Here is a 72,089-nt window from a genome sequence, read left to right on the forward strand (position 1 = left end):
TACAACCACACAATCGAAGAACACCTTGAAGATTGATCGAAGAAAGCGATCTATTCTTCCGTTCTTCTGTATTTTTTTATTTCAGAAGAAACAATTCCTTTGGATTCAAGAACAACGCGTCTATCCTAAACCAATTCCAGACTAACCTAACTCAACATCTATTAGCTAAGTATTCAATCAATAACCAATCCAAATCACAGAAAGAAACACAGTCGAATAGAAGAAGAACAATCAAACAGTTGAAATAACATGCAATCTAACTTTCTAATGAACAAATGGCATCGGTATTCATAACCGATGCCCCAATCAATCAATTAAGGACTACATTGGATAAGGATGTTACCTGATTAGCAAAGGAAAATGAAACATAATGAAGAAACAAAATGAATCAGCCGGATACGAAGAAGCTTCCGCCAAAGTTTCTGCCGTTCTTCGCGTTCGTCGATCCAATCGTCCAAGGCAGTGAGCTCGGATTACTTCTTCTCTTTCTCTCTCCACTAACCGCTCTTTTCTCTCTCAAAAAACTGAATTACTAATCACCCTCCAGTACTCCCCAAAACTGATCTCAAAACTGTCCTGCAAAAACTGCCCCTTTTCTTTCTCAACTCATGCCCTTTAAGCACTGATCTCTGGTTTTTTTTGCCTTTCTCTTCAGCTGAAAAACGGCTCCTCTTAACTTCAAGGGTTAAATTGGAAATACGCTTTAATATCAAGGGCACGCTTAGGAAAAAAAATATATTTCAGCTTTGTTTTTATCCCCGTTTTTCAATCCCGCGGTTTCATTTTCATAACTTTAATAGCCCATAACTGTGTACACAGGCATTCCCCACAATGAGGTTGGTACCATTGGAAAGGAAAAACTCTTGCCTACATCCCCATGTTCTCCTTTGCTCACGAAATGGTCCGTGTTGGTCAAGAGACTAGCCTCACAGAAACGTGCCAGTTCACGCATCACCTTTGCTGCAAGTAACTTGGACGGAGCTTTAAGGAGAACTGGAAGAACTATTTGGTGGCGTTGGAAAGACAATTCAAAGGGATTTCCAACGGTAGCTCATACACTGAATATAAATCATTGGTTCAAAAGATATGATTTTTAGAAGTGCAGCATAGCTTCAGTTAGCTCCCAGAATTTGCATTTGTAGCACTGCCTCTCTTGTACTGATCGTGAGAGGGCCTTAAAGGTCGAGCTACGGTTCGAGGAAGATGTCATTGGAAAGGTAAATGAGTCATTTTTCTGAAACAACTTGAATCACCCAAAATCATCGACCACAGCTCAAGTTACAAATTTTAAAGTGAAAGGGTGTTTGGTTTAAACCTTTCAGGAACACCTTCCACTCATGACCGGATTTCGTCTGGATATAGGGCACCAATTGGAGATTGGGTTACACCATATGAAAGAGGACTAATTTATCATTGAATTTCATCCAATATTGAAGCCGGGATAAATTCATGAAGTCTAGGGTTCCAATGGAAGTTCCATGGGGACTTCAAACATAGGGATTCTTGATTTTGTTTTCCAATAATCCCCTTTTCAAATAACCCACTTTTCAAATAATCCAATTTTCCCACTTTAGAAGACCAGTTTATTCTTTTCCACTTCTTCTTGACACGTGCTTGATCACTCTTTGCCCCCGGGTTGACTCGTCGGTTGGCTGGTTGACTCGGGTTGACCTGTTCTCTTGTTTTCTCTCTTTTCGAGCAATTTCTGCACAAATTTGCAAATAGTAATATTACACTCAAAATTTAAGATTTTTCAAATCGTACAGCATGAACGTGTCATGGGTTGGGAAAATAGAGTCGTTAGGAAATTCGACCTTTGGATCGTTATCTTTTAAGCTTTTCTGGGTCGATTTTCCACGAGGTGTTTCTATTTTTTATTTTCCCGGTTCAATAAACAAACATGAGTATTATTTCGGGCCGGGTTTTTTTATTAGGTATATAGGGTGTAAAAATGTGGTGTCTACAATACCATATATGTTTATTTCTCTAATTGTCCCGCGTCCAAAAACTCTAGGGAAAAACATTGATATTTTCCTTCAACCATTAATAGAAGAGTTAAAAATGTTATGGAGTGATGGTGTGCCAAATTATGATGTATCTGAAGGAGAAATATTTAATATGAGGGAAATTATGTTGTGGACTGTTAGCGATTTTCCTACATATGGTATGTTGTCTGGATGGATTACTCATGGGATAGATGGGTGTCCAATTTGTGTGAAAAAATCTAAATCTTTCTAGTTAAAGTATGGTAGAAAGGCATGTTATTTTGATTCTCATGGACAATTTTTTCCTCAAGATCATCCTTATAGACTTGATACAAATCATCTTTCCAAACACCGAGTTGAGATGACTCCTTCATCGTAGAGGTTAAATGGCGAGGAAATCTGGTCTCAGATTGCACAATATGAGTTTGCTACTAAAAACCTCACAGAAATCCTCTTGATTTAGTAATTCTCACAAATGGACAAAGAAATGCATATTTTGGGAGCTACCATATTAGAGAAAATTCTTATTCAACATAACTTAGATTTTATGCACATTGAAAATAATGTATTTAAAAATGTCATAAATACGATTATGAATGTTAAAGGAAAGACAAAATACAACTTTAATGCTGGGAAGGATATATTCCTCATTTGCAATCGGTCGAAATTATATATTGATCCTCAAAGTTCGTCACACCGGACTAATAAGGCTTCTTACACCTTAACAAGGTATGAAAACCAAATTATTTGTCAATGGATAAGAAATTTGAAATTTCCCGATTGATATATCTCTTATATTTTGAGATGCATTGATAAAGATGATTCTAAGTTGATTGGATTAAAAAGTCATGATTGTCATGTATTTTTTTAAAGACTCGTTTCATTTGCAATTAAGAGATTATTTCCAAATTTTATTTGGGGAACACTAACTAATTTTAGTAACTTCTTGCATGAACTTAGTTCCACAACATTGAATAATTCCAAAATGCAAAATTTAGAATCATAAAATCCAATCATACTTTGCAATTTAGAGAAAATATTCCCCCGTCGTCTCTTTATTCAATGGAACACCTTTTGGTGCATGTACCATATGAAGCCAAAATAGGAGTTATGTTTTAGTATAGATGGATGTATCCCTTTGAGAGGTAAGTACTTCTACATATATGATAAAACTTTCTTTGTAGTGGTAATAATATTGTTCAATAATATATTAATGTCGATGTTAAACTTTTAGGTTTTTACATCATCTAAAATAGAAGGTAAAAATAAAGCTAAGATTGAATCATCTATTGCAATGCATATCTTCTAGAAGAAATCTCAATATTTTCCTCATATTATTTTGAACCTAATGTGGAATGCAAACGAACACAATCGCAAAGGAACATCGAAGGCCCCATCAATAATTTGGAACCTCCAATTTCCATTTTCAGTTATCTAGGACATCCTAGTGGGGATGCAATAAAAAGATACTTGAATAATCAAGAAGAGTTATTTTCTCACACATATGTTCTCTTGAATTGTCCTAAAGTTGAACCGTATTACATTTAATTTTAAATAAATATTGATTTTTTCAAAAAATAATTTGTAATTATTAAATTGATTGTTCTCTTACAGGATGTTTTAGATTGAAAATCAGATTATCTGAAGATGAAATAGATCGTCAATTCACATCATGGTTCCGCTCTAAGGAGAGGAAATAAACTAAATTATTGTCATTTTATATGTATTTTAGATTTTCGAGAATGATTATTTACAAATCTTATACTATAGATTCTCGAGTATCAAAGTTAGATTGTTGTTAAAGGATTATTGTATTATCTATCTTCTGTGCCAAAAACAATCGCAACAATATATCCAATGTACTTCGTTAATAGATTTTTGTGGTGCTCTAGAGGTATTGGATCAAATAAATTAACTATGAAGAGTGGTGGTTTATATGCATGATGATGATGCAGACTACTATGGACTTTTAGAGGAGATAATTAAAATTAAGTACCCTAGTCCTTGTTTACGTGTTGTTCTATTTCAATGTTTATGGTTTGATCATGTGCATGGTACAAAAGTTGATGCAAGTTATAGAATGGTTGACATAAACATGAAACAAAAATATGTTAAATACAACCCATTCATTTTAGCTCAACAAGGTATACAAGTGTACTATGCAACTTATCCTTGTAAAACGAGTTAGAACGGTGATTGGTTAGCTGTTTGCAAAACAAATCAAGGGGAAAAATAGAAGAACGATGGACAAATGAGACAGTGTATCAACAGAAATTTCTAATTACCGAATTATTTATCGATATCAATATTCCACTTTAATGAAAGTTTGTGTGATCCTAATGATCTGGTTGATGAGCTCGATTGTAGCATTATGGAGGAAGTGAGTCCAAAGAGTTCGATGATAGTAATGTAATTGGAGAAAGTGAATATGATGATGGAGCATCGACCGAAAATGATGAGGAATCTAATGACTCATCTATGAGTCAAATGACATGTTTTAATTTCAATTTATAGTAATCAATTAAATTTATATGCACAACTTGTATTTGAATAGCATCAACATGTAATTGCAAATTATGGTTGGTATGAAGTGTATTTTTGTAACCTTGGTGTCTAATTATCTAAATGTGAAACTGTTTGTAATTTAATTGGCAACAAACTAAACAACTTTACACCTTACTTTGTAACTATTACATAAATTTATGTTGCCACAAGAGTTGCAATATAAATAGAAAATTTCTCATATATGTCATTCAATTAAAAACTAATTTGGCAGTTTAAAATTTATATCAAAATTTAAAACTAAATTGCAAATTGAATTGCGAGTTTGCAATATATGTTTTAGATAGAAAATTTGTTACATGTAATTATAATAACTTTTACACCCGAGAGTTAAAATATTTGTCTCCTACATGTTATTCATTTGACAAATTATTTGCAACATAAACTTTATATGTTAGTTGCCAACTTAATTATAAATTTGCTATATGTATTTGAGTTATAGAATATGTTATACGTATTATATTAGTTTATACATAGGAACTTAAAAATATTTAATTTGTTTAACTTATTTGATAACATAGTATTATATTTGAGTTTCAAACTAAATTACAAATTTCAATATTTATTTGAGTTATAAAATGGATTGTAAAATATTTATAAAATAATTTGCTAAACTCAAATATTTTTCATTTCTCGCAACTAACTCTCTCCAAAACATCCCAACACTCCCTCCAAAAATTTTCAGAGACAATGTTTTTTTCATTTTCAGAAACATATCACACTCTCTCTCCAAAGACTTCAGAGATATTTTTTTTCATTCTTCAAAACATCCATCTCTCTCACTAAACACCTTCAGAGACATTTTTTCATTCTTCATTAATGAATCTCTCCCTCTAAAATCTCGCATGACTCTCTCCCTTCACTTACGACTCTCTCACTCCACCTAGATCCTTTATCGATCTATATCCTACATAAAAAATAGAAGCAACAACGATTGAAACTTTCCAAATATAGAAAACTTCTCATATATGTCATTCAATTAGCAACAAATTTGGCAATTTAATATTTATATCAAAATTGCAAACTGAATTGCAAATTTGGAATATATATTTTAGATAGAAAATTTGTTTCACGTAATTATAATACCTTTTACACCCGAGAGTTAAAATATTTTTCTCTTACATTTTATTCATTTGATAACTTATTTGGCAACATAAATTTTATATGTTATTTGTCAACTTAATTATAAATTTGCTATATGTATTTGAGTTATAAAATATGTTGCACTTATTTATTATATTAGTTTATACATTAGAACTCAAAAATGTTTGTTTTGTTTGACAACATTGTATTATATTTGATTTTTAAACTAAATAACAAATTTACAATATTTATTTGAGTTATACAATGGATTGTAAAATATTTATAAAATAATTTGCTAAACTCAAATGTATTTCATCTCCCGCGATTCACTCCTTCCAAACATTTTCAGAGACATTTTTTTTATTCTTAGAAACATTCCACTCTCGCTCTCCCAAGACTTCAGAGATATTTTTTTCGTTCTTTAAAACATCCATCTCTCTCGAAACACCTTCAGAGACATTTTTTTCATTCTCCACTAATGAATCTCTCCCTCTAAAATATCGCATGACTCTCTCCCTCTACTTACGATTCTCTCATAGATCTTTTATCGTTCTATATCCACCATATCAAATAGTATCAAATAGAAGCGACTATGATTGAAACTTCCCTAATATAGAAAACTTCTCATATATGTCATTCAATTAGCAACAAATTTGACAATTTAATATTTATATAAAAAATGCAAACTAAATTGAAAAATTAATTGCAAATGTGTAATATATATTTTAAATAGAAAATTTGTTGCACATAATTATAATAACTTTTACACCCGAGAGTTAAAATAATTTTCTCTTACATGTTATTCATTTGACAACTTATTTGGCAACATAAATTTTATATGTTAGTTGCTAACTTAATTATAAATTAGCTATATGTATTTGAGTTATATAATATGTTGAACTTATTATATTAGTTTATACATTAGAACTCAAAAATGTTTACAAAAATGTTTATTTTGTTTGACAACTTATTTGACAATTTAGTATTATATTTGAGTTTCAAACCAAATTACAAATTTACAATATATATTTGAGTTATAAAATGGATTGTAAAAAATATACATAAAATAATTTGCTAAATCCAAATGTTTTTCATATCCGGCTACTCACACACTCCCAAACATCCAACACTCCCTCCAAACATTTTAAGAGACATTTTTTTTTCATTCTCAGAAACATTCCACCCTCCCTCTCCAAAGACTTCAGAGATATTTTTTCCGTTCTTCAAAACATCCATTTCTCTAAACACCTTCAGAAACATTTTTTTATTCTTCACTGATGAATCTCTCCCTCTAAAATCTCGTATGACTCTCTCCCTCCACTTACGACTATCTCTCTCCACCTATATCATTTATCTCCCTCCACTTACGACTATCTCTCTCCACCTATATCATTTATCTTTCTATATCCTCCCTTACAGACCGAAGCAACAACGATTGAATCTTCCCTAATATAAAAAACTTCTCATATATGTCTTCAATTATCAATTAATTTGGAAATTTAATATTTATATCAAAATTAGGAACTAAATTACAAACTGAATTGCAAATTTGCAATATATATTTCAGATAGAAAATTTGTTGCACGTAAATATAATAACTTTTACACCTAAGAATTAAAATATTTTTCCCTCACATGTTATTCATACGATAACTTATTTGGCAACATAAATTTTATATGTTAGTTGCCAACTTATTTATAAATTTTCAATATGTTATTTGAGTTATAAAATATGTTTCACTTATTATATTAGTTTATACATTAGAACTCAGAAATGTTTATTTTGTTTGACAACATAGTATTATATTTGAGTTTTAAACTAAATTACAAATTTATAATATGTATATGAGTTATAAAATGGATTGTAAAATATTTATAAAATAATTTGCTAAACCCAAATGCATTTCATCATCCGCGACTCACTCCCTCCAAAAATTTTCAGAGACATTTTTTTTCATTCTTAGAAACATTCCTCTCTCTCTCCAAAGACTTCAGAGATATTTTTTTTCGTTTTTCAAATCATCCATCTCTTTCTCTAAACACCTTAAGATATATTTTTTTCATTCTCCACTAATGAATCTCTCCCTCTAAAATCTCGCATGACTCTAACCCTCCACTTACGACTCTCTCACTCCACCTAGATCTTTTATCGTCAATGATTGAAACTTCCTTAATATAGAAAATTTCTCATATATGTCATTTAATTAACAACTAATTTGGGAATTTAATATTTATATCAAAATTGCAAAATGAATTGCGAAGGTGTAATATATATTTTAAATCGAAAATTTGTTGCACGTAATTATAATAACCTTTACAACCGAGAGTTAAAATAATTTTCTCTTACATATTAGGTATTTAACAACTTATTTGGCAACATAAATTTTAAATGTTAGTTGTCAACTTAATTATAAATTTTCTATATGTATTTGAGTTATATAATATGTTGAACTTATTATATTAGTTTATACATTAGAACTCAAAAATGTTTCTTTTGTTTGACAACTTATTTAACAACATAGTATTATATTTGAGTTTCAAACCAAATTATAAATTTATAATATTTATTTGAGTTATAAAATATATTGTAAAATATTTATAAAATAATTTACTAAACTCAAATGTTTTTCATCTCCCGCTACTCACACGCTCCAAAACATCCCAACACTCCCTCCAAACATTTTAAGAGACTTTTTTTTTCATTCTCAGAAACATTCCACTCTCCCTCTACAAGGACTTCAGAGATATTTTATTTCGTTCTTCAAAACATCCATCTCTCTAAACATCTTCAGAGACATTTTTTTATTCTCCACTAATGAATCTCTCCCTCTAAAATCTCATATACTCTCTCCCTCCACTTACGACTATCTCTCTCCACCTATATCATTTATCGTTCTATATCCTCCATAATAGACCGAAGCAACAATAATTGAAACTTCCCTAATATAGAAAACTTCTCATATATGTCCTTCAATTAGCAACTAATTTAGAAATTTAATTTTTATATCAAAATTAAGAACTAAATTACACACTGAATTGCAAATTTGCAATATATATTTTATATAGAAAATTTGTTGCACGTAATTATAATAACTTTTACACCTGAGAGTTAAAATATTTTTCTCTTACATGTTATTCATATAATAACTTATTTGGCAACATAAATTTTATATGTTAGTTGTCAACTTAATTATAAATTTGCTATATGTTATTTGAGTTATAAAATATGTTTCACTTATTATATTAGTGTATACATTAGAACTCAAAAATGTTTATTTTGTTTGACAACATAGTATTATATTTGAGTTTCAAACTAAAATACAAATTTATAATATTTATTTGAGTTATAAAATGGATTATAAAATATTTATAAAATAATTTTCTAAACCCAAATGCATTTCATCTCCCAGACTCACTCCCTCCAAACATTTCAGACATTTTTTTTTCATTCTCAGAAACATTCCACTCTTGCTCTCCAAAGACTTCATAAATATTTTTTTTTGTTCTTCAAAACATCCATTTCTCTCTATAAACACCTTTAGAGACATTTTTTTTCATTCTCCACTAATGAATCTCTCCCTCTAAAATCTCGCATGACTCTCTCCCTCCACTTACGACTCTCTCACTCCTCCTAGATCTTTTATCGTTCTATATCCTCCATATCAAATAGAATCGACAACGATTGAAACTTCCCTAATTTGAAAATTTAATATATATATCAAAATTGCAAACTTAATTGCGAATTTGCAATATATATTTTAAATATAAAATTTGTTGCACGTAATTATAATAACTTTTGCACTCGAGAGTTAAAATATTTCTAACATGTTATTCATTTGACAACCTATTTGGCAACATAAATTTTATATGTTAGTTGACAACTTAATTATAAATATGCTACATGTATTTGAGTTATAAAATATATTGCACTTATTATATTAGTTTATACATCAGAACTAAAAAAATTTATGTTGTTTGACAACTTATTTGACGACATTGTATTATATTTGAGTTTCAAATTAAATTACAAATTTACAATATTTATTTGAGTTATAAAATGGATTGTAAATATTTATAAAATAATTTGCTAAATCCAAATGTTTTTCATCTCCCGCTACTCACTCCCTCCAAAACATCCCAAAACTCCCTCCAAAACATCCAACATTTTCAGAAACATATTTTGTTCATTCTCTCATAAACATTCCACTTTCTCTCTCCAAAGACTTCGGAGATATTTTTTTCATTCTTTATAACATCCATCTCTCTCTAAACACCGATACATTTATTTCATTCTCCACAAATGAATCCCTCCCTCTAAAATCTCGCATGAATCTCTCCCTCCACTTACAACTCTCTCACTCCACCTAAATCCTTTATCGTTCTATGTCCTCCATAACAAAAAAAAAAAGCGACAACGATTGAAGCTTCCCTAATATAGAAAACTTTTCATATATGTCATTCAATTAGCAACTAATTTGGCATTTTAATATTTATATCAAAATTGCAAACTGAATTGCGAATTTGCAATATACATTTTAGATAGAAAATGTGTGGCACGTAATTATAATAACTTTTACACTCAAGAGTTAAAATATTTTTCTCTTTTTTTTTGGAAAAATGGTTAAAACCATTTCATGAAAATCCTAAAAGTGGGAGGGTCAGAAATCAAAGCTAGACAAACTCTAATTATGATTATGGATGACAATCAAAACACCCTAAGAAAACTAATTAGTAGCATTCATACATTTTAAAAAATAGATATTACAAACAGAAAAGATTACATTCAAACTTAACCATCCCAACCTGGGATTTTCGCATGCCATCTATTTTCATTGAGATACATTATTTCCTTTCTCCTTCCTCTTCCTCTTTCTCTAACGATAAAAGGAGATTGTATTGAAGAAGATGATGAGTATTATTGAATCTCATTTTAAATTCTCTCTTTGTACGAGCCCGTTCATATTTGAGAGAAAGAATTATTTATGAGAATTTTAGGGCTTTTACATTTGTTATCTTTAACTTGAATTTATGTATTCTTGTCTTCATTATCTTTAGCTTCGGCTTCAGACTCTACATCGGTTTTGGAATCTTCTTTATCGGCTTTAGAATTCTATGTTTCAACTTTGAAATTCTGGGTGTTTTTCTCTTGAGTTTCCTCAACAACAACTTGATGTTCATCATCCATTTTCATCCTAATCATTTGCATTATAGAAAATTTTATTTTCCTCTTCACCTTAATTCTCTTTACTTTTTTCTTTTGCTGCATTCCTTTATCTCAGAATCCTTCTTATTTTCTTCCTATGCATTTTCCTCATTTTTGTCTTTTTTAAAACTATATACTTAACTTCCACAATATGCTTTTTCATTCTTGATTCTTCCGTTTCATTTTCCTACTATTTTGCTTTTTGGCTTTCATTATTTTTTGTTCTTTCTCAATTGCTTTTGTACATTTAGTACTAACATGTTGGAAAGTATTTCAGAAATCACACTTGTTTGGCCTACATTCATGTGAGATTTTCATGACTGTGAGCTTTCCATTCCTATCAAAAATTGTCATGTTCTTTGGCAGTGTACTTTGAGGATGAACTTCAATGCTTATTCTAGCAAAAGTAAGATTCTCTCCTCCCTTTATAATTGGGTCCATATATAATGGTTTCCCTAATAGACTAGAAAAGTGATTTAGAGCTTTTACATTATACATGTGTGTTGGGATATTCTTCAGTTTGAACCATATTTGGGTTGTTTCCATTAGCTTGATTAGAAGGCTCAATTCTTCAGACTATCTCTCCAACTTCATACAGTTGGATCCAATATAAGTGTGTCCAATTTTTAGAATATCATCCAAGTTCGTTACCTTTTTGAATTGTAGAATATAGAGATCATGGATGTTTGCAGAAACTTTCTTCAGTCCCTTCTGCTCCCATTGTTTCATTAGTGACTCCTTAGTGTTTGGAAAAGATACACGATTCTTTCCTATGTAGTTCCCAACAACCACATTTTCCCATTCTTTAATGCATTTCTCCTCCACTTCAGTGGGTAATTTAAATTCAAAAGGAGAGTTGAGAATCTCAACTTTTGTGATAGGATCGGTGCTACCAATAGAGACTAGGGTCTGATTGTTGATAACAACTTATACACTTCAGTTCGATTTTAAGTCTTTTAGAAGTTAAAATTTATTTCTATTCTTCGTAAATCCTATGAACTCTTGAAATGGATTCAAGTGCGGAAGTGTTCGTCGGATTTGAAGCTTTGAACAATCAGATGAAAGAGGTAGAAAGTAAAGAACACAGAGAGTTGCTTATGGATGTTCAGAGTAAACTCTCTTATGTCACCCCTTCTTCCATAGCCGGAAGGATATCAACTAAATATTCTTAATTGAATACAATTCATTGATCTAGATAAATCTATGTTGAACATAACAACCTTTGTTCAACTTACAACACACTGTTAATGACTATCAAATAGTCCAATAATTTATCTCTCAACTTTACATAGTAATTTTACAAAATACACTTTAGAATAAAATATCTAGAGAGAGAGTAAGTTGATTCAAAAATCAAGCTTGTAGAAATCTGGTGATTCAATGAGAGAGAGTGAGCTTCAACTTCTGTCTTATATTTTCATCCAGCAATTCGTCCGTTGTCTTTAGGCAACAATTTATTCTTGAAAAGCTTCATCGATCGAATCCTCCTCTTGGACACGTGTCCTCTTTCCGTTGGATGTACTATCCATGAGGTACATGGTAGTACATCAGGAATATATTTTTGTGATCATGGTAGTATAGTGTAGTACAGACAATTTGAATTATGGAGTACATGGAAGTTCATTTGTTGAGCTCTGCTACTAGGTCCAACTGTCTAATAGACCATCTACTTTACATAGAAGCCATCTGCTCATCTAAGACGTCCAGGGACGGACCCAAGATTTCGATCTAGGGTGGGCTTGAAAAAAATTTATGGTGGTCTTAAAATAATAACGAGAAAATTTTGAAAAAAACAAGTATATAAAAATAAAGTTTTACCATTTTTTTAATAATTAGATAAAAAAAACAATGAATTATATTAAAATTTTTAAAAAAATTAAGGGTAATGTCATATTTCTACCGTAAAAAAAAATTAATTTTTTTTTCGGGATGGGCTTCAGCCCACCCGAGCCCCTACATAGATTCGTCCCTGAAGACGTTCATCTGCTCTTCTTAGACGTCCATCTACTTAGACGCCTCATCTTGGTCGTTCATCTCATCTTAGATCTTAGACGTCCATCTGCTTAGACTCCCCTATCTAATAGTCTTCTAGACGCCCCCGTTGACTTTGAAAGTCTACTCGCACGCGTTGACTTTGAGTTGTGCCTGCAAATTAATAAAACTATAATTATTAATTCTAAACTTGGTGAGATTTGAACCCATGTCAACCGTGTGACAGACATGTGTATTTACCACTACACCACTTAAGATGTTGATATATAAATATATATTTCTATATTTGATATGACTAACAATTATTGAACTTAGTTTTATCCATTTATTATCAAAAAAACAATTTTATCAATCATCAAACCAAAATTGTTAAGTTATTTTAAATCAAAATATCTTAACCCAACAATTTCTCCCTTTTTGATTATTTAAGCTAAATTATCAAAATAAAATTAAACATTAAAAATCTTAACCCAACAATTTCTCTTTTTTTGATTATTTAAGCTAGGCATGATTTAAACACAATCTAGGCATTATGTCACGCTTTAAACTATAACCGAGCATTTCAAGTTCTTTGATTCAAGAAACGAGTTCTTGATCGTTGGGACCAAGGATGGAATTCAATACTCAAACGCAGCGGACATAGAGTGAGGAGAGAATTCGAGGTTAAAGAGAGAAGAAACCGGGGTGAGAAGAGAATACCACTAGAATACACCTAGTAGTCCAAGAATGGGGTTGAGGGCCGAGAAAATAACTTAGAGCACCAAGTTCCAAAAGATTCAATTCATAGCCCCAAAAAGTAGGGTGAGCATCAACATTTAAAGAGACTGAATTACCCAAGAGTATTCAGTTACAAGTACTTCCAAAATAACAGAATTCGGTTTAAGAGAAATAAGGGAGAAAGGACAAAATAGAATTATTAAATAAAAAAACATAAACTGGCCCATATGCACACTAGGGCCGAGAGACGGGTGCTGCAAATATTTTAGGACCGAGGTTTTGGTGAGCAGACCGTAACATAATCTCTCCCTTCAAGGTTCGTCGCCCTCGACGAAAAGAACGTGGACTGGTCAACCTCTAATGCGCATCTTCAAACTTCAAAAGTATTGCTTCGGTCGGGCTTCAAAATGTTCAGCAAGCTTTGCCGTAAAGGACCGGTCTTATTAAAAATCTTTCGGTAGAATCGATTCAGTAATGGAGTTGGTTGGGTCCTCGCGGCCTTTTGCTCTACCGGGTCGCTTGCCACTCCGCCCTTGTGAGGAATTTCTGTGCACACAAGGTCGAGGTTTTCTTCATTTAGAGCTGACCTTTGTTGCTGTAGTGTCTCCCGCGCTAGGTGCAAAAATAATTTCTTCCATCTTCGATTATACTCTATAGTGTCTTCAAAAATTCAGGCCAAGTCATTTTCCCAAACCAGCATAACAGCGGCATCGAACGAGCCATAACTTCTAATTAGATCTTCAAGAATATTTTCCAAGGTCATTGTCGCGAGTGAAACAGTTTGGCCTTCGGTCTTATTCTTTATTTGTATTTTGGCAGCAACACTACATTCATCTAAAGTCTTTTCCAGCTGGTTTCCATGGATCAAAGTGGCCTGCGACCAAGGAATCCCCTTTAGGACCGTGGTTCTGTCTTGCTTTTCATAGGATAGGGTCAGCTTTTCGAAGTCCCAAGATGACGGGCCTAGAGTAATCAACCATTCAATGCCCAACACAATATCATATCCGTCCATGAAAATTACCTTCATTTATGTTTGATATTCATTGTCTCTAACGACCACTTCAAGTCTTTGCAAACACTAGAGCATAACACATTAGACCCATCGACCACTCTAACCGATAGCACCCGGGTTACTATACATTTGTGGTCTATTTTCTCCAAAATCCTGCTATTGATAAAATTGTGGGTGTTGCCTGTATCGATTAGGATCACTACCGGCAGGTTCCCAATTTTGCCAAGAATCTGGAGCGTTTGAAAATCTTTAGACCCGGTCAAGGCATGTAAAGATATGGCTGGTTCATCCCTTGGGCCGGTCAACGAAGGTAAATCATCAAAAACAGGTTCTTGATCGGGTTCTTGATCTTCTTAATTGGCCGAGACCATGAATAACTTTGATTTACACCTATTGTTTGGTTGCCATTTTTCATTGCAAGAGTAGCATAGGCCCTTCTTTCGCCTTTCATTCATTGAGACCGGGTCTAATTGTTTAACATGGCCCTAGTTTGCACTTGAAGAGGACCCATATGATGAATTCTTGAAGTCGATATTGGTGCTCGGCCAGGCTGTGTTGATACTCGATGGCTTGGGCAGCAACGGTGCTTCGGTGCTGTACAAGTGCCCGCTGCACATTAGGGACTGATACGTTGCTTCTTGGACCTTAGCCATGACCATGGCTGAATCTGGAAATCGCAACCTGATGTAGTTCGCAATCTCTTCCCTTAGACCCGACAAGTAGCAATCCATGACATAGTCCCTTGGCATATGTAATAACTTTTGAGAGATCGACATGTACCGGAGATTATATTCTTGGACCTAACTAACCTGTTTCAAATTCATTAGTTGCCTCATTGGATTGTCGTGTATAGAGGGCCCAAATTGCGCCACGAGGTCTCTTTTGAACACATCCCATGATAATGCTTCCTTTTGGTCGCGGTTCTGAAGATATGACCCGTACCACATTCTTGCTTCGCTAGAAAAGTAAATGGGGAAATATCTAATTTGGTGTCATCTTTGGTCCTGTCCACCCTGAAGAATTGCTCGGCGGATATCAACCATCCCTCGACGTCCGACCCATCAAACCGAGGGAAGTCGACCTTGGTTAGCCGAGTGGGAGGAACATAATGTTGGTCGCGGTTCTGACCAGGGTGCGGGGCCTAAATTGAGGACCGTGGCAAGAAGGCTCATCTTGATCATCGGGGCCGACGCAGGGATCTTGGCCCTTACTCGACGCGGCACTTTCAATTGTTGCAAGTCTTTCTTCAGCGATACTGAATCCTCCGTCTATATTATTGCTTAGTTCGGCCAGATGCTGTTTAAAGGCACTATGCAAGGCAGCCGATTCAGTCATGTGTTGGTGCAAAATGGCCTGCGTAGCGGCTGATTGTTGGGATAATCCTTCAATTAGGAACTTTAGTGCTTTCATTTCTGTTTGTTGGCGGGTTTCTACCATTTGGAGAATCGCCCAACTTTGATACCAATTGTTACGCTTTAAACTATAACCGATCCTTTCAAGTTCTTTGATTCAAGAAACGGGTTCTTGATTGTTGGGACCAAGGATGGAATTCAATATTCAAACGCAGCGGACATAGAGTGAGGAGAGAATTCGAGGTTAAAGAGAGAAGAAACTGGGGTGAGAACAGAATACCACTAGAATACACCTAGTAGTCCAAGAATGGGGTTGAGGGCCGAGAAAATAACTTAGAGCACCAAGTTCCAAAAGATTCAATTCATAACCCCAAAAAGTGGGGTGAGCATCAGCATTTAAAGAGGCTGAATTACTCAAAAGTATTCGGTTACAACTATTTCCAAAATAACATAATTCGGTTTAAGAGAAATAAGGGAGAAAGGAAACAAAACAGAATTATTCAATAAAAAAACATAAACTGGCCCATATGCACACTAGGGCCGAGAGACGAGTGCTGCAAATATTTTAGGACCGAGGTTTTGGTGAGCAGAGCGTAACACATTATCATAATCTAACGATCCTAAAAATATTTTTAAGGTAAGAAAACTTTGACTCGAGAAGTGGCTTTGAGAAGTTGTCAGCCACTTCAAGCTGTTGATTGTCATATGCTATGTCCGAGCAGCCGACTGTCCAAATGCCATTTGACTCTTCCAAGTTGCTTTCATGTTTTACATGCATTCAAAGAAAATAACGAATCTGGTACCCATTTTTCTTTGGGTCCATGGCTTATTAGTCCCTTAGGAATCCATACTTTGATTATTTTTAGGGATTTTCCATGTTGCGTTGTGATCGGTGCGTATGATTTAAGCTTAGCAGACGTCTTCCTGCTAGTAGCTGAACTATTAACCTTAGAGGATGGTTTTTATCTAAAACTCCTTGACTTCTTGTCAGGTTTTGATTTGATAGACTTGCTGGCAGCTTCCTTCCTAGGTTTCAGCCAGCTTTCAGTTGGCAGAACATAAATAATCTCATTCTTTAAGGTTAGCTCATCACAGCTTGGATCAGTTCCATTCTAAGTTAAACTCCCTTTGACAAATTTTATTGGATTAAACTTGTCAGTTGTTGAGTTTAACTTCATACAGAACTTGTCTAGGATGACATTATCAAATCCTAAACCAGATTTGCATCCGTAAGGCCTCAACACACTAATTTGTTGTCTGACAGCATCTCTAGACTTCGTCCAAGAACTGACCACATATATCAAACGTTGGTTTTCAGAAAACAGAGTTTGAACATTTTTCTTGAGCTTCTCATTCTTAGATGAGAGTTCAACAATTTGTTTTCAAAAACTTCATAATCATTGTTTTGAGATAAAGAAGAGTTGTCAGATTTGTTTTTCAAATTTAGTTCATCAAAAGAGTCTGACAGTTTCTTGTACTCAATGACCATGTCATTGAGTGCAGCCACTAATTCATCTCGTGTAAACTCTTCTGGAGAGAAATCACATACCTCAGATTCCTCAGAGTTTTCTTCTTCTCTTTCCATGAAGCAAGTGACCTCTTCATCATCACTATCATTGGATGATGAATCATCTAAGTCACTGTCAGCTCTTTCTTGTTCTTATCTTTCTTTTTCTCATCTTTCTTTTTCTCATCTCGCTTCGGCTTGCTGCTTTCCGTCTTGAAGTGTCTATTCTTCATGAATTTACAGTTTTTTTTATGAAAAGAGTCATGGCATCATTGTTAATCTGCTTACCAGCAGCCTTCATAGTAGTGGCAGTAGATGGCTCCTCAACGGTCACCAATGTCTTTGTTATGATGGTGGATGTGAGGTGCTCCTCTTCATTCCTAGAGTTCAACTCAAACTCATAGGCCTTCAGATCGGTAAGCAAGTTAAGGAGCTCCATCTTATTGAGGTCTTTAGACTTCCTCGTTTCCATCGTCTTAATATCCACTCTCTGGGCAGAACACGCATGACTTTAATCGCAACTTCTCTGTTGCTGTAAGTTTTTCCCAAAGTGGATAGAGAATTGATAACCTTACTGAATCTTTCATCGAAATCAGTCATCATCTCTCTAGGACGCATCTTGAAGTTATTGAACTGTTGTGTGGAAACCTTGAGTCTGTTTTCTTTGGTTTGCTCGTTGCCCTCACACAGTTGAGTCAACTTCTTCCAAATATCTTTGGTAGTGGGGCATGTGATGATCTTGTTTAACATGTTGTCATCCAATGTCTTGTAGAGGATGTCTTTTGCTATGTTGTCGAGGTAGTTCTTTCTCTTATCTTCACTGGTCCACTCAGATTTAGTCTTCTCAATATTTATCGGATCTTCGGTGATGACAAACCACATGTCATCATCTATGGCAGCTAGATCTATGGAAGCTAGATGAGCGTGGACTCTCGCCTTCCACACAACATAGTTCTCTTTTGAGAACATGGGGGGAACTTTGTTGATGACAGCCATAGACATGATTCAGATTTCTATAGAAGCTTGAGAATAGAAAACGAGGTTCTGATACCAGTTGATAGGATTAGTGTAACCAATAGAGACAAGGGTTTGACTATTGACAACAACTTCGGATAAACGAATTGATAGAAATCTTGTTAGGGATTAATATCACTTTTTATTCTTCGCAAACCTTCACAAACTCTTGAAACGATTCAAGTGCGGAACTGTTTGTTTGGGTTTGAAGCTTTGAACCAATAAATGATGAAAGACAGAAAGAAAGTAACACAACAAGTTGTTTATGGATGTTCGGAGCAAACCCTCCTACATCACCCCTTCTTCCACAGACGAAAGGATATCAATTAAATATTCATAATCGAATACAACTCACTAATCTAGCTAAATCTCTGTTGAAAAAAACAACTTTTGTTCCACTTATAACACACTGTTAATGATTATCGAATACTCTAGTAACTTATCTCTCAACTTCACGTAGTGATTTACAAAATACACTTAAGAATAAAATATCTAGAGAGAGAGTAAGTTGATTCAAGAAATCAAGCTTGTAGAAATCTGGTGATTCAATGAGAGAGAGTGAGCTTCAACTTTTGTCTTATATTTTCAGCCAGCAATTCGTTTGTTGTCTTTAGGCAGCAATTTATTCTTGAAAAGCTTCAATGGTCGAATCCTCCTCTTAGACACATGTCCTCTTTCCGTTGGATGTACTATCCATGAGGTACATGGTAGTACAACAGGAATCTATATTCTTGAGATCGTGGTAGTACAGTGTAGTACAAGCAATTTGAATTATGGCTTACGTGGCAGTTGTTCATTTGTTGAGCTCTACTGCTAGTGACAGCTGTCTAAAGGACCATCTACTTTGCATAGAATCCATCTACACATCTGAGACGTCCATCTGCTCTTCTTAGACGTCCTTCTGATCATCTGATCATCTTAGACATCCATCTGCTAAGACGCCTCATCTTGGTCGTTCATCTCATCTTAAATCTTAGACGTCCATCTGCTTAGACGCCCCCCATCTAACAGACTTTTAGACGCATTAGATGCCCCGTCTAATAGTCTCTTAGACGCATTTGACGCCCCTGTCTAACAGCCTCTTAGACGCATTAGACACCCCCCGTCTAACTACGCATTGACTTTGAAAGTCTTCTCACACGCGTTGACTTTGAGCTGTGCCTGCAAATTCATAAAACTCTAATTATTAATTCTGAACCTAATGAGATTTAAACCCAGGTCACCTGTGTGATAGACAGGTGTATTTACTACTACACCACTTAAGATGTTGATATATAAATATATATTTATATATTTGATATGACTAACAATTATTGAACTTAGTTTTATCCATTTACTATCAAAAATCATTTCATCAATCATCAAATCAAAACTGTTAATTTATTTTAAATCAAATAAAAATCTTTACCCAACATTTTGTTTTAAACTCACCCAAGTAGATTTGACATTTGTATGAATGATCTTCTGCTCTCTTTTCTACATTCTTTTTCCAGATTTCAATTACTTTCTAGTTGGAATTGCTCTTGATAGTATAGGTCTTTGATTTTGGGGACTTCGTTAGCTCCCTCATTTTTTCCACTGACCAGTTTACTATCTTTTCGTATTCTTCCTTCTTTAGTAGGTTCCAATCTTGAAGAGAATATATATTCAATTGGATGGTTGTTTGCTGTGATTTCTCTTTGTTGAACATAATTTCTCATTTATTTGCATGCATCAATAGTTTTGTGATTTAATTTTTAAGTCCAAAGAGGTTTTCTCTTTCATTATACTCATCATTCCATATTCCTTCATTTTCCCCCTGTTTTCTTGCTGCATTTTCTTCAGAATTTATATAAGTAATTGGTTTTTTACCTTTGCTGTATTCCTGTTTTTTATGGATAATTTCTTTAGCAATCATATCGATTTCTTTTTCAGTTACCTCGCTTAAATCTTCCATCACAAATTCTCTGACTTCCTTATTCTTTTTTTTTCTTTCTTTCTATTTTGATGAATAACAGAACACAACAACAAAATAGTGCAATAACAGAATATGGTACATTAGAAATTCTAACCAAACTTTGCAGATGAATAAATAACCTAGTTATTAGAGTCGATACCGTGTCGTTCATGTTGTTTTTCCGTTTGTGTTGATCGTGCCGTGAAATCTCCAGAGTTTTGGTTGTATATATTGAATGTTTAAAATGTGGAAAAAGATTAAGTATGTAGCCCGCAAACACACTTAACCATTTAAAATGTGGTTGTATTTATTGGTTGATGTAATTGATTTTTGTTAGTTGTCATTCAATTTGATATATTTGTCTTAGTGATAGTAGATAATTTCACTATATTTAACTGTGATGTATTATAGTAACAAAAATGTAGCATGTGCATTTGCACGAGTAATGATATATAAAGCAAAGAAAAAAAATTACGTTAAAATTTTGACGTTATAATTTAATTCAATATTTTTTATCCAGTTATTAAAAAATATGACAAAACTTAACTTTATCCATTTATTTTATTTAAAATTATTATTTTTATTTTTTTAAACCTACCTAACATCATATAAATTGAAAACATTCATTATGTGGAAATAAAAGTAGTTTCGATAAAACAAATCTTCAAACATTGAATATTTAATAACCAAATTCGAGGGTGCATTCTTAGGCATGATCTTAAGCCCTAAATCACCCTTAGGCTTTCTCTCCAATGTTTTCTTTACTCTAAGTCGGCATTCCATCCATGGACGAACCCTTAGGTTTTATCACCAATGTTTGCATTACTCAATCCAAAATTTCTTCTATAAACGAAAGCTTAGATTTGAGCACTCACATATAATAATTAATTATTTTGTAGGGATTCGAACCCTAGTCATCAATATGAAATATTAACGTTTTAATTGCTAAACCACTTATAATTGTTGAAATAATTTTATAATTTTGTGTATGTATATATATTTTGTAAGTTAGATTTTGAATAATTATATAAATTATCTATTAGGGTCTACTATTACTTATTACTATGAAGATTCCCATGCACACGGATAAAAATATAAATATAAAATATTTAAAAAAATAATAATAATATGTATTCAATGTTTAAAATTCTTAATAAATCACGAATAATATATTAAAATAAAAAATAGAACGCTATCATTCCATATTTTATTAATTTCGGTAAAATAACTTATCTTCACACATATTTCATTACATATTTTTTCCGAATAAACCTCTTATCTCGTGACCTAAACTTTCACTTTGGTCAATCAAATATTTGATTCATATTTTTTAATATTTAACATCATGACCTCACACTTTGATCAATCAAATATTTGATTCATATTTTTTTAACCACTTTCAATTGATACTGGCCTATTATCCATCAGCAAACCATATCACAATCACACCTGGTTAAAGGGTTGTACTTATTTTGTTAGGTTGCAAGTTCGAAACATACATATAACTTTTTTAATTTTAGTTTTTCAATGTTTAAATTTTTTAATAAATCACGAATAATATATTAAAATAAAAAATAAAACGCTATCATTGCACATTTTATTCATTTCGGTAAAATAACTTATCTTCTCACATATCTCATCACATATTTTTTCCAAATGAACCTTCATCTCGTGACCTAACACTTTCACTTTGGTCAATCAAATATTTGATTCATATTTTTTAATACTTAACATTGTGACCTCATATTTTGGTCAATCAAATATTTGATTCATATTTTTTTAACCACTTTCAATTGATACTGGCCTATTATCTCTTGCAAAACCACATTACAATCACACTTGGTTAAAGGGTTGTACTTGTTTTGTTAGGTTGCAAGTTTGAAACATAATATAACATTTTTAATTTTATTTTTAACCATTTTAAATTTATGGACGGGTCAACTTACAATCCGACCCAAGTATCCATTTACTTTCACATATATATCCAAATTAACCACAGCTCTCGATCCGGCAATCCGGACACTTTAAAAATTAAGAATCATTATATATATAAATATATTAGTTAGTTAAAAAGTTAAACTTATATTGTTAAAATGTCCCACGTTCATCTAATTTAGTGTTAGATTTAAAATACAAAGTGTTATTAGTCTAGTTAGTTAAAGAGTTGTACTTGTTTTGTTAGGTTGCAAGTTCGAAACATACATATATAATTTTTTATTTTATTTTTAACCATTTTAAGTTTATGGGCGGGTCAACCCACAATCCGATCCAAGTATTCATTTACTCTCACATACATATATCCAAATTAACCACAACTCTCGACCTGACAATCCAAACACTTTAAAAATTAAGCATCATTATATATATATATTTGATTTCCATAATTCAGGTTTATGAGTTAATTCTCTTATTTATAATAACCTTATATGATTATTATTTTATACTAGATGAATGGATGTTATTAACATATTCATTAATATAGTGTTGGTGATTGAGTTAATTAATAATAGGATTTGATTTCATAAGATTGGTTAAAGGTTTGAGTTTGATTGGATGTTCTTATTTGGATTTGGAAGAAACGTAAATTATCTTTGTTGATTGTATCAGTCTTAGGTGCAATAAGAGGATGCCTAAAATTAGTTTAAGAAAACGTCCAGCAGCAATTTTATTATATTATTCTATTTTTTAAAATAATTCATTTAATAAAAAATTGTTTAACACAACGACAAAAACATAACATGAAAAAAAAGTTAAGTGTAGATTGAATATATTAGAATAATTAATTGACTCGAAAATCTTCAAGAGGAGCAATAAGATCTTCACACAAATCAACGGGTTTTTCGGATATAATCTCTTACATTGTCATGATAATGGTATTGTGAATAATCCTTAACGACTTACTTTAGTTGTTAAAAGTTCTCATATTTCTTTCCAACCAGATAGTCCACCAGAAAATTATAAGGATAGAGACTCATTTTTTAAGTCTCGCATTTTTAGTCGCCCAATCCATGTTTCCCAATAACCACTAACGATTGCTGGCATAACTCGTTGTATTTCAGTCAAATTCCATAAAAGACTCCATATACTTGCAACAGCATGACAATGTAAAAGTATATGAGAAGTTGTTTCAACCTCTTTGTAACACATACGACATCGACTCACAATAATCGTGCAAATTTCATACATTGATCGTCAATAAAATTCTACCGTGAATAACATTTCAACCAAAAAAATGAGGTCTTGGTAGGCATCTTAAACTCCGATAAATTTCCCAACAAAGATCAATCGGGCTAAATTTATTAAACAAAGTATAACAACGTCCCACATGAAATTTATTCAAATCACGCCTTCGCATAGAACCCCGATAAGACAGGTTTAACTTGGGTGTTCATCGGTTTGGTTTTCGGGTTATTTGAGTTTCTCGGTTCGGTTTCTTCGAATTTTTATTTTTTTAACCAATTCAAAAACTGAATCGAATTCGAATTTGATATTCGGTTCGAATTTCAAATAATTCATATTCAATTTTATTTATTTTTAAATCTTAAATTCAATTTATTCTAATTAAAAATAAAATCAGAATTAAGATGTTGAACGACAGATATAGATCTTGAATTCGAAATAAGTATTGAACGACAGAGATATATATAAATTTAAGAGTATTGATAAAGAAGAAACTCAAGAGATAAAAATATTAGATAGATTAAAGCTCAGAGGAAGGTGATTGTTGGAAGATTATGTTACGAGAATAAAGTTAAGGGAGTCTAAATAAATTATTTGATTAGGTTATAAAATATATATGATGAGAATGGCGATGATGAATTAGGTTAAGAGAATATACAAATGAGATGAGGTGGGCGGCTAATAAATTAGGTTTAGAGAATGAGGGATGAGTTATTATATATTATATATAATAAATTATATAATATATATAATAAAATAAAATAAATTATTATATCTCACATATAATAAATTATATATAATATATAATAAAATAAGTAATAAAAAATGAATTCAGTTTTCGGTTTGGTTTTCAAATTGAAGCCTCAACTCAAAAACCAATTCAAAAACTGTATTGAATTTGAATTGGTTTGAAATTCGATTCGAAAACCGAAAATAAAATTCGAATTCATTTTATTCGAATTCGGTTAATTCGAATTTAGTCGGATATTCGGTTTAGACCAAATATTGAACACCCCTAGGTTTAACCCCTTATAATAATGAACAAAAGTCTATCATTGGACATGTTTTCATCACTGTTCAATCTTCTTCTATATCTGATATGATTATCAAAACCACTAGACCAAATGTCAAACATATATTTGATCGATGCAAATCTACAAATAGAAATAAAAGCAAACTTGGGAAAACCTTCGCCAAACATTTACGTCCACACCAAGTGTCGTCCTAAAAATTAATTGAACTTTTATCACCCATAATAAAAATTGAATGTTCCCAATAAACCATTCACATGGCATAAATACTACCCCAAATGTTATATCCCACGGGTCTATAAGAATTCTTGGTGAACCAATCAGACTCATCCTGACCATATTTATATTAAATCAATGTATCCCCAATACTCTCTTGCTCATATAAAAATATACTACACTACTTAGATAATAAGGCTTTATTAAATAAACAAGATCCCCCTCTTCTAGCCTACAGTAATAAGAGACTTATATCCCCAGCTTCCTTGAGAGGTCTTGGGTTCGCATGTTAGACGGTAAATCTGCGCTTGGTAAATGGTTAAGTGTGTTTATGGGCTATGTGTTTAACCCCCTTGTGGTCACATTTTTATAAAATAAACAAGATAGGGAATTCCCAACCCCCTTGTTTTTTTTATTAATTTAAAATTATCTCAACTCACTAAAATGAGGATTCAATCGATTCCTTAAGAATTTACGCATAATTCTCTCCATCTTCAGGACCACAAATTTTTGGAAGACATATAGAGACATCACATAAGTTGGCATTGAAGAAATAAAGTTCTTGATAAGGACTAAATGACCTTCCTTATAAATCATCTTAAATTTCCAAATGTGAAGCTTCCTCCCATCTTAATGATGATCAGGTTCTAAGAAGCTTTGGAGCTAGCTTTAAACCCTAAATGAGCCTTAGATATGTAAACAGAAAAATCCCAATTTAAAATCTCATAATACATGTCAATTTAATCTTTTTCCTATAAGAAAATGAATTAGAGAAGAAGAAGATATCAGAAAAGGCTGAAAAATAAAAGGCAGAAAGAGGTTACTAAAGATTCAGTATTGAGTAAGTAAAATGATCAAGATAAGGAAGGAAATTTAGAACAGGGTTTTGAAGAACATGAGAAGGAAGATAGAGTGGTAAGAGATTCAGAATCAAAGGCTGAAAATGAAGAGGTAATAAAGAAACTTGACCCGGAAGCAAGAATCAATACTGAAGAGGCAGTGAAAAGAGAAAGCATTGGAGAAAGCAAGAAAAGGGAAGTGGTGAAGGAAATGGGAAAGATAAAGTAAAGGCAGCTGAATCGGGTGAAACTGTGTAATCTTCAATTTAAAAGAAGGTTCACTAGAGAAACACAAAAATCCCAAAACAGCAAGGTAAGAAAATTAAGGAAAATACAATTCCTTATAGCCTGCTATATGGGAAAAATAGAAAGGAAGAAAAGGTAAAGGAAAGGGAAGTAAAGCTGGAACATCTTCTTTTCATTAATGAACTTAATGACATGGAATATTAGAGGGTTAAATGACCCTATAAAGAAAAAAGAGGTTAGAAGAATAGAAGAAATGAATGAAATCACAACATTTGGAATTATTGAAATAAAAGTCAGTCAAAGTCAAATAGAGAACGTTGCCCAGGGTTGCTTCAAAAAGAATGAGAATTTATTCATAACTCTGATGGGGTTAAAAACGGAATCTAGGTAGGATGGGATAAAAGAAGGGTTGTAGTCAAGAATTTTTTTGAAAGCAATCAAGTTATTTTGATAGAGGTTATCAATCTGGTTGGGAATTTCTAGATATATTACTCAAAAGAATTGACACAAAGGTAAAAATATTCTTTGTATAGTCTATGTAAACAACTCTAGGTCAGAGAGGAAGATACTTTGGAATGATTTGAGAAGAAGCATTATGGACGATGGACCGTGGGTTATTATGGGAGATTTAACGTTACAAGATTTATGAATGAAAGAGAGCCCGAGACAGACATAACACAAGACATGCATGATTTCAATGAATGCATTCGAGACATAAGTTGTATTAAACCGTCTTCCTCAGGTAATCTATTTTAATGGTCAACTTCAAGATGGGCGAACAACATGAGAAAGAGAAAAATTGATATAGGCTTAGTGAATAAAAATGGGTGGAGTTTTACCCAATAAGCCAAATCCAGGTTTTACAATAAGGTATCTTTAACCACTACCCTTTGGGAGAAGGAGAAAAAATAGAAAAGACTCTTTAAGTTCTTCAACTTATGGATGAAAGATGAAAGATTTAATGAAATCCTTAATGAAACTTGGAACATTAGAATTAATGGAACAAAAATGTTCAGAGTTTGTGAGAAACTAAGATTACTGAAAAGGAAGTTGAATAAGCTAAACCGGAAAAAATATAGTGAGATTTCTTAAAGAGTAGAGGAAGCCAAAACGAAACTGGAGGAAATACAAAGCAAGGCACTAAGAGCCCCAAATCTACCTTATAACAAGGAAGAGGAAAAAAAAAGACTCTTACGCGATTTAGAGACCTCTGTTCTAAAGAGGAAAGTTTTGCTAAGCAAAAATCTAGAGAAAATTGACTTTCATTAGGAGACGATAATACTTCTTTCTTCTATAAAAAATGTTCATCAAGAAATTTCAGAAATCGGGTCATAAGGCTCACAAACTCAAATGGAGATATTTTACAGGGACAAAAAGAAGTTCATGAGGAAGTAATAAATTTCTATAAAGAGATGATTGGAACAGAATCGAGAAAATAATAGTGGACAACCGAAGATTGCTTCAACAGATTGTGCAAAGGAAAATTAGTGAAGAAAGTGGTAACTAATTGATTAAAAGAGTCAGTATGGAAGAAGTTAGAAAAATAGTGTTTTCTATGAAAGGAGATAAAAGCTCAAGGACAGATGATTTCAACGCGAACTTCTTCAAAGAAAATTGGGAAATAGTGGGTAAAGATATAAGCGAAGAGGTTTTAGAATTATTCCAAAACAGGAAAATGTTGAAGTAATGGAACGTCACAGTGTTGAATTTGATTCCTAAGAAGTCAATTCCGGAAAAAATTCAGGACTTTCGTCCTATTTCATGCTGGAATGTTATTTACAAAATTATTTCAAAAATTCTTTCACAACGTTTGAAAACAATTATTGATAAGCTTGTAGGATTAGGGCAATCAACATTTATTTCTAGACGCTCTATTTCTCATAACATCCTACTCATGCAGAGCTTATTGAATGTATATGGCAAGAAAAACATATAGCCACGTGTGGCTTTCAAAATTGACATTAGAAAAGCTTTTGACTCGATCAGATGGGGATCAATCCACGAATTCCTCCTTGTTGCAAGTTTTCCAATCATTTTCATTGATTGAATTATGCAATGTGTTTCCGCTCCTCACTTTGTTGTGAGCGTGAATGGTATTCATGAAGACTTTTTTAAGGGTGAAAGGGAGTAAGGCAATGATACCTTATATCTCCTTACCCATTCGTCTTAATAATGGAAATTCTTGACTACATTTTTAAAATGATTCTAAGAAGTCATCATTTCAAATTTTACCCGTACTGCAAAGAAGAAGTAATAACCCATATATGTTTAGCAGATGTTCTATTTTTTTTTTACTTATGCGGATGTTGAAACTGTTAGTATAATCAAAGAAGCTCTAACAATCTTTTTGAGTATTACAGGTTAATACATCAATGATGACAAAAGTCAGACTTTCTATGGAGGGTTAATTAAGAAAAGAAGGAAAACATATTTAATATTATGGGAATCAAGGAAGGTGAACTACTAGTGAAATACCTTAGAGTATAGTGGGTCACGACTTCAAACGGAGAGGTCGTGATCGTAGTCGTCGTCGTCAGCTGCTGCTCGTGGTCGTGGTCTTCAGGGGAGTAGGGTTTGAGAGTAGAGTCGAAGTGGAAAGTGAGAGAGTCGAGATTCGTGAATGATTTTTTTTAATTAGGACAAAAAAATTATATATACGATGAAAGACGAGAAATGTCACTCACGCGTTTTCATCTAAAATGCGTGAGTTCATAAACACGTTTTAGATGAAACGCGTGAGTGACATTTCCCGTAAATGGAAAGACGAGAAATGCTACTCACGCGTTTTATCTAAAACGCGTTTTATCTAAAACGCGTTTATGAACTAATGCGTTTTAGATGAAACGCGTGAATGATATTTCTCGTCTTCGAGCGGTGAGACAGTACGAATTTTTTTTTTTCAAGGTTTATTAGACATATAACATTTTTTTGAATTATACCCCTTATCAGTCCATTTCATCAAATTCCCCCTCCCCACATCAGCAGATATTGGAACAACAATCAATTCAGTGGTTTAATAATTTCTTGTCGTTTTTTCCTTTCGGTTGCTGAGCTTCCATCAAGCTTCAACAGCTAGCAGTAGCTATCAGAATATTTTCTGAGGGCGAGATTATTTTGGCAAAATGAAGATGGATAATAGTCATCTTCTGATTTCAATCTTGCTGCTTTGGTTGCAGCCGATTTCTTCAGGGGCCGGACACAGACCAGAACGAAGCCATCAATACAGGAAACACCTTCTGCGGCAGGCTTCTTAACTACAAGAAAGGCGCTACGACCTAATGGATTGCCAAAATCATTGATACGCTACGTCGGTATAACTGAAACCTACATTTTGGATTTGGAATGGAGTAGATTTAGGCCTTTTCATTGCAATTGATTGATTGTATGTTTGTTTTCTTAATCCAGCTAGGCAGAAGGATAAGGCTTTAGGATCAATGATGGAGGTGATTCAGACTGTAAGAGGCCCAAAATCCTACATTCAGTCTTTGAAGAAAGACACTATTCGGAAACATGATGAGTTGGATGATTTCAGCCTTGATTATAATCCACCCCAATCAATTGAACAAGAAACTCCTCATTTGGACCTGAAAGCTTATGTATCACCTGCAAGTTTGCAGGAGCCTGATAAAATACCTAGAAAATCAGAACGAGTTTCCCATTTGGGGTGAGTATCCTATTCCATTAACTTTAACTTGCATCTTGCATGCCTATTCTACTCTTTAAGTATTGTTAATTTTTTCTTGTTATTGCCAAATTTGGTGAGATTTTATGGGTTTATCTGGCAATTGAACTGTGTTATGAACCCTAAATAGGGTAGGTAGAAACTGAGAGAAAGGGGAGAAACACAATTTAGAGATTCTTCATATTTTATTTTTTGTAAAAAATGAAAATTTCATTGAGATCATATCAACGCCAAAGTTGCATCTCCTATCATGGAAATACAATAGAGTATGTAATGACAAATGTTCAAATGAAATCAGGAAAAGACAACAAAATGTCAATCATACTTGTTCAAAACGGGAACTCTCAAATTGTCACTCATTTTGGTTATGCTCTCTTTCCGATTTCGTCATTTCCTTCCTCCTTCCTCCTTATTTTGGCATCTTCAAGACATTTAGCGGCTTTGCCCACATTTTCTAAATCCTCAGTTTCGAAAGTTGTGGAGAAGTTTAGATATGGGATGAGGCCACCTTTTGCAATAATCCTTTCCTCCTAATCTTTAGTTTGGTCCAGCTCTTGCTTGAGTCATCAAGGGACTCTTTACCCTATTTATCGACTATTACTTAGTCCTTATGAAAATCAAGTACTTAGAAGGTAATATAAAGTAAGTATAATTATCCCAACCATTAATAGCTACTAATAATGATTATCTAATACTTCTCATTAACCAGCCACATGTCATTGTCTCGCATGATTGACCCTTCGAAACCTTAATCTCTGTTTTGTATCAAGGCTCTGTTCTCTATACACACTCATCCTCTATCAAACACAAATCTCAATATGCCTTTTTTCCTACAAAGAAAAATAAATAAGCTGAAGTTGTTTTCAATCTTTGGTAGTTCAAGCTGAAAAAACATTTCTCCAAAAAATAGACATCTAACTCGAACATTTTGAAAAGATCAACATATTGTTAGTAGCACAGACTGTCGTATCAATATCCCCAAAAATTTGAGGGTTGTTAACAACTTGCCCGAACATGTTAAAAATATCAACATATCGTTCCTCTTCTCAATTCAGCACAAAAGAGTTAGGTTGTTCTGCCCGTGGTTTCCCAAGTGAATTGACGAGAATTCCTGAATATGTGGGAATGGTCATAATTAGATCCTCAAAGTGTTGTCAGTATCCTAATCCCAATTTCTTATTGTACTGTCCTTGGAAATGAATGTATTCAATTTTGGTAAGTGCCATATGTTTTGTAGTTTGATAGTTTTGGCTATTGCAATGGTGGCTGTAGTTTCTGCTGAATCCTTAGGTTTCTTTCTTTTTGTTTCTTTAGCTCTTTGTATCAGTAATTTATCTTTTTGAGGTTTAATTAAACATTTAAGTGTACTTGTTGCTTTGTAATGCTGTAAGAAGTTGGGCTTTCCATATACTTATGAATGCATTTATTTTACTTCCAATGAACATTGGACAGGTTGAAGGAAAAATCTCAGAGCCATGTTGCTAAAAATGAAAACATGTCAGTTATTGAGCCAGAGATTTTGATGACGAGAGATCTACCACAAACTGGCAGTTTGGATCATGCTGAAAGAGAAAGGGATATACGTCAAGGGATTGACTTGGCCACCACACTGGAACGAATTGAAAAGAACTTTGTGATAACTGATCCTAGACTTCCTGATAACCCAATTGTAAGACAACTTGTCTGAGAATTTTGTCATATGCACGGGTAGAAGAGGCTTTTGTCTTCTCTCATTTCTTTTGCGGGTTCTTGAAGTACGATGTAGATAAAGTTTTAAAGTGACAATTTGTTCCTTAATCTGCAGATATTTGCCTCTGATAGCTTTCTGGAATTAACAGAATACTCCCGTGAAGAGATTTTAGGAAGAAACTGCAGGTATGGTTCACTTTTCTTATTGTTTGCGTGTGTTTTTTGGGTTGAAGACGTCTTCTAGTCCTGGACATTTCATTTGTTGCTGTACTGTAGTTAATACTTTATTTTCTTGAATTTAAGTTGAGTTACCCATCTATCTTAATATGCTTTTCCCCCTACAAATATTTGTTATGTTCAACCATTGTATTGATATCCCATGCTGGCCATACCATATAGTAGTATAATTTTCTTGTTTGAATAGATTTGTCTTGAATTCTTCAATCATATTTTGTTAAATGTTACCTCAACTGCCCGTGTAAAATGAACAATAAGGCTACGGACGTTTGGAGTGGTTGGACACTCGAAATAGGAATTGAAGCTCCAATTCCAAATTTCAAATCCTATTCTTGAAAAACAAAAACTAGAATTGTAATTCTAATGTGTGAAGAATGGAAATGGGATGGAAGAAAGCATATAGGTTTGAACGCCTCTGGAATTCCTAATTTCAACTCCACACGGAAACCAAATATAACCAAATAGAAATTGGGATATCAGGATTTTGATACAAGACATATATTAGGGTTTGGAAGGGTCAATCACATGAGGACATGTGGCCGGCTTATTGCTATTTTAGTTGATCTTCTTACTGCTATTTTAGTTAGTTGGTTAGAATAATTATGTTAGTATTTTAGTTTATTTATTTCAATTTAGTATGATTAATATTAGATTTCTATTAAATTTAGGCTTTCCTTTTTTTTTTTATAATTATGCCATACAATTAATAAATGATTCTAATGTTACATGAATGTGTGTCGGCTGAAATGACGAGTGCGACCTATACACCTGCACGTTTGATACGGTGTTTCTTTTTTCTTTTCTCATTAATTCAGACAACTCATGTGGTGACTTGCATTAACTAGTTTGTTTTCTCCATGGTTGACGTGACTTTCGTGTTGACAATGGTTCTTAAGGAGAAGTTTTTCATTTTCAAAAAGAAAAAGGCAATACAGTTAAGAAAGGATTCTATGCTTCTCTTTTGATTCCTCTTGGCTTCTCACATCCTTTCCTTGAATTGTTTAAAATCTAGTGTTTTAACTCTTATCCGATTTCAACTCTACCCATAGTTTTATTATGAAGAAGCCTTTTATGATTGGCTATATATTTTCCCTTCACTGATGTAGTGTTTCTTCCAATGATGAAGATTTTTGCAAGGACCTGAAACAGATCAAGGAACTGTCTCAAAAATAAGAGATGCTATCAAAGAACAAAAGGAGATTACTGTTCAATTGATCAACTATACTAAGAGTGGTAAGTTTTTTGCTTTCCTTACATATATATATATTTTTTTAAATATTGAAGTCTATTAATAAAATTGTCGCGAATTGCGACTCACAATATCTTTCAATACAAACAATAAGGAGTACTAAAAGAATGGGGAAAGAGAGGAAAAATTTAAAGAGGCGAAGTCCCTATATCAGACTATATAACCCCTCAAATGATGGAGATTATAAACAAATAGTGCTCAACTCATTGTATCTCGATCATCCTCCATTCTGTTCTGTATTAACTTGAGAATCCTTCACTAAGCATGTTTCTCCTTTTTCCTTCTCATGTTACTCAATTTGGGTTTCTCAATCATATCACATTGAAAGCTACCATTGTTCAATTTCAAGCTTTGATTTTATCTTTCATTGATTTGCTTCTTAAGGGTTTTTTAACGTGATCTGCATGCTTTTGTTAAATCCAACACCTTATCTCCCTTCCATGTGATACCCATTCTAGTACATATCTTCATAAAACACTCTTATCCCATTGATTTTGTATAACAACAAATAAATTCATCATCTCCATCTCCATCTATTTTTACTTTCCTTGCATAATGTTTTGAAAATGTCAACCTTTTCTTTTCAAGGAAAGAAGTGAACACAAAGTTCACAGGTTACAAACAAAAGAATCAAGGGAACAAGGGCAAAATGATAACAGAACAAAAATGTAATAATATTAAATCCCTATCAACTAAAAAAATCCCTTCTTAAGTGAGGCGAGAGTGTGAAGGAAAAAACCTTGATTCTCTCTCTCCCCAGTGGTTCTCCATGGAACGTCCGTCTGTTGGTTTCCTTACAGAATGCGTTTAACAAACATCATCTTGTCTATGGGGGTCTTACTATGTCAAATTTCAGGAAAGAAATTCTGGAATCTGTTTCACTTGCAACCTATGTGTGATCAGATGGTAATGGATCTTTAATAAACTTAAATGTGCTTTTATGGCAATACTCCTTTTTGACATTTGCAAATCTCTTCTAATTTCAGGGTGAACTCCAGTACTTCATTGGTGTTCAGTTAGATGGAAGCGGTCATGTCGAACCCTTGAGAAGCAAGCTCTCAGAAAAGACAGAGCTACAAAGCGCCAAGATAGTATGTATTTTTTCCGCTCCTCTATCTTGGATTGATAAGAAGCCATTTTAGTATCAATCTGATGTTCTGTAAATTATTAGGTCAAAGCTACTGCTGAGAATGTCGACGACGCTGTTCGAGAACTTCCCGATGCAAACTTGGTAAGGTACTCTTCTTCTCTCTGTTTTTTGGCTGAATATGATTCTGTTAGTTTTGATTTTACACCCATTAGAGGCTCTAGAATTTGTTTCTTGCGTACTTCAAAGGTTTTTTAGAGGGTGGTATTTTAGAAAGGAAGATATTGAGTTGTAATAGAAGTATGTACACAATACAATAGAAACTAATTAAATTCCAATCACCGAGAGTATTGAGGAGAGGTGGAGTTCCCCTCAACCACAAACGAATATTTGGTAAACTAACTCCATTAGAGATTCCATTCTCTCTTTTTATTTTGTGCTGACTTTGTTTGGTCGGTGGTTTATGACTACATGTTGTAAAACCCTTTGAATTTATGAGAAAGAGTCACATTTTGAAAAAAAAAGAATAATAGTGCTATGTTTGGTTGGTGCTGAATTGAAACTAGAATGGGAATTGGGGTCTCATTCTAATTTTGTTGTTTGTTTATTATTTAAACTAATAAATTAGAATTGGTATTACAATTCCAATGAAATTAAATTGTATATGATTTAGTAATGTTCAATTGAATCAATTCCAATTATGAATTCCAATTTCAATATATGGTCTTTTATGTTGGCACGTCATATTAAGGCTTTAGTATATGTCAAGCATCGTGATACATAGTTTTGTGCCACTTGTTGGGGCTAACACTTTTTTTTATGTCAGTACGGCCTGTTAAAGTCGGTACAGGTTGAATAAACTTTCATAAGAATAATAATTTTAGGATTTTTCCAAATATAGAAATTGAATTGTAATTCAATTCAAACTCTTATGGGTGACGTGCAGGGAGAACCGAGAAGAGGGAAAAATCTACACTGTTTATCTTAAAATCACTACACTACTAGTCTATTATAAATTTCAAAAGATTTGGATATAAAGGTTTAGTAGATATACATTTTTTATATTTTTGGCTAGGCTTATACATTGATCCTCTCCTGGTGACGTGTCAATGCACTCACATGCCGCTACTTGGAAGTTGTGCTTGTTGTTAACTCATCCAAAGCTTTGGCGACAGCCTGTCTTCTTATAATTGTTCATCCAAACCCCTAATATTTATGATTTGGTAGACATTGACAAATTTGACGTTTCCAAATTAGCAAAACTTAATAATTCAGCATTATTGATTGGCTGATATGTGAACAACTTGCTTTGATGCTTCCAGAGACCAGAAGATTTGTGGGCAATCCATTCAAAACCTGTGTACCCAAAGCCTCATAAGAGGGGAAATGCTTGCTGGACTGCAATTCAAAAGGTTAAATATCTTTATTTGCTTGTTTGTTACCAATCAGTAAAACATTCTCTTTCTTTAGAAACAATTTTTATTTATGTTTCTGGATCTTAATCAAGACACAATACGTTTTAAGAACTGAACTTACTCAGAAACATGTTTTATTTATTGTTTCTCGATCTAGATACAAAAATAAAAAAAGTGTTTCCAAATGGAATAATTTTTCTCTGTTTTTGAAATTTATAGATTACAGCTGATGGTGAAAAAATTGGATTACATCATTTCAATCCCATTAGACCTTTGGGTTGTGGTGACACCGGCAGGTAATTATATGAAGTTATTTGTTTTTGTGAGAAGTGAGAAACTTTGTCCCCAAGCTGTGACAATCATAAGTTAAATTCACCCTCTTTTCTTAGATACCTTTTTAACTTCTTTTATCTGAAGTTAAACCCATAAATAATCTTTCAAAGAATTTGGCTTTTTTAAAATCTACCTTTTAATCATTATTTTTTTTTATAAATGTTCTTAAACTTGAAACCCTATGATATGAACACTTTTTAAACATGATATTTTCGTTCCAACTCTCAGACACATGACTATTTTTTCACTTGTTCCTTCTACTTTTGCCACTTTAACACCTATTTAACTTTAATAAAAATATCTCATTTTCCCAAATAAGTGTTGATAGGATAACAAAAAAAAGTGTTGTTGCGACCAAAGAAAGGGCCCTAGTGGGAGTTTGAATGAAAAAAGTTCTGTTTAAAAATTGTTTACATCAAAACAATTTCATAGTTGAGGAGCTTTATAAGATGCAAAATAATAGTTTAAAATGCAGTTTTCAAAATTGTCAATAAATTAAAGGATTATTTATGGATTTACTCAAATTTGGACTTATTTGATGTAGATTAAATCCAAAATAATCCATCAATTCTATATCAAATCATCAACTAAATTACCAAATACTCTCATTATCATTCTTTATGACTTTAAAAAAATATAATACTAAGGGTAATTTAGTCAATTGAGCCCAATAATCAACTTTCCCATCAAACATTATTATTTTCAATAATCAATTTTACCCAAATAATCCTATATCAAAACAAGATCTTACTTGCACATACTTATCAAACTTGATTAACTTTTGTCACTTAGTGTTCATTTGGTGGAACTCAAAGGAACTGGTGAACTTTTTGCAATGAAGGCAATGGATAAATCTGTTATGCGGAACCGCAACAAGGTAAATATATTTCTGAACTTTTAGACATTTTGAAATGTATGTTCTCCACCAAGTTACAAAAGAATAGTGTCCGGTTGATTATACTTATTGTTGCTTTCTTACAAATGAAAACTTCAATAAAACCACAGTAATTGAGAAAACAGGCTGGTTGTAATAGTCACAAAAGTTTGTAGGCTTTCCTAAGAAAAAGATAGACTTAAATATTCTTTGCACAGGTTCACCGAGCATGTATTGAAAGGGAAATAATTTCGCTACTCGATCATCCTTTTCTTCCGACATTGTATGCCTCATTCCAGGTTCGAGTGTCAGTGGCAGATGATTCTCTATTTTTTCTTCATTTGATAATATAATTGTATGAGCTACTGATGCAAAATGGTTAGTTTCTGCTTATCATCCTCAGACTTCTACGCACGTTTGCTTGATAACTGACTTCTGTCCAGGAGAGTTATTTGCATTGCTCGACAAGCAACCATTGAAGATTTTGAAAGAAGAATCTGCTAGGTATTAACAAAAAAGCGTTTCCAGGGTTGTCTTTTTTCTTTTCTTAGACTTTTGATTTAAATAAAAAAGCTTGTTTGCAGGTTTTATGCAGCAGAGGTTGTAATTGGCTTAGAATATCTTCATTGCCTAGGTATTATTGGCATTGTAATGTACAAGTTTCAGTTGATGATTTTCAAATATTGTTTGACGTAAGTTACTCAAAATCTTACATTAATAAATATATAGAGAAATATATATATATATATATATATATATATATATATATATATATATATATATATATATATATATATATATATATATATATATATATATATATATATATATATATATATATATATATATATATATATATATATATATATATATATATATTTTATTAATTATTTTAAAAGTAAACTTAATAATTCTCATCTAAAATGTTATATATATTAATTATAAAAAATTGCAAGAAAGAATAATAAGAGTTTTAGTTATCATATTATATTAATTATAAAAAAATCATAATAGTAAAATTTTGGTCATTTTATTATAAAATTGTTTATAAAAAGAATGGCTGAAAATACCTGAAATAAATCAAACAAAATTAGGAATTAATGCAATAAAAAAATTAAAAAATCTTTTTATAAACGAATTTTATGATAAAATGACCAAAATTTCACTCTGATAATTTTTTTTATAATTAATATAATATAATAACTAAAACTCTTATTATTCTTGCAGTTTTTTATAATTAATATATATAACATTTTAGATGAGAATTATTAGGTTTACTTTTAAAATAATTAATATATATATATATATATATATATAAGAAAGAGAAAATACTTATGATGATGAGAATCATTTTGGAGAGTGCGTGATTTACATATCCAATATATATATCCTTAAAATATAGGGTATTTTAGTATTTTGGTTAATGATTTTAGGTGGTCGATGAGTAGATTGTTGTTTGAGTTATGATATAGCTTAAAGTAGATTTAAACTGATAACCTAACTATAAGTGAGAGATACCTTAATTTTAAGTGGAGAATAGAATAGAATGGAGGGTGAGAATGAGATTCACAATTGCAGTCTGCAATTGAAAGTATTAAGTGAGTAAGAAATTAACGATAATGAAGAAGAAGAAGATAGGAGATAGACGATAGAGAGAGAAGTTGACCTTAGAAGTTTTCTGTAAAATTGTTGGGTACCCTCGCAGATTATGATCTATTCTTTATATACCATCATCTGTCATAATTAACTTCCTGCCAATTTCATATATTTGACTACTACCTTATTTGTAATTATTTATTTCCATATAAATAATTATTAATTAAATATTCTATATTTTAGCTAACTGCCTTATTTATAATTATTTATTGTGCATAATTAAAAATAGAGGGTTACGTCTACCCGTCAGCTTATTTTAGGGTTAGGAAACTTAACCCTAACAATCCCTTGTAACAAGTTATTCATTAATAAATATATAGTGAAAATATGCATATATTTTAAAAACATAGGTTATTTTAATATTTTGGTTAATAATTTGGATGAAGTGATTCATGAATAAATTGTTGTTTTTTGGTTATTTCAAATTAATCTCAAATAATCCCATCAACCAAAGTCTTAGTGTTTTATTAATTTTTATTTTTTTCATATACAGGAATAATTTACCGTGATCTGAAACCCGAGAATGTGCTCCTTCAAAAGGACGGTCACGTCGTGTTAACTGATTTCGACTTGTCATTTATGACGTCCTCTAAACCCCAAGTATGCTATACTTTTCTAATCAATACATTTCATTCGTCCTTGGATGAATAAGACAATTTTTATGTGTTTCGTTGAATCATTCTGATTTTGTATTCTTGACGTATCTTCGTTTATGAACCAAAATGAGTTTAGGGATGAGAAAGATGTGAAATAGAAAAATGAGATTACATGGAAAAACTAACTTCATTCAATTTTTTTCGTTTGAAAAGTCAAAGTTTGTATGAATAGAAGATAAAAGGTCAATTTGCTACTTTTAAAATTGACTCAAATTACTTATCGTCGTGAATTATTGGTTAACTATGTTATGTTCTTAAATCATTTTTGCACAATTGTTTCATCTTTTTATAACTATAAAATGGATTCGAGAAGTAACTTGATGCATTTCTAAAAGTTTAGTAAGGAAAACTAGCTTTTAATGTAAATTTAGGAAGCAAAATGATATTTTTTTTGCCTAATAGAATATATGAAGCACTAATAAGATGCATGGGTAAAATACTAAATATACAAACTGAAAGTGAATAAATAAACATCACAAAATATATCATTTGTAGTATGTTGTATTAGTATAAATGTAGTGGTAATTAGTAGTAGTATGAGAGGTCTGGTATGGTAATTTTTTTTTTCGAGAAAGCCGGTTTCCATAAACATACTTAACCAATTAAGTTTGTAGTATGTTGTATTAGTATAAATGTAGTGGTAATTAGTAGTAGTATGAGAGGTCTGGTATGGTAATTTTTTTTTTTCGAGAAAGCCGGTTTCCATAAACATACTTAACCAATTAAGTTTGTAGTATGTTGTATTAGTATAAATGTAGTGGTAATTAGTAGTATAAGAGGTGGTATGGTAATTTTTTTTTTTTGAGAAAGCTGGATTCCGTAAACACACTTAACTAATTAACCAAACGCAGAACTTGCAGCCTCGCGCAAGCAAATTAAGGACCTTAGGAAGGGTAGAAATATCCACCTTCGCTAGGCTAGAAGAGGGGATGGTGGTATGATAGTTAATATAGTAGGTTAGTAAATTAGTAGCTTATAAATAGTTGAGTATGTATTATTTGGAGCAAGGAAGGAAGTAATATTGAATCTGATTTATCTCCTTTAGACATTCTAAATTCGACAATATGCAAATGTACAAACGTCAAACTTTTAGGTAGCGACAATCGCTATTGGAAAGAATCAAAGACATATTAGTAAACAAAAGTAAACTATAAATTCTGAAATAAGTTAATGGAACAGTTGGTTACTAAGTCATTATCATTACATTTCTTCTCCAATTACTTGGTCTAGATTAATAGCACAAACATAGCAAAATAAAATCGGTGAAGTATGCAAGCAAAAAACTACTACCACAGCTAAATTAAGGGGAGGACTTTTATTTTCTGGCATTAACTAGGAACTACATGCATCTAAAGAACCTTTTAGTGATAGAATCAACTTAAATTCGGAACTGCCATTGATAATCTAAGAAAACTAGTCTACCATAATTCACTTTTCATTCAGTCTTTTTGAGTTCATTCTCAACCTTAGACTTACTTTTCTTTCTTTTGAGATTGTCATGATCTGATCCAATTTCTGATCAACTTTTATTCAGGGCAGTTAAAGTGAAAAGAATTAAAATCGGAGGTCTCAAACTGAAAACACCTTGAGAGGTAATAACGTTGAGATGTTGGGCTAACTTACCCATTAATAAATCCTAAGTCTACAAAGAAGAAAGATATGATCCAACGACATATTAAAGTCTAGATTAACAAGAATCTTACCTTGGTCCAAGCTTCAATAAGATCTGAAGTATATAATGCCCTTTTTGTTATCACATTTTATGACTAGATCTGAAAAAAACTGCAGTTGTAATGTTTGTTAAAGATCACAATCATGTAGAAAAAAATGTAAATTATAATCTAAAAAAATAATATTTATACCAAATGAAATAAAAACTAATATCATCCTCTAGATCATGATCCATAAATAAATTTTTAAACAAATGATTTACTCTGGTTCTTGATTTTTAATGTCTTTGTTCTATTCCACTTCTTGCCAATCAATTGGTAGGTTATAAAGCATTCTCCGCTGAAGAAGAGAAGGTCTAGGAGTCAACCGTCTCCTATTTTTGTCGCAGAACTAGAGTCACAATCAAATTCATTCGTTGGAACTGAAGAATATATTGCCCCCGTAAGCCCAAATTGACTTCAAACAATTTCTCAGAATTACAAACTAAAACAATAAAATATTAGTTATAATTGTAATTAAAAGTTGTCTTACACTTACAACAGGAGATCATAACTGGAGTTGGCCATAGTAGTGCTATTGATTGGTGGGCTCTTGGTAAGTTCTTTTCTCTTTGGGTAATTCTCTGGTCAGAATATATATGCACGATTGCATGTTTTGACCTGTAGTTTGTGTTCACCATTTCTTTGCAGTTGAAATTGGTCTATTTGTTTTCCAATAACTTTGCATGATTGTTGGTGTTTTGTCCAATAATTTGTTTACACCCCCCATAAGTAGCTCTGGAAATATGCTTGAACTAAAAGGGTTTACCATCCTGACGTTTCTAGTTTGATTATTATTTTTTAAAGGAAAATTGAGAAATTGCGAAGAAACAATGAACAAAAACAATACATTCATGTTATAACAAACATCATAAGTTACTTAAACAGACCACCGAAGAAAACTCGAAACCTCATAGACTCTGCAAAGTTGTTCAATTCTTCCTCCTAGTCGGAGGAACAAAAAACAAAACAGATTGCAGCTATTTTTGTGGCTTTTTAGTCAGGCCTGACTCCCTTTCGACCATTGTAGTTGACTCTATTATGCAACTTGTATTTGTCTCGCTGAAGCTGAGATATTTCATCTTTTTGTTTTGTTTTATTTTGTGTTGTGTTTTCTTCACTTCTTTGGGTCAATTGTAATTTTTTTTCACAACGATTAAGTTCGTTCTTATTCGTGATCTTGCCCCACTCCTCAAGTTCTATTACATTGCACATTAACTTTGCATGTTTGGCATTATATGAGCATGCTAGCAAAGTTCAAGAATAAAATTGTGTAAAAAGAGTTCATGGGCAAGAATGAGTTTTTCCATTTTCTTTGTAATCTTTATCTTGTTGCTTGATTAAGCAGGTATTTTTATTTACGAAATGCTATACGGAAGAACGCCGTTCAGAGGGAAGAACAGGCAGAAGACATTTTCAAATATCTTGCACAAGAATCTCACATTCCCCAGTAGTATTCCGGTAAAGATACATAAGAATTCGGAACAGATGAAAATCGTGTTGTTGATATAACTAATCTTTTTTTATTGCTGCAGGTAAGCCTTGCTGCAAGACAATTGATAAATGCATTACTAAATAGAGATCCTTCAAATCGGTTAGGATCTAGTACCGGCTCCAATGAAATCAAAGAACATCACTTTTTCCGCGGGATTACTTGGCCACTCATTCGTAACATGGTAATAACGATTTCAGTTGGCCATTAAGATGATATCACATTTGAAAACAGAACCTAGTTAGATGTTTGACCCATTTAAAAACACTTATTGTTTATGTATCTGAAAACGTTTCCACATAAATGTTTCCAAATGGCAAATACAAACTCAAACTTATAGAAATTGTACCCATTTGGAAACACTTTCTAGGTCTAGAAGCCATCAACACATTTCTGATTTTGTCGGAAATATGTGATCTCATCAAGATCTACATCCAGATGGGATAATACCTGACATAAAAGGGTTTTCAAATAAATAAATTTATTAACGGTTCTCATCTAGATCCAAACTCAAATTCAGAAGAAAAATTGGTTTCCAGATGAGCCATAACTCTCTTAGAAGGAAGGAGAACTGAGAATACTATATATATTTGTACTGTAACGGAAGTGTTTTTTGCTGTTTTTCTTGCAGAAACCCCCGCCTTTGGATGTGCCACTCCAACTAATTGTGAAAGATCCGAATGGGAATGCTTGATCATCCTATGGATCTTTTCTACACGTTAAAAGTGTGTTTTTTTTTTCTTCAATAAACAGGAAGTAGAAACGATCTGTCTAGGGTTTGAATTTGTGGTTGCCTTTTAGCAAGTTTTCCTGAGAAGGCTTCCATATCCATATATTAATTTGTTGTATTTGATTAATTAGAACTTTGGAACTCTGGTATGCAAGAGGAACTAATAATGCACAACATAGAATATTATTATTTTTTATAGTAGTGTCTGTATCCACTAAAGCACCGACACCTGTACAACGAGAAAAAAATCAACAAATAAGGAGAGTGATGTTTCACTTTTGTGTATATGTGTTATTTTAAGAGGGAAATATATAGGTATCATCGAAATAATCGTAAATGAGACCTTGATTGTATATTATAGTTTTAGTTAATGTGTTTAATTATTTATTATTTTCAGCATTATTATGCATTTTCATTGCTGTATTATTTAATTTGTTTTCTAATAAAAAAATAGTGTTTATATCTTAAAAATAACAGTCATTTTTTAATGTTAAAAGCAAGCCAGGTCTATGGGAAATTTGACGAAATGACCCCAAAGATTGGGGAATTTGACCTCATGGTCACTTGATAATTTAATTTGTTATGGTTGACATTTTAATTTTTTTGAACGAAATTACCCTTTTCGCGTAACCTGAAGAGTTTCGCGTTTTGCGGAGTGAATTTCGGTTTTGTATAAATTCTTAGATTTTTTCATTTACTTCATTTCCTTTCTCCATCTTCTCTCTCTACTCTTGTTCTCTCTTTGACGGCAGCATCGACTGCTACGACGGCGGGAAACACATCATACAAATAAGAAAACTCTAACCCTAAATTGATTTATCTTCATTTCAAACCCTAATCCTAAATCGATTTATCTTCATTTGAAAACCTAACTCTAAATTGATTTATCTTAATTTGAAAACCTTAAATCAATTTATGTTTATCTTCAAAATCGATTTAAGTTGTTTTTATTGTTATATTGGTTAATATTGGTTTTATTATCGTTGTTCATATTGTCCATGATGACATTTGCAGATAATCTCGTCGATATGGGTTCTGTTTTAAGGAAGATTCACTTATCGCTTCGCGTTTCGCGAAGTGCTTCGCCTTTCGCTAAGTGCTTCGCGAAGCAACACGGTTGGCACGCGAAACGGCATGGACGACACGTCGGTCGTCACGCGAAGGCATATTGCGTTACGCGAAGCGACACCGAGTTGTACTTAGATTTGTGTAAAACATCAAATTCGATTCCTATTATACTTAGAGGCGTGAAGGACGAAACAAAACAGGACATATTCAACATCATGGGCATCAAGGAAGGCAGCTTTCCCATAAGGTACTTAGGAATTCCGTTAACTGCGAAGCAGATCGAGATCTCACACTGCAAGCCGCTAATTGAAAAGGTAAAAAACACGATATCTGTCTGGACAGCGAAAAAACTTTCTTATGCAGGGAGGATCGAACTTATCAAAACCGTACTTGTGGGCATAGTTGGCTACTGGGAACAACAAATGGTCATTTCGAAGAAGGTAATGAAGAAACTCGACACGCTGATGAGAAACTTTATCTGGGGTAGTAGTGGAAGAGGAGGAAAGAAAGTCAAATGGACCGCTCTCTACAAACCGAAGGACGAGGGAGGCATCGACATGAAGAACTATATCGAGTGGAACAAAGCTCTAACCTTCAAGCATCTGTGGGCTTTGGAGCGCAATCAGGAGTCACTATGGATCAAATGGTTGCTTACGAGGTTTATGAAACACGAAACTAACATCTAGACCTGCAAAATTCACAAAGGTATGAGCTCGTCTTTGAAAAAGATTCTTAAACTAAGAAGCGATATTGCAGATCTTTATGACATCCGACTAGGGGACGGGAAATGCACTCTATTCTGGCACGACCCCTGGTTCGAAAACCAGCCTATCATCGACAAGGAGTAGTTTCAAAATACCCGTATCAGAAGGGACTGCGCAAAAGCAAAAATCAGAGACATCAAAGACGGGAATTAGAACTTGCTCTTGTGAAGAATTCCAGAAGGAAAGAAGATAATTGATCATATAAGTAACATACAACTACACGACAGATCGAATATTCATTAATGGAAAGATGAGGACAATGGGAAGTTGGTATTGAAGAAAATATGGGAGGTAATCCAGGAAAAAGCGCAGAAAGTAGAATGGACTCCTCTTGTATGGTCAACGAAGATTATCCATCGACACCAGTTCATCCTATGACTCGCCTTCTGGGAAAGACTCAGCACTCGTGATGGTATCAACAAGTATATGAACATCCCGGACGCGAACTGTCTTCTATGCATAGGAAATGAAGAAACCATAGATCACCTATTCGGGAGCTACTATATTGCTTCGGAGCTTTGGGACAAATTCTATAAAAGCCTAGAGCTGATTAATTTCCCGAGCGAATGAAATGAAATCAAAGAAACAACACTACTCAAAATCAAGGGAAATAAATTTGCAACAAGCGTGTTCAAGTGCGGCTTTAGAGCAGTGGTGTATAACATTTGGCAAGAACGGAATGCAATGGTATATGGTAGAACCCGCAGGAGCGTTGACGAGTTATGGAAAGATATTGTATCGGATTGTAGCGCTCTCGCAAGAACGTGGAGAGGAATTCCAAACACGGAGCAGAACTGGAATATCTGTAGTAACTGAAGTTTACCATTTTTTAAACTCAATAGAATTAAAAGCATTGTAAACAGACAATTCATTTACGTTTTTAGCTTTTTAGCTTTTATTTAGAATGTTATGACTTTAAAATTATTCTAGGCCTGTCTAGAACGATCTTAAACTCGTGATTTTTTTCCCGTTTTTGGGAATTCTTAATGAAATGACGTTTAGTCATTTTTCCAAAAAAAAAATCAATTTATGTTTATCTTCAAAATCAATTTAAGCTGTTCTTATTGTTATATTGATTAATATTGGTTTTATTATCGTTGTTCATATTGTCCATGATGACATTTGCAGATAATCTCGTCGATATGGGTTCCATTTCAGAGAAGATTCACTTATCGCTTCGCGTTTCGCTAAGTGCTTCGCGAAGCAGCACGGTTAGCACTTGAAACGACACGGTCGACACGCGAAACGGCACGGACGACACGTTGGTCATCACGCGAATGCATATTGCGTTACGCGAATCGACACCGAGTTGTACTTAGATTTGTGTAAAACATCAAATTCAATTCCTATTTGATAAGATAAAAGATAAGATTTTTCCAAAATTTTTCTCAAAATTTTTCGAAAAATTCTCCTAAGTCAGTTTCAAAAATCCGGACAAATAAAACAACCGGCCTACGGTTGCAAACTTACATGATTTTGATAATTTTAAATAAAATAATCAAAAAGGGAGAAATTGTTAGATAAAATCAGACCGGTTCAAATAAACCTAACTTAAACCTTCCATGCAGGAACAAAAAGAACCGGACCGGACAAACAAAAGAACCGGCTAAAGAACTCTAACCGGTCAAGCTAGTAAACCGACCAAGAATACTTGGAACGTGACCGCACAAAGAAGGGATCGGCGAAAGTTTAAAACCGGAATCATCAAACAGCCGATCAGTCACAAGGCAGAGGAATAACCGGAAGAAGTCCGGTTATATCATCCATACCGAAAGCCATCCGGTTATGTCAAATGACTGACCAGTACAAGAAGACAATTCGAGTATCTGTTGAGAATGATACCAAAGGAACAGACTGAACACTTCCATATCCATACAAGTCTGAGGAAAGTCTGCAGGCTGCAGAAGACAGTACTACCGGATCTTTCCACTTCGGGATAAGTCAGAAAGAAGATCTTCCAAGTACAGACAACTGTCCAACAGACAGTGCCTACATTGAGTAAAAGACAAACCCAGCAGGTTTGTCTTACATACCGGAAGAACAGACCGCCAGGTCTGAGACAGAATGCCAGGTCTGAGGCTGACCATCAGGTCTGAGGAAACGACCGCAGGTCTGAATCTCTGAAACACTGAATCACTGCACCTATTCTCAGCCAATCAGATTCAAGGCAGTGAAATATGAACTTTGACATATTTCACCTATAAAAGGGGCAATTGAAGAAGAGTAAATGCGGGACAAGTAAGATATAGTGAAGCAAGTGAGAAATTCTAAGAGCATTTACTCCACAAGTGATAAGACTGTTTTAAGAAAGCCTAAGTGCTAAGTTAAAGTGTGTGTTTTACAATTTCGGTGCAAATTGTAAGAGTGTTATCGAGCAGGAAATAAGTCTCGATCGGATTGTACTTGTATTCCTTAGTGAATATCCTTCTCGCGGTTTCGAGAGGAAGGGGTGACGTAGGAGTTTTATCTTCAAACATCCATAAAATCTGTCTTGTTATTTACTGTCTGCCGGTTTCATTATCTAACCGATCCGTACCACTATAACCGACTTAACTCCATCCAAGCCGAATCTCCAGATTACCGAAGCCGACCCATCAAATCTCAAACCTCCATCATATAAAACCGATTCTGCCTATCATACAAGTGTGCCGCTTCAACCTGAAAGCAAATCTCTTCTGCGCTTGAACCTAGTTCAAGGATTTGTGACATGTTGTGTAGTATTGAAACCCCGGTGTTAATCTCTAACCGGATTAACCACCACCTTACGAGTAAGAACCGCTAACCGGTCCAACCCCCGGTCCTCCAGCGGCTACCTAGATCCTAACAATTGGTATCAGAGCCGAAGAGTCCCCGATCTTCTGTGACATTACAAGTTCCATTGCAATCACCTACAACCCGGTTCTCCACTCCAGAACCAAGCATATCGACATAAGGCATCACTTCATCCGGGAGCATGTCACGCTGAAGCATATCCGGCTGGAATACGTATCGACTGATCAACAAGTAGCCGATATCTTCACAAAGCCTCTACAGGAAGCTAAGTTCTCTCAATTCAGACTTACTCTCGGCTTAACCGACATTAGCCAGATCCTTCTTAAGTATGCTTAAAGGGAAACCGGTTCAGACAGACAAAACCGGTGATTCTTCCTAAACTGTTGAACTTCAAATTTTCAGGGTGTCTGTGGAAGAACCGCCCAGTTTATCAGATAGAGTAAACCGACCGGTCACTTGGTGCATGCACCAAATAACCGCATCGGGATGAACAACTGATAACTGACCGGTTCGGAAGCGGGTTACTCTAAATTATTTGAATTTCAAACAGAAGTGGAATAATTATCAGTGTTTAAGGATATCTGTTCTGAAACATTACCCTTTCAGAGTAAACTGGTCGCGCCTAAAAAGACGTGAAGATCTTTTGATATCTTTCACAGTCCAGGCCTATGACCAACATCCTAGACTGCAAACTTGCCTATTTCATGCAATGTCTTATATCCTGCAGTTAATAGATATCATCTCATTTAATACCTGGAGAATAGGATAGCCCCCCAACTACTATTTAAGTGAAGCAATCACTTACCAAAATACTCACAAGTCAAAAACTCAATCTCTCACTAAGGCAAAAATGTCTCAGTTTCCAAACATACTCCAGGTTGATTTTCGCTCCTGCACCAGCACCGAGCACTACGCTATTTATAGAATGATAAAATTTTTGGAAGATACTGGCCTCCAGTACTTCCTTGATGACAAACACACCATCTACCCTGAATCAGTCCTGGAGTTTTTCTATAACGCCAGGGTGTTCAGGGGTACCCCTCATTTTGATACCCACATCCAATCCAAGGTGGGGGGTATCATCTTCGACTTCACCAAGAAGGATTTTGCTCGGTGCTTTAGTCTGCCTAAGCAAGGGCTGACAGACCTCAACCCACCGGCCAACATAAAGGCCGAGGTCTTTCTCTCACTTGCCCGGTCTGATGAGCCGGTGGACGATCACGGCACTAAGTCACACCTAAGGGCTGAATATCAGCTCCTTAACGATGTTATAGGTAGGAGCATCTTCGGAAGGGATGTTACCAATACCTACTGTGCCGCGACCTTCAACATGATGGCGGCTATTGTCACCAGCACACCGGTGAACTGGTCCAGGGTGCTATTTGACGTCCTCATTTGGATGGTCGGCATCCGGTCAGTCGGCCTCATTCCTCAAATAAGCTGCCTTCTTGTGGAGCTTGGTGTTCCGACCTGTCCCGGCGAAGGTCTGAACCAAGCCCAGGTGCTAACCAAGGAGATAACCGACTCATTTTATGATCGGTTTGAGAGGGCGTGGAGGAGGAGGAACCGCCGTAACAATCCCAACGGTGAAGTCAACTCCCAAGCACATTGAGTCACTCCTTCCTGCACCCGGTCGTTTTGTTGCATGTACCGGGTGTATCTTTATCCAACATCATTATGATCACTTCGGCTTTTCTTATGTCTTTCCTCGGTTTTATTTATGATTCCTTCGGTCTCTTTTGTTTACTCTTCATTATGTTAGTGCATTAATGATAAATGGATCTTTTTAATTAAATAGGGCAACTCTCAACTAACTAAGCAATCAATACCCAACTAACTTGGTTACCTTTCAACAAACATTTACCTCGAGAACCGCAAATAGTCAAAAAGCACACTCTGCCCAATGACCTTGGAAATGCAAAGATTCTATTCTCTAAAAAGACAAAACTATCACATTTTCCCTCCAAAACCGGTTCTATAAAAGAAGGGACTTTCTAATCAACTCAACACACAAAACACTCTCGACATCTTTTGCACTCTATCTCTCTCTCTGCAATCATGCCGAGCCGAACCTTGGGAAATTTCTTAAGCATCGATTTCGATTCATGCATGGAGGAATGGGACGGGCTGCCCGCAAAGAAACTCATGTTCGAATCTCTCATTCTTACCGGCCTTCGGCCGTTCCTCGAAGAATCCGGTCCGATTCTGACTGAGGACGTTAAAGCGTTCTTCAGAAGCGCCTGAATTAGGGGCAATTACATTGTCTCTACGGTGAGGGACCACACTTTTTGGCTCGATGAAACCGAATTCGCCACTCTATTCAACCTACCCACAAAAGGGTTTTCCGACTTTCCACCTCTGGAGGGGCTTGACGAATTCTATTACTCACTTCTCTTTTCTGGAACCATGGAACCGGTGGAAGACCATGGGCCCAAAAATATTTTGGGGAGACATGCTCAACTTCTTCTTGAGATCGTCACTCGGTCCATTCTTTGTCAGTCCCCTAATCAGCGGTATTCAAAGAATACCTACAACATGATGACCAACATCTTTAGCAACAAGGCCATCAATTGATCCACGGTCATCTTCCAACGCCTGAAATCCATGGTAATAACCAAGAAAGGTCTTGGTTTTGCACCTCACATCAGCAAACTAATTCTCACATACCGACCAGAGTTTGGACCGGGCACACCGGCCTCCTCATCAAACATCCTTGACAAGGATTCGGTGGAGGAAAGGATTTCCAAAATGTTTCTTCCATAGACTGTACTTTTCCACTGTTTATGTATGCCTATTTCAATACCGATTTATCTGTCGGTCTTCTGCAATATTTCTTGAATTCAGTCTCATTTCAGTTTAAATGACCGAGTTTTCTTAACATCTAAAATATCTAAGTAACTGATGAACATTATCAAAACAACCGCGTTCCTATCCGGCTTCAAAACCGCTTAAACTCTTGGAAGAACTCTGCTCACTCTAAATAACCGGTTACATTTAGAAACCGGAGTATCAATCAGTCTAAAAAAGAAGAGTGCGTCATCAATGGCGTAAGCAAAAGTTTTGGAGGGAAATTTCCCGCCCAAAACTCCCGCCCCCCGGTTTACCGCCCATGGTTTGGCGCCTATTTCGCTCCCGCCCATGGTTTGCCACTCCTTTCAACTTGGAGGGAAAACTCCCGCCCAATGTTGATGGGACGGTTGGGCTTCCAAACCGCATCTATAAAAGGAACTCTCGGTCATTTTATTTCATTCCCACGCGAATCTGCTTTCTCTCTCTAAGCTCTCTAACTCTCTGAAGCGGTTATTTCTCAAACTCTCTCAAAATTTCTAAGATGGGGCGCGATTCGGCTTTGTTTAAGCACCTATCTCAGGTGGATTTCGAGGAAATCCGACTGAAAGGTACGTCCGAGGCAAATGAGGTTATTGACCGGGTAGTCAAAACCGGTCTGGAATATTTTCTTGGCGGTCCTCATGTTCTCTACAAAGATGCGGTCGAGGAATTTTTCAAGACCGCAACTATCTCCGATGACAAAATCACCGGAACTGTATGCGGTACTGAAATAGAGCTCACCGAGGCATCGGTAGCAGAAAGCCTGCTCCTTCCATCAACCGGCCAGGATGCAACGGCGAACATCGAGATCAAGACTTTTGAGGCGGCATGCCAGATACTATCAGCAACAAAGGAGCCGATAAAGGTCTCCGGCAGCAAATCAACGTTGAAGCCGGAGTATATTCCAATCTGTGATATCTTCGCAAGGGCGATTCTGGCAAGGGGAGGAAACTATAGCAGCCTAACAAGGGACAAAATCAGGATGCTGATCGGTCTGATAGAGGGAACAAAGGTCAACTGGGCAAAAGCGGTGTTCAACAACTTAATGGATATGGTGAAACCGGACTCAAACCGGTCATGGGGATACGCCGTTCCTCTCGGTAAGATCTTCCTTCACCACAATCTCAACATCGGTCCCGGCGTCATCGTCGCAAATAGATGCCTCATCAGATCGAAACAATTCTTAGAAAGGAAGCAGACGGCCCCCGGTTCCACAAGTGGCCGAAAGAAGAAAGCCGACAAGAAAGCGGCCCCAGCCAAAGCAAAGGACGAAAGCAAAGGAAAAAAGAAAGTAACTTTCTCGGAACCTCCGCAGCAGACGGAGGATGAAGAGTCGACTTCCCCCTCTGAAAGAACCGATACAGAGAAGACCGAGGACGAAAGATCGGTCAATGAAGACGAGCATTCGGCCTAGAGCGCCGATGAAGCCGGTCCCAACGCCCATCCTGAGACCACCGAGGGTGGTGAAGAGTATGGTGAAGAAGGTGATAAAGAAGTCGATGATGAAGGCGGCGACAAAGATAAGGAGGAGGCAGAAGAAGCAGAGGCCGATAGGGTAACTCTAAAACTCCTAAAGATCGCCAAAGAGCGAGCCGAGTCGATTGAGGAGTTATACCTGGAATGGCACGAGCACCGGTTCGACAAACCGTATAGGCAAATCCTACCGGATTACACAGAATTGGAATGCATCAGAAGACTGAAGGACGTGGAGGACATGATCATGAATCTCACGAACTCCAACACAATCGAAGATGTATTACACCGAACCTGCCTCTTAAAACCACAGGTACAACTACGGAAGCTAATCACACGCATCCAGAAGATTACAGAGGAGTTCAAAGAGGTGGGACCGGAAGACACTTTAACACCGCGGGTGTTAGAAAGGCTTGAAAAAGCCAAATGAGACCTTATTCAAGAAATTGACCGGCTAGAAGCAATGTGCAGTCAAAGAGAAATTCCGGTCTATACTGCTCCACGGATCGAAACAAGTCCGGATCACTATCCAACACCTCCAAGGGAGAATGCGGCATCAAAAGAATCCGATGAAAGAGCGGATCCTAAACTCACCGGGCAATCCCCTCCTTCACAACCGGAAGTCTCCGTATCAGACTTCACAAAGGAATGGGTTGAGGGCCGTCTTCAAAGGTTTGAAGACTCAATCGCAGAACGGATTGATAGCCGTATACAAGAGTTTGAAGACTCCGTGGTTCAGCCATTCAAAGAGAGATCCCAAAGAATCATTGGCTCGGCATTCAAGTTCGCCGACACCACAAGGTATCTATTGAACAGAAATCAGGAACGGATCTCAGAACTGGACGAAGACCTACAGGAAGAGGCGGCTCTGCGCGATAAATATTTTAAGCAAACCGTAATTTTGGAGGATTTGACCTCCGAGTTAAAGGGAAACTTCGACCGGCTCGAAAGAGAGACCGATAACGATTGACAACGATGGCTGATGACCTGGTCGACACAACACTCGGACGGGTATCCGAACTTGAAAAGAAGAACACCGGTCTCGAGGACGAGCTCAAGGCGCTTTCCGCTCAAGTTGCCGAACTGCTGAGGGTTAAGATGAACGTGGACGCCGCGGCTGTAGAGGCTGATGCCCAAGCGGCTAAGAGGGTCTAGGATGCGCTGGACGCCGAAGCAAGTAAAGAGAAGGGGGCACCGCGATCATCCCAACTTACCGAAGAAGAAGAGGAAGCCGAACGGATTCGAAGGTCAGAGGCCATGTTCCCAGGACTTGCTAAGAAAGCAGCCGCTCAAGCTGCGAAGGATGCTGAGCGGTTGGAAAGAGAAAGACGGAGGCTGGAAAGTTTCGCAGAAGACAACAAGAAGAAAAAGGCGGCCTCCTCCGTTTCAGCGCCGAAAAAGCGAAAGAGGGAACCCTCAAAGAAAGTTCAAATAGCCGACCTGCTCAATGAGGTCACTGAAACGGTCATTACGAGTACATCGCAGCAGGCTACTCAAGACGAAGAGGAAGAAATAGAACACCTGCAGACCCGGTCTACAAGGCAAAGAGTCTCCGAAACGGCCAGTCAACCGCAACCGAAGAAGAAAAAGCGGAGCATATATGACTTCTCGGACTCGGAATAGGGACTCTCTTTCCTTTACTTGTCTTAGTGTTTTTACATATTACATTATTTTCGGTTATCTATCTTATATATAAAGCTATTTTTTTTAAACCGGCCATCTTTTGCGTTTCTACATGGTTTTGATAATTTTAAATAAAATAATCAAAAAGGGAGAAATTGATAAGATAAAAGATAAGATTTTTCCAAAATTTTTCTCAAAATTTTTCGAAAAATTCTCCTAAGTCAGTTTCAAAAATCCGGACAAATAAAACAACCGGCCTACGGTTGCAAACTTACATGATTTTGATAATTTTAAATAAAATAATCAAAAAGGGAGAAATTGTTAGATAAAATCAGACCGGTTCAAATAAACCTAACTTAAACCTTCCATGCAGGAACAAAAAGAACCGGACCGGACAAACAAAAGAACCGGCTAAAGAACTCTAACCGGTGAAGCTAGTAAACCGACCAAGAATACTTGGAACGTGACCGCACAAAGAAGGGATCGGCCAAAGCTTAAAACCGGAATCATCAAACAACCGATCAGTCACAAGGCAGAGGAATAACCGGAAGATGTCCGGTTATATCATCCATACCGAAAGCCATCCGGTTAAGTCAAATGACCGACCAATACAAGAAGACAATTCGGGTATCTGTTGAGAATGATACCAAAGGAACAGACTGAACACTTCCATATCCATACAAGTCTGAGGAAAGTCTGCAGGCTGCAGAAGACAGTACTACCGGATCTTTCCACTTCGGGATAAGTCAGAAAGAAGATCTTCCAAGTACAGACAACTGTCCAACAGACAGTGCCTACATTGAGTAAAAGACAAACCTAGCAGGTTTGTCTTACATACCGGAAGAACAGACCGCCAGGTCTGAGACAGAATGCCAGGTCTGAGGCTGACCATCAGGTCTGAGGAAACGACCGCAGATCTGAATCTCTGAAACACTGAATCACTGCACCTATGCTCAGCCAATCAGATTCAAGGCAGTGAAATATGACCGTTGGCATATTTCACCTATAAAAGGGGCAGTTGAAGAAGAGTAAATGCGGGACAAGTAAGATACAGTGAAGCAAGTGAGAAATTCTAAGAGCATTTACTCCACAAGTGATAAGACTGTTTTAAGAAAGCCTAAGTGCTAAGTTAAAGTGTGTGTTTTACAATTTCGGTGCAAATTGTAAGAGTGTTATCGAGCAGGAAATAAGTCTCGATCGGATTGTACTTGTATTCCTTAGTGAATATCCTTCTCGCGGTTTCGAGAGGAAGGGGTGACGTAGGAGTTTTATCTCCGAACATCCATAAAATCTGTCTTGTTATTTACTGTCTGCCGGTTTCATTATCTAACCGATCCGTACCACTATAACCGACTTAACTCCATCCAAGCCGAATCTCCAGATTACCGAAGCCGACCCATCAAATCTCAAACCTCCATCATATAAAACCGATTCTTTCTATCATACAAGTGTGCCGCTTCAACCTGAAAGCAAATCTCTTCCGCGCTTGAACCTAGTTCAAGGATTTGTGACAGGTTGTGTAGTATTGAAACCCTGGTATTAATCTCTAACCGGATTAACCACCACCTTACGAGTAAGAACCGCTAACCGGTCCAACCCCCGGTCCTCCAGCGACTACCTAGATCCTAACACTATTGTTATATAGAATGATTTTTCCTTTGTTTTGTTTGATTAAAGAATCTGTCATCTGCTCATATTTAGTCCTATTTGTCTTTCTTACCTTATCTTAACATTATTAAAGAATTTTTTTTTATCTTGAAAAAAGAAGCAAAAGGTAAATAAAGATAATTAACGTTGAAATTGATTTTATTTTAAAATTATAACAAAAAAAAATACAATAAAAAATTCAATATTACAATAATAGTAAAAAAAAATTGAATCTTCTTTGAAAATTTAACCAAATAAATACAAATTTGTCATCAGTTAAACAGAACAGAATGTCATAAATTATTATTAAAAGGTACAAATAAGAAGTTATGAGTGCCGACTGTGCCGTTTCGCGTGCCGACTGCGCCGCTTCGCGTAACGCGAAACACTTAAAGAAACGCGAAGCACTTAACGAAATGCGAAACGATAAGTGAATCTTCCCTGAAACAGAACCCATATCGATGAGATTATCTGCAAATGTCATCATCGACAATATGAACAACGATAGTTAAACCAATATTAACCAATATGAACAATAATAACAACTTAAATTGATTTTGAAGATAAATATAAATTGATTTAGGGTTTTCAAATGAAGATAAATCTATTTAGGGTTAGGGTTTTCAAATGAAGATAAATCGATTTATGGTTAGAGTTTGAAATAAAGATAAATCAATTTAGGGTTAGAGTTTTCTTATCTGTATGATGTGTTCCCCGCCGTCGTCGTTGCCGTAGCAGTCGCCGTCAAAGAGAGAACAAGAGTAGAGAGAGAAGAGAGAGAAAGGAAATGAAGGAAATGAAAAAAAATCTGAGTATTTATACAAAATCCAAATTCACTTCGCGAAACGCGAAACCCTTCGCGTTACGCGAAAATGGTAATTTCGTCCAAAAAAATTAAAGTGACTACCAGAGCAAATTAAGTTATCAAGTGACCACGAGGTCAAATACCCAATCTTTAGGGTCATTTCGTCAAATTTCCCAGGCCTAACCCTCCTTTGTTTGTTTATTTTTCTTGATGCCTCATCACTGCATCATGAAATATCCTGATAGTCATACAACTATATAAAATATGTAGTTATTATGTATCTTATATAATGTTTGTTGGGTACTGCAAATGCGTATCTTAAAGAGTCCTGACCTAATTTATTTTAATAGATTAAGATGGTCAAAAGGGATCTAATGTCAGGCTTTATGAGAATTGCTACTTAAGTTTCAATTTTAATTGTAAATTAAAAAATTGAAAAGATTCTAACTAAGTGTTCAATTAGGACGAGAAAAAAAAATCGACTACTAAGATTGTTTATAAGTGCACATTGTTCGTCCTAAAACGATATCTAGTAATGAAATATATTTAGTGTAAAACTAGTAATCTTAAGAAAAGAAATTGAATTAGAAAAGAGAGAATAAGAAGAAGAGAGCCGATAGATACAACACCCTTATATAGCACCCTTATACAGCACCCTGAGGTGGAAGCTTTCGTGGCTATCCACGTCATAAAAAAATTAAATTAATATCAAAATAGTCATATAGCTTCTCTCTCTCTATATAAATTAATTTATAATCTCCTTATATTACTTCACTACCATAAAAACAAACGTCTAACCAGACTTAATTTACAAGTTTCTTAGGCAAACTTTCGTCTAAGTACGTTATTTGCATTTAGATAAATGATCTAATTAGACCAATTATGAATTCCATCTAACCACGTCTATTTGATATTCAACGATTTTCCTTTACTTTTTAAATGATTAGATCACTAAATGATTTTAAGGTCGACAAGACAAAAAACATTTCAAGGAAAGATGGCTTAGTCTGATGAGTGGCATTACAAACACGTCTGCCACTTGCTGAGCATATTTCTTAGAAGAACATGCTTTCGAATTCCTCCATGCAGCCGACCTATTGTACCTACATAAATACATATTTACAATCTTTTCGTACACACATTCATTTGGGTCCTCGGTCAATCAGTCACTTAGGAATCCATATTTGAGTTATCTTGATGGATTTCACATGTTGTGTTGTGATTAATGCGTATGATTTAGGCTTAGCAGACATCTTTCTACTAGCAGCTAAACTGTTAACCTTAAATGATGGTTTTTGTCTAAAACTCATTGACTTCTTGTTAGGTTTTAATTTACCAGACTTGCTAGTAGCTTCCTTCCTAGGTTACATCCAGCTTACAGTTGGTGGAACATAAGTAATCTCATCCTTTAAGGTTAAGTCCCTTACAGCTTAGATCAGTTCCATTGTCTGTTAAACTACCCTAACAAAGCTTATTGGATTAAGCTTATGTTTAACCGGGTTTAACTTGTTTGATGACTGGTCTGGGTTGGCATTGTCAAATCCTAAACTGGATTTGAATCCGACAGGCCTCAACATACTTATTTTCTGTCTAACTGTATCTCCAGACCTTGTCTAGGAACTGACCACATATATCAACCGTTAGTTTTCAGAAAACAATGTTTGAACCTTTTCCTTGAGCTTTTCATTCCCCGATGAGAGCTTGACCAATGGTTTATCAGTTTCATATTTCAATCTCATTTCATTACAAGAGTCTGACAACTTCTTGTACTCACTAACCATGTCATTGAGTGCATCAGTTAGTTCATCTCTTGTAAATTCTTTAGAGGAAAAGTCAAATACCTCAGAGTCAAATTCTTCTTTTTCCATGAAGCAAGTGACCTCTTCATTATCACTATCACTGGATGATGAGTCATCTGAGTTATTGTAGTCCTACTTGGCTTTGTTATCAGCTTCCATGAGAGCCTTTATCTTTTTGTTGTCCTTCCTTTTCTCATCATGTTTTGACTTCCTACACTCAGATTTGTAATGACCTAGTTTATCATAGTTAAAACACTTCACGTTAGCCTTAGAGTTATTCTTAACATCATTGTTATTATTTGAAGAGTTTGAGTTAGAATTGCTCTTCTTCATAAATTTTCCGAATTTCTTCACGAAGAAAGTCATGGAGTCGCTGCTAATCTACTAGGCAGTAGTCTTCACATCAGTGGCAGCAGGTGGCTCCTCAGTAGTCACCAGCGCCTTAATTGCAAAAACAGAAGTGGAAAGCTCCTCTTCATTCCTAGCGTTTATCTCAAACTCATAGGCCTTCAGATCGGCTAGCAAGTCAATGAGCTCCATCTTGTTGATATCTTTTAATTCCCTCATTACCATCGTCTTGATATCCCACTCCCTGGGCAGAGCACGAATGATTTTGATTGCAACCTCTCTGTTGTTGTAAGAATTGCCCAAGGTGGAGAGAGTGGTGATAATTTTTCTGAGCCTTCCATCAAATTCAGACATCATCTCTCCAGGACGCATCTTAAAGTTGTCAAAGTATTGTGTGGCAACTATAAGTTTGTTCTCTTTGGTCTGCTCGTTGCCTTCACAAAGTTGAGTCAATCTCTCCCAGATCTCCATGGCAGAGTTGCATAATATGATGTAGTTAAACATGTTGCCATCCGGAGTTTTGTACAGAATATCTATGGACAGGTTGTCGAGGTTGTTCTTCCTCTTGTCTTCACTAGTCCACTCAGATCTGTCTTTCTCAATCTTTACCGGGCCTTCTCTGATGACAAGCCACATATCATCATCAATGTCAGATAGATGAGCATGGACTCTCTTATTCACACGACATAGTTTTCTTTCAAGAACATGGGAACCTTGGTTGTAGCGGACATATACATGATTTAAATTTTTGTTGGTTCTTTAGAATAGAATATGAGACTATAATATCACTTGTTAGGATTAGTGTTACCAATAGAGACTATGGTCTAAATATTGTGAACAACTTACGATAAACTATTTGATAATAATCTTGTGAGGGATTATTATCTGTTTATATTCCTTACAAATCCTCCAAACTCTTGAAATAAATTCAAGTACAGAAGTGTTCATCGGATTTGAAGCTTTATACAATTCTATGTAAATGGAAGAAATAAAGAACACAAGGAGTTTTATGAATGTTCGGAGATAAAACTCCTACGTCAGTCCTTCTTCCACAAGCAAAAGGATATCCACTAAATATTTTGAATCGAATACAACTCACTAATCTAGCTAACTCTCTATTGAACAAAACAACCTTTGTTCAACTTACAGTGCTACAAATTCTCACAAAAAACACAGTATGTCCTCACAACTAGACAGTAAAAGATTTAGCATATGCGTTGAGTAGAGTGTGTTTTAAACTTATCAAAAATTGGCTGTTCAACCGTTGTGCTTTGGCTTCCATATATAGTTGAGATACACCAACGGGCAAATATTCTTTGAGGACACGTGGCATGTGTCCGTTGGACGATCGCCTATAGTACGAGAGTACAGTAGGCTCTAAATAATTGGCTCGTGGACGTACTGAACGAGTAATGCGCCGAATATCCTCTGATCTTCTCTTGTACTGGATATACGGTTGAGGTATATTCGCGTATGTGGCGTTCATTCATTGATGGAATTAGCTGGCTTGTCAAACTACTGAAAGAAGTGGAGTAGAAGGAAGTGGAGCAGGCAACTAATTAATCGTGGGTAGACAGATGGTTCCTTTAGATAGCTACTAAAGCAAGGCATCTAACGTTTTTCTTTAGACCGCGTCTAAAGGGATTAGACGCCGTCTAACTACGTTTCCCTTTAGACTCTATTTAAAGGAGTTAGACCTCGTCTAACTACGTATCCCTTCAGACCGCGTCTAAAGGAGTTAGACCTCGTCTAATTACGTTTCCCTTTAGACTCCGTCTAAACGAGTTAGACCTCGTCTATCTACGTTTGAAGTCTAAGACAGCCTGCTATAGACCACGTCTAAGGTAGCACTGTCTATAGATTTGTTCTTGCACAAAACAAATAGACCACTCAGCTTGAACTTAATAACATCATCAAAATCATGTTCCAAAATATAAAAGACTTTTATATTATTTTAAAGTTAATCAAACTATGTATTTCTTAATTAATTTTCTTTCTTTTCTTGTTTTAATTTTTCCCAACACAACTGGTCAAATCTTATCTTCGATAACTTGGTGAAGCTAATCTCCTCACCAAAAAAGCCAACGGGGTATACTATTTAGCTCAGCATGCTGCTCTCCTATCTCCGAGCTAATGTTGAACCCGGGGTCCGCGTTAATTCTTGGACGATGAAGGAGTCTATGACTATGTCCTTAGAGTAGAAAGAGAAAAGATCAAGAGAAGAAGGCTTTTAGGACCCGAAAGGCATTAGAATTTTAATCTTTCCGATGATGTCAAATGGGGGGAGATACTAAACGTCTCTAATTTATGTTCTCTTTACTTGTGAACCTTTTGAATTAATTTTTTTAAATTATATGATGTTCAACGGTTTCTTTTTATCAAATAAATTATCACTGATATTCATTATTATGATACATTAAAATAATTGTTACAAGATTATTATGTTTAATGTAGTAAATAATAATAGGTTTTCTTGGGAATATTTTTTTTAATTGCGTCGTTTTCTTTTCAATCATGGCATTTGGGAAACACGCTCCACTATAATGACAGTTTTCCTTCCTTGCATTTAATTTAGTTTGAAACATGTTTTTTCAATCCCTTAAAAACAGCTTGCATGCCAAAAATCTTGCTTCATGTTACTCCTATGATTTTCCTAACCCTAAATATTCATTCGCTCTGACTTCTCTCTATAAAAACCTCTTCATCTTCTTTAGTTCTTCTAGACTCTTACTATGGATAAAGAAATTATTTTTTCTAATAATGTGATGCAAGTGGACTTCGAATCCATCTACAAATTAGGGATACCGGAGATGGTGGCGGTTTTCCAATCCACTGAGGCATCCGCCCTCAGTAAGTTCCTAGGGGGTCCGTTTATTAGTTATGATGAAGACGTACGGGCTTTCTTTGACTCATTGAAAATTATTGAAGACTCTATTTCTGCAAAGGATAATGGAACATATTTTACTCTTTTAGAAGCCGTATTCGTTGACATTATAAAGCTTCCGACGAAGGGCTTGGATTTTTCTAAGGAGATTCTGACGGATATTCTTTTCGAAATGCAAACCTTGTTCTCCGATCTTGATGTTCCAGTTAGTGAAAGGCTGAGAATCATCTTTCCTCAATAGATGATTTGGCTAGCTCGATGAGATGAAGTGTCACTTGCTTCTCATCTTCATAAATCATCTATTCAGCCCTTAAAATATATAGGGGATCGCCTTGAGGAGTCGATTTTTCATCAATATCAAGAATTGGCTCATCAAAGTCTAGGAAGTTGAACTATGCACGAGATGGCCTATTCCGAAGACCATTTGATTTAGACGACTCGGTGACATGAATGAATCGGCTGATTGTAGAGCAATAAGACTCCATAAGTGAGTTAAGGCGATTGAGGATCTTTGCATTAGTTTCAGCCGACTTATCAAAGGAATTGAAACTTTATCTCCTTATATTATAGAAAGGAAGAATGGAGAACCCTTTTGCATTTACCACGAAGAACCATTGACGTTTTTTTTGTTTTTGCTCAAGAGAATATTTTCTTCTCCATTGCCATCAACTCCTTCCACTCCCATGCTATATTCTTGCAAGTGATAAATTCGTCGTATGGGGAGTGGAGTCTGTTCCTCATCCAAGTGTCGAATTTTACAATCCGCTCAACCTCTCTCACCTCGACTTCTTCCATGATCAGCTCGAAAGTCAAGTTGACTTTGGATATGTGCTTAGGAGTGTCATCGGCCGCACCTTTTCCTTTACCTGGAACTTCGACGGGTTTAGGAGTTGGCATTGGTTCTTTAAAAAAAATACCCGGATCTCCTCGAGCAGCTCTACGAATAACGAAGGGAGATACTTGCTTTTAGAAGGTATTCTCTGGAAGATTGGCATTAAGGACAGCAACAGGGACAACAACAGGGACAACATCCGTCTGAATGGGTGCTTCCTCGATAATAACAACAGTAGATGAGGGAATAGCCTCCTATTCCGCTTCAGGAATAGTTACTTCAATGACAATAGTAGTTTTGTAGGCTACTGGTTCAGTAGAGAAGACAATCGTGTCTTCCCACTAAAAATCCTTATAAAGTTGACCAACTAGCTTAACAGTTCGTCCTTTAGCTTGTTCCACCACGGAAACTTCAACAATGGGCTCTACTACCATAGGGACAAAAGGGGTTACCTTAGATGGCGTCTGAGCCCCAGCACGGGCAAGCGATTCTATGAACATCTTTTGCTGAGCAACAAAAATGTCACTAGAGGTTGTAGGAGTAGTGGCCTTGGAGGACGTCTGAACATCTTTAGACGCTTTTGTTTGATTCTTGTTGATTTCTGTCTTATCAACATTAGGAGTAGACGTCTTAGTCTGCTTCTTCTTTGGACTAGCCGTGACGTTCACTAATTGTAACTACGAGTGAGAGGACAAAGGAATAGCAACAATGTGAGTTTCCTTTCCTCTAGCTCTTTTAGGGATTGAGTCAACTTCTCTGAAATCCCTAATTGGCGCCCTCTTCTGGCTATTGGAGCTTGCGGAGGACTCCATGACGGAAGGCCTTTCCTTCTTAGCAGGGGTCTTGCGGTTAGATGTTGCTGGACATTTGGACCGAGTGATCGACTGACCACTCGTCTGAGGGATAGAGGATTCAGACTTTGACTCTTTCACGAGTTTCATCCGAGTCAATAAGCTTTTCACAGATATATCCGTCAAATTTGGCAGGGGTTAACAACCGCACCCCACCTACCAAGACTTGCAAATACTCCAAGATCCAGCATAGTTAGACTAAAAAGCCCACACTTTGCTTGCTCGATGATGAAACCATCTGAAAAAGAGTTGAGAAAAGAAAGGACACCCAGTTGACTGGCATCGCTTTTGTTATGGCCACCATATACTCAAATCGGTCTTAAGTATAGAGATCGAAGGATCCCTCCCTTCCTTAAAGAGACTTGGAAACAATGTCATTAAGAATGCAGATATGGTATTTAAGAACTTTCTTCTTCTCGTTGATGTTAACCGGACTGCCTATATTCGAGAACATGGTATGCATCTCTGAACTAGTCTCGGCCAGAATCGCGACGTCGAAGACATGACCTTCCGAAGGAAGTTCGAAGAACTCGACAAATAAGGCTTCATAGATAGAAATTTTTGCATTGTTCATAGTCGCTTCGATCAAATCTCCAACAACCTTCCCTGACTTAAAGAACTCTCAGACTTCCTCTTCATAGATAGTAAAAGAACTGCCGAGAAATCTCCCAAGGCCATACGCCTCTAGGGTTTTGAACATATCAACGACATCTTGTTTGTCATATGTAAAGACAAATTCAAAATATACCTGCATGATGTTTTAAGAGAGAGAAATATTCTTCTTATTAGTCATCTTAAAGTTTGAAGAAAAAAAGATGAAGAGGATTAGAGTTTCTTTAGAGTGAAGACAAAGAAGAAGTTACGATTTTTCCGAAAGCTCTCAAAGATGGCGTGAAAAAGACTTTTTGGCATGTTGGGCAACCTTAAATAAAATTTGAAAGGTCATGTATCCAAAAGACAATTTTTTTTGAAAATAGACTATCATTTAATTTAAAAGCCTTTACCAAGAATAATCATCATTTAAAAGACGTCATTTAAAAAATTATCATAAAAGAACGCCAATAATTAAAAGACATATATAACTTAACCGTCATAAATATTAGTCATATTTTTAGCATTGAGAGACATGTGTCTTCAAGTAATTAAATATGACTAATCAATTTCTGGGCGGGAAAAACTACATGGACAGCTAATGGAAAATTGGACAGTTGTTCTACTCGTCCGAAGATGAGGCGTTTAAGTATACACGTAGTTAGACGTCTATGCCATCCGCATCCCTCGCGTCAAGACTGGGTAGACGTCTTATTCGGATGACGTCTAACCACGCTCGTCTTCAGACATCTAACATTCGTCTGTTTGTACGACGTCTAACCACGCTCGTCTTCAGACGTCAAACATGAGTCTGTTCAGACAACATCTAACTACGCTCGTCTTTAGATGTCTAACATGCATCTGTTCGGACGAAGTCTAACCACGCTCGTCTTTAGACGTCTAACAAGCTTAGACAGCAAGTTGCTTCAGGCATATCACGTCCGATACATGCTATCTTTAGACGACTAATTTAATCATCCGATTGAGACATCCATCTACACACGTCTGTCTAGTCACTTTAATCAACAAATTTCCCCCACAATTCGTTCATGTTTAATTTAAAATAAAATAATTGAGGTCTACAAGACCCAAAATATTTTTAAACTGAGAAAGCTTAGTCTCAGGTAGTGGCTTCGCGAACACGTCTGTCCCTTGTTGGAACATATTCTAGATGAATATGCTTCGAATATGAATGCTTCCTCCATGCAGCTGACCTGTTGTACCTACAAATAATCATATTAACAACTTTTTGGTACCCACATTCACTTGGATCCTCGGTCAATCAGTCCTTTAAGAATCCATATTTAAATTATTTTGATGGATTTCCCATGTTGTCTAGTGCGTATGATTTAGACTCAGTATACGTCCTGCTAGCAGTTGTTCCATTAACCTCAGAGGATGATTTTTGTCTAAAACTCTTTGACTTCCTGTATGGTTTTGGTTTCCCAGACTTGCTGACAGCTCCCTTTCTAGGCACCAACCAACTTTCAGTTGGCTTTACATAAATAATCTCATACTTTAATGTTAACTCTTCACAGCTTGGATCAGTCCCTTTATCAGTTAAACTACCCCTGACAAAGCTTATAGTCTTAAGCTTGTCTTTCTCCAGGTTTAACTTGTTTGACGACTATTATCGGATTTGACAATCCGGCATGCCTCATCATACTTATTTGTTGTTTGTTTGCATCTCTAGACCTCGTCCAAGAACTTGCCACATATGTTAAACGTTGGTTTTCAGAAGAAAGTGTTTGAACATTTTCCTTTAGCTTCTCATTCTCAGAAGAAAGTTAATGTTTTCAAAATCTTTTGGATCAAAAGTTTGAGATGATGAAGAGTTGTTAGTTTTATTTTTCATTCTCATTTTATTACAAGAGTCTTACAACTTCTTATACTCAATGACCATGTCATTAAGTACAACAGTTAATTCAACTCTTGTGAACTCTTCAGAGGAGAAGTAAAATATCTCAGATTCTTCTTCTACCATGAAGCAAGTAACGTCTTCATCATCGATGTCGCTGGATGATGAATAATTTGAGTCACTGTGAGGCCACTTGGCCTTGCTATCAGCAGCCATGAGAGCCTTCAACTCTTTCTGGTTCTTCTTGTCATCTTTCTTCTTCTCATCTCGCTTTGGCTTCCTGCATTCCGCCTTAAAGTGTCCTAGTTTATCATAGTTAAAATATTTCAAGTCAGCCTTATAGTTACTCTTATTATCATTGTTATTATTTCAAGAGCTTGAGTTACGATTTCTCTTCTTCATGAATTTTTGAATTTCTTCATGAAGAGAGCCATGGCGTCATTTCTGATCTGCTCGACAGTAGTCTTCACAACAATGGCAGTAGGTGCTTCCTCAGTAGTCACCAGCGCCTTGGTAGAGATGACGGATGTGGAATGCTACTCTTCGTTCCTAGAGTTTATCTCAAACTCGTATGCCTTCAGATCCACTAACAAGTCATAGAGCTCTATCTTGTTGAGGTCTTTAGACTCCCTTATCACCATCGTCTTAATATCCCACTGTTTGGGTAGAGCACGCACGACTTTGATCGCAACCTCTCTGTTGTTGTAAGTCTTGGCCAAAGTGGATAGAGTAGTGATGATTTTATTAAATCTCTCATCGAACTCATTAAACGTCTCTCCAGGACGCATCTTAAAGTTATCAAACTACTGTGAGGAAACCATGAGTTTGTTTTATTTGGTTTGCTCATTGTCCTTACACAATTGAGTCAGTTTCTCCCAAATTTCTTTGGCTGTGGGGCATGTGATGATCTTGTTGAACATGTTATCATCCATAGTCTTGTAAGGATGTCTTTTGTCATGTTGTCGAGATTTTCCTTCCTCTTATATTCACTGGTCCATTCAGATCTTGGCTTCTCAATCTTTATCGGACCATCGGGGATGACAAACCATATGTCATCATCTATGGCAGATAAATGAGTTTTCACTCTCACTTTTTATCCCTTGTAGTTTTCCTTACAAAACCTAGGAACCTTATTGGTGGTAACCATAAACATGATTTTGGATCTGATAATGCTTAAAAATAGAACACAGGGCTCTGAACTTGTTAGGATCTGTGTTGACAATAGAGACTGGGGTCTCACTATTGTGAACAACTTAAGAATTCAATTCGGTTTTAACTCTGTTAGAAGTTAAAACATGTTTCTATTCTTCACAAACTCTTGAACAAGTTCAAGTGATGAATAGTTTGTTGGATTTGAAGCTTCAGATGAATGAATGTAAATGGAAAAAAGTAAAGAACATAGGGAGTTTTATGGATGTTCGGAGATAAAACTTATATGTCACCCCTTCTCCTACAACCGAAAGGATATCCACTAAAAGGCTTTTGTTGTTATAAAACAAACTACACAAACCCAGTTAGAAACCCATGGCTTAACAACTGTTTACTTCTGAACTTCTAGCTAACTCTCGTACGTGGTAGTCTTTCATTTGTTGGGATCAATTGGCTTGTCAGACTATTGAAAATAGTAACTACAGATGAGCTAAGAACGTAGTTACACGGATGCTTCTTTTAAACGGCTGCTAAAATAAGACATCAGACGTTCTTCTTTAGACCACGTCTAAACGATTTAGACCGCGTCTAATAACGCCTCCCTTTAGACCGCGTCTAAAGGAGTTAGACGGCGTGTAACTGCGCTTCCTTTTAGACCGCATCTAAAGGAGTTAAACGATGTCTAACTACACTTCCCTTTAGACCGCGTCTAAAGGAGTTAGACGACGTCTAACTATGCTTTCCTTTAGAGCGCATCTAAAGGAGTTAGACCGCGTCTAACTAAACCGTTTTCTTTAGATATGTACCTGCACAAAGACAAATAACCTAACTTAGTTTTGTTCAAATCATTTCGTCAAATTATGGTATGCTTATACATTTACGTTACTTAATTATTTCTTTCTTAATTAATTTTCTCTTTTTTTTTACTTTAATTTATCCCAACATCCAATTTGAAAACATGATTAGGCATAAAATGATTTTTAAAGCCAGGCGGTTGTTCAACATACACATCTTCATTCAAAAGACCATTAAGAAAAGAACTTTTAACATTCATTTGATAAACTTTAAACTTTTTAAAATCTGCATTATCTAGGAAGATTGTGATAGCTTCAAGTCTAGCCATAGGGACAAATGACTCCTCAAAGTCAATTTCTTCCTCACGTCGATAACCTTGAGCTACCAATCGGGCTTTTTTCTCACAAATAATCCATCTTCACTTAGCTTGTTTTTAAAAATTCATCTTGTTCCAATAACCGATTGATCATTCGTTGTTGGAGTAAGATGACACACTTTTTTTTGTTCAAAATTATTCAGCTCCTCTTGCATAGCATTGATCCAATTTGGATAAAAAATGCTTCATCGATTTTCTTGGGCTCAATTTGAGAGATAAAAGTAGAGTTTTCAAATTCATCCTTTAATTGGTGTCTAGTCCTAAGATAAGCATTAGTATCACCTATCATATGTCTGGAGCATCCACTGTCCAGATACCAAACACATTCTTCCAAGAAGCTGACCTGATTTAACTACAAATAAACATATTTACAGATTTGGTACCCATATTCACTTGGGTTCGTGGTTGATCAGTTCCTTGGGGATCCATATTTGAATTATCTTGATGGATCTCCCATTTTGTGTAGTTAATAAGCATATAATATGGGTTTGATGGACTTTTTTTGCTTGCTGATGATCCCTTAACTTTAGAAGATAAGTTTTGAGAAAGACTTCTTGACTTTCTTTCAAGTTTTTGCTTGCCAGACTTTCTGGCTCCCCTCTTCTTGGACTTAGGCCATCTTGAATTTGGTTTAACATATTTAATATCATCTTTTAAAGTCAAGTCATCACAACCATGATTAGTTCAACTATTAGTTAAATGTCCCTTGACAAATCTTATAGCCTTAAGCTCGCATTTTACTAGCTTCAACTTTTTATTGGACTTATATGGGTTGTCATTAACAACTCCTAAACCGAATTTGCATTCGATAGGCCTTTGCTGACGAACCATCTGTTTAACAACATCTCAGATTTCGTCTAGGAACTAACCACGTAGGTTAACCTCTGGTTTACAGTAGAAAGAGTTTGAATCGTTTTCTTGAGCGTCTCATTCTTAGATGAGAGCTCATTCATTTTCAAAACTTGTTGTTTAGAGATTTTAGATGAAGAGATGATACTTTCAGATTTATATTTTAAAGTCATTTCATTAAAAGAGTCTGACAACTTCTTGTACTCACTGACCATGTCATTGAGTGCATTGTTAGATCATCTCTTGTTAACTCGTTAGAAGAGAAGTCAAATACCTCATCGGCATTTTCCATGAAGCATTTGACACCTTCATCATCGTTGTCACTTGAAGAGATGTCATCTGTATCACTCTAAACCCACTTTCTCTTATTTATCTTTCCTCAACTAGGAGAGATTTTTGTTCGGTCATGTTCTTCTTGTTATCCTTCTTTGGCTTTCTGCATTCTACTTTAAAGTGTCCTAGTTTGTTACAGTTAAAACACTTCAAGTTAGCCTCGTAATCACTCTTATTATTGTTATTATTTGAAGAGTTTGATTTAGATTTGGTCTTCTTTATGAATTAAACAAATTTCTTCACGAAGAGAGCCATGGCATCGCTGCTGATCTGCTCAGTAGACTTCAAAATAGTCGCGACAGGTGGCTCCTCAACATTCACCAGCTCCTTGGTTGAGATGGATGATGTGGATGGCTCATCTTCGTTCCTTGAGTTTATCTCAAACTAATAGGCCTTTAGATCAGCGAACAAATCATGCAATTCCATCTTGTTGAGGTTTTTAGATTCCCTCACAAACATCGTCTTTATGTCCCATTCTCTAGGAAGAGCTCTCATGACTTTGATTACAACCTCTCTATTGATATATGTCTTTCCCAGAGTGAAAAGTTCAATGATAATTCTACTAAATCTTACATCGAATTCAAACATTTTCTCTCCGGGACGCATTTTGATGTAGTCAAATTGCTGTGTGGCAGCCATGAGTTTGTTTTCTTTAGTTTGTTCATTGCCCTAACACATCTGAGTTAGCCTTTTCCAAATTTTTTTGGCAGAGGTGCAAGATTTGATCTTTCTGAACATATTCTTGTCCAGCGTCTTATAAAGAATTTCTTTGGCCATATTATCGAGGTTATTATCCTTCATATCTTAAGTAGTCCAGTCTGATTTTGGTTTCTCCTTCAACTCAAGAGCACCATCGGAGGTTATGGCTGTGTTGGCCTTCATGATTTTCATTGGCCATTAGAGATGAAAGACCACGTGTTGTCATCAAGAGCATCCAAATGGACTTGAATCCTTATCTTCCAATCATCATAGTATTCCTTTGAGAACATTATAATTTTTCTTAGAAGAGACATGATTCAGGAATTGATTTGCTTGAGAATATAAAACTTATCTCTGATACCACTTGTTAAGATCGGTGATAACTATAGAAAGGAGGGTTTGAATATAGTTGACAACTTAACACTTTCAATTCGATTTTAATCATGTGAAAGATGAAAATCTTTTTCTATTCTTCAAAAATCTTTATAAACTCTTAAACAGATTCAAGTGTGAAAATTCTTGCTCGATTTGAAGCGACAGATGAATGATTGAACGTTGTGGAAAATAAATAATGCACAGAGTTTTATGGATATTCAGAGATAAAACTTTTACGTCACTCTTTGTTTTGATTCTAGAAGGTTTTTCACTAGAAGGATTTGATTCGTATAGACACTACACAAACTCAGTCAGACACACAAGACATAACAACTTCCTGTTTCTAAACTTCTAGTTAACACTTCGTTGAACAGACAAACCCTGTTCAACTTATAATACTGAAATTTCACATAGAAAGAACAGTAGGTGAATTACAAAATATACTTGAAGCAAGAATAATCACATCACTTAGCACTTCGTAATTCGTATTTCGTAAGAGTAACCGAGATATTTGTCGTTGTATTTTGATCACCTTTTATACCGAAGTGTAATATCAGTTGAATCCTTCTTTTGGATACGTGTCAGCTTTCCGTTGGATGTATACCAGATGTACGGGAATATACATAAGAATATATTTGTTAGATCGTTGTGTAACGGATTGTACTAGAGAATATTTGGTAGATTGTGACATATTGGAAGGTACAAGATGGGCTGGAGGAATATTAGAGTACGTGGAAGATAAGCGGTTAAGCGTACTGAGCTGATTGGACGGACGATGGATAGACGGACCCTTCTTCAGACGCCTGTTTAAGCAAGGAGTTTGCTCGCTATTCTTCAGACTAGGGCGTCTGATGAAGTGAAACGTCTGCTCACGCTTCTTCAAACTACACGTCTGATGAAGTTAGACGTCTACTCTCGCTTCTTCAAACTACACATGTGATGAAGTGAGACGTCTGATGAAGTGACACGTCCGCTCGCACTTCTTCAGACTACACATCTGAAGAATTGAGACGTCTTCTCGCGTTTCTTCAGACTACGTGTATGATGAAATGAGACGTCTGCTCGTGCTTCTTAAGACTAATTGTTTGATGAAGTGAGACATCTGCTCATGCTTGTTCAGACTACACGTCTGATGAAGTAAGAGGTCTGCTCGTGGTTCTTCAAAATACACGTCTGATGAAGTGATATGTCTGCTCGCGCTTTTTCAGACTACATGTCTGATGAAATGAGACGTATGCTCACGCTTCTTCAGACTGCATCTAAAGACATACGTCTCTTGAGTTGTACCTCCGGAAAGACAATTTACACAACTTAGTTTTGTTCAGACCACATTATTAAAACTATGTCATATTGATTTAAACTTATTCACCAAAGTTTATTAAGACCTATTTTCTCTATTAATTATTTTACTTGTAAATCATTTTCCTTTTCTTTATTTAACTTAATCTAACAGGTTTATATTCTCTATATCTGACTTAAGATTGGTTTAGAATTGACAAAAAGTTTCAAAGCTGAATTTACATTAAAAACATATTGAAAATTTGTGATTTGATCATGATTTAATTATCCAAATGTTTCTAAGATTAAATGCAAGTGAGGCAGATTCTGAAATTCATGTCGATTTGCAATCTGTCCTTAACAACCTTCATGCTTTAAGTTTTGACATTTGAAATCATTTGAAAGCTCAAACTCTTACTTTTCTTTATTCTTTATAATTCTATTAGAGTTAAATTCATCAGAATAATTTTATTGATGCAATAGAAAATTTATTATAATAGATATTAAATTCCCATACTACCTAAAACGATATTTTCAAACGCCCTGCCCTCTTTTCTAGACAACCACAAACTGGAATTTGAATATGGAAATCAAATGACTTAATGCCTTGATTTCAATTTTGATGGTAGACAATTATTTGATGATAAAATGAATTGATGATGAAGGTATTGTTTGAATTTTGATTTGATTTTTACTTTGTGATGTATATCATTTTTAGTTGCATCTTAAAAACTCGTCCTATTAAGGAACTAGTAATTGAATATTTACTTTCTCAATTTCCTCCAAGATTCTTTTGTCGTAGTGTTATTGATACTTATACCTCTTATTTCACCCAATTAATCAAAAGAAGAGGATGCCTAGACGAAAGAGGATAGACGATGAAGATATGATACATAATTTGAAGTAGTAAGATTTCTAAAATCCTAGATTTCAAAGATGTTGTTACTAATATGCTGTTACTAATATGTTGATCTAATTTTCGCTAATGTTGTTTGATTATTGATTTCAGGAAGCGAGTCGACCCATAATTAATCCCGCTGCCAAGAAAAGTGGTGCAATATCTAAATGCCCTAGAATTGAAATATCCCCAATACCTAAAAAACCAACTAAAGTTGTTTCAAGAAGACAATACCCACATATAAAAACGGATTCCAAACGAATAGTTGTCTCTACTCCTACATCACCAGACCCGATTCAGCTCAAAAAAAAGAAAACACCATCCAAACAACCAACAACCAACTCCCAACCATGTTGTATCTACTCTCCAACAAGTATCATCTGCTGGTTTGGAGACTCAATCAAACCAGCTAGAAATCTTCCACAATCATGCACTTGTCCTTGAAGATCCAATACCAACTCATCCAACTTCTAATGTTGCTGATCATGTTGATATAAGGTTAGAGGACGG

The 72,089-nt window shown here is 35.2% G+C and overlaps 1 pseudogene; it reads left to right on the forward strand.

Annotated features, from left to right (window-relative positions):
• Positions 1 to 27,399: 27,399 nt before the first annotated feature.
• LOC124913231 lies at positions 27,400 to 42,832 on the forward strand (annotated as a pseudogene).
• Positions 42,833 to 72,089: the final 29,257 nt, after the last annotated feature.

This window comes from Impatiens glandulifera, chromosome 8, assembly GCF_907164915.1.
Source record: "Impatiens glandulifera chromosome 8, dImpGla2.1, whole genome shotgun sequence".
Lineage (NCBI taxonomy): Eukaryota > Viridiplantae > Streptophyta > Magnoliopsida > Ericales > Balsaminaceae > Impatiens > Impatiens glandulifera.